This window comes from Diadema setosum, chromosome 22, assembly GCF_964275005.1.
Source record: "Diadema setosum chromosome 22, eeDiaSeto1, whole genome shotgun sequence".
Classification (NCBI taxonomy): Eukaryota; Metazoa; Echinodermata; class Echinoidea; order Diadematoida; family Diadematidae; genus Diadema; species Diadema setosum.
This window is the reverse complement of record NC_092706.1, coordinates 11,966,358-12,035,832: the sequence shown is the minus strand read 5'-3', so window position 1 is coordinate 12,035,832 and position 69,475 is coordinate 11,966,358. Positions and strand designations below refer to the sequence as shown.

The window sequence follows — 69,475 nt, the reverse complement described above, 5'->3', positions numbered from 1 at the left end:
AAGTAAAGAAGGAATACACACGTGCGCTGGATTATCAAAACGTGCAGTAATGAATTAATGCTAAGGAGACAATGATTGAAAACTCTTGGGCGTCTTTTCCCTTTTATCCAAGCTAATTTAACAGTGTTGAGGTAGGTCTACAATGGGTGATGTGCACGAAAGGCAAAAGAAACAAATCTGTCTACATTCCAGATATATATAATGTATATACATATATATATAATTTTTTTTTTTTTTTTGGGGGGGGGGGGGGTTACCAATCACCTGTAGGCATCCCTTTACCATGGTTACCATGCACAATATTATAACATACAATGAATCCCACTGTTTTGCTGACATCTCTAGCAACGTGTGCATATATAGTTTTATGCAGTTTTGATGAATTTTTCGTGAAATAAGTGCAAGAACTGTGATAAGTTTGTCATTTTCAGTGCCCTAATAGCGACAAGCATTATTGACCCTAGTCTTAATTTCTAGCCGCTTTTATTTCGTCTTTATTTCTCTGAGTTGCATCTTGTGTATTGTGCAGAAGCCCGCTGCATTGCGCTAAGCAAAGTGAGAGTGCATACCCAGTGATTGTGACAAAAACGGTTGTTGCGTCGCAATCACTGGGTATGTGCTCTCACTCTGCTTACTTCAACTCGGAGAAATAAACACGAAATAAAAACGTTTAGAAACGACACTACACCGACCCCAGCTTGGCGTGAAATGTTAGTTTGCAGGCAAAAACCCTCGTTTGTGACCTAAAAAGTCTGTATGCGCTAAGACTACTACACGCACCACTGGCATTTGCCCCTGTAGCAGAGCTAGTGGTACGTGTAGTAGTCTTAGCGTTTGCAGACTCTTTCTCGAAGAATAAGGTCTTGTCGCAACTTAAATGGCCTGTAAAATTTTATTGATACCACAATTTGGAGTCACATACTACCTAGGGGTGTTCCAGAGGGTCCAACCGACCACCCCATGCAGTCAAACCTTTTCTGCGGGGTGGGTTGAACGAAGTCTTTTTTTCTGGGTCCCTGCGCCTTGACTAAATAATAATAATAATAATAATAATAATAATAATAATTATAATAATAATAGTAATAACAATAATGATAATAATGTTAATAATAATAATAATAATAATAATAATAATAATAATAAATATCAACATTATCATTATTATTACCACTGAATGGTGTATTATTATTATTATTATTATTATTATTATTAGGCTACATTTACAGTCACACCTGTCTTAGCGACCACCTGTCTACAGCGGCCACCTGCCGTACACAATAACCACTAAAGACAATTTCCTCCGAGAGAAAAAGCATTTAAAACAACCTCTGTCAAGCGGTCACCTGGCTATAACGGTCACCTGTTCATAACGGCCACTTTTTCCGTCTCCCTTGGGTTGCCATTATCGACAGGTTTGACTGTATCATCATCATCGTCATTATCTAATCATTATCATCGTCATAGTTGTAGTAAGTGGTATGTAGTAGAATGAGAGCCTTCTGTAGCAGTGGCGGTCATGTAGCATCAACATGGTCATCATTATCACTATAGCTATACGATCACCGTCAACAATCCCTATATAGTATTTTATATGCACGCTTTCATGCACGCTTTCGGAGAAAAACAATGCTCTCAACCAAAGTGGATCACTATCTGAGCTAATGGCCTTGTCCCCAATCCTTCGTTTTACCACTATTTTCTGTTCAGTTTTGAATGTTTCTTCCCGCATCCGTCCCTGAAATTTAAAAAAAAAAGTAAATGCTGACACTGATTTTGCCACATTTTGTGATATATGGCACATGACAACGACAATTCGGCTATCAACAACACGCAGTGTATATGATATTGCAAATGCGGGTTACCACAAACTAATACGTCTCCAGATATGTCGGCTGAAAGTCGTTCAATATTCGGAACAAAGTTGACTTTGTGCATGGATACATAATAAGACGTCATGTATCTTGCAATGTGATGACAATGACTACTAATGGTATAATTATTATTTCTATGAGTCAATATTGTCAAGTCGAATCCAGCGAATCAGTTCAACCAAGGAGGTATGAGAGAACCTCCTTGGTTCAACCACGCATTGTCTGCATTTTGTGCTAGTCTACATAATTACTGGAATGACGGGGGTGCAGTACCAATATACCTTTATGCTTTAAAACAAATAAACACTGCTGATTAGCTATGGAATATTTATATCGATGTTGAAAGGAATGCGTTGTGGTCATGTACACATCCTTTCCATATTGTCACAAGAATTTTATAATTTGAAAATCATTTATTGTGAGGGAGATATTTCTGAAGGCGAATTTGGTCTTTTTTGCAGTGTTACACTTTTTTAATTTAATTTGTTGATTTTTCTCAAAGCGAGGCCATGTAAAACCTAATAGCAAGATAAAATACACCACCCTCGATTTCCTCAGATTTTATACCTTTTTTTTTTTGTCGTAGTGCACTATTTAATGACTCTACATATCTATTGTGCTGTATTTCGCGGGTATATATTTTCGCATTTTTGTTGTTGTTGGTTTTTTTTTTCTACCTTTTGAAACCGCTGACGTTCATTTAAAAGTAGTTATACAAAATTGTGGATTTGTGGGACAAGTTTGTGTGAAAGATATTCATTTGTTGGATGATTACTATACCGTTCGCAAAGTTGACTTTGTGCATTGATCAGACGTCATGTATATCTTGCGATGTGAAAATGACAACTAATGGTATAATATCAAGAATTATTTATGATATGAGTCAATATTGTCAAGTCGGATCCAGCGAATCAGTTCAACCACACAGTGTCTGCATTTTGTGCCCTGAGTCTACATAATTACTAGTATATGACGGGAGTGCAGTACCAATATACCTTTATGCTTTAAAACAAATATACACGGAAATAATTCTTAACAGAGAAAGGAAAGGGAGAGAAAGGGGAATATGGGGTTGGGCTAGAGAGAAAGATAGGCCCCCATAGACATACGAGTGCACAAATCCGAGCGGCTAATTATGTTATTTGTTTTGTGTTTTCTTTTTCTTTTTGGTTCACAGTTCTTTGATTCGAAAGTTCGTTAATCCAAAAACAAAACTGAAGTAAGGGTCGTTATTCCAAAGTTTCGTAATTCTGAAAGTGAAATAATGTTCGTTTCTCCGAAGGATCATTAATCCGAAAAAAAAAAATGAAATAAAGTTCGTGATTCCGAAGGTTTGTTAATCCGAGAAAAAGAAATAAGAATAAGTTTCGTAATTCCGACGGTTCGTTCGTATGAGCTTCTCTCCATTTTCGGATCAATGAACCTTCGGAATAACGCCATGCACATAATGTTCGGATTAACTAACCCTTTTTTTAATATATTGGTTAACGAACAAGTACCTGTAGATATAATACTGGGGAATCTGTGTGTTTCGGGGAATAACGAACCTTCGGAACAACGACATCACCCTTTATTATATTATAGAGAAAAGAAAATGGTCTGATGATGGCGGAACTTTTTTCCCAAAAAATTTTTCTGAATCTTGAGCAGAACAGATTAAGAGCGTAAGCAGGTTAGATAGCGCATTCGACCGCAACAATCTATCTCTTAAATTTGCAGAAGATTAAATCTTACTCTATCTTCGAAAATTTCAATCTATGATGCAATATGGTCTCTATTTCTGTTCTTCTGTGTAGGACACTTGACATTTTATCACGACTATAAAGAATTGATTACAAGACATTAGTGTATAAAGACTATAAAGAATTGATTACAAAACATTAGTGTATAAGTAAGTTCCTCTAACAGCGTCCCATTCAATTTTATTATTATTATTATTATTATTATCATTATTATTATTATTATTATTATCATTATTATTATTATTATTATTATTATTATTATTGTTATTATTATTATCATTTTTTTTTTGCAGGGGTCGCGGAAGTCTTATCAAGTTATGTACATGTGTGTGTTGGGGTGGATGGGGGGGGGGGCCGGGGGGGGGGGGGAGAGGCCTCCGACGGGGTCGATCCTTGACCCAGTCCATCGATCAATCGATAGGAGAACTTTTTAGTCTCTGGATGGAAGGGGGTAGCGACCTCCAGAGGCCCACCACCCCCACCCCCAGCCCCCCCTCCCCCCCCCCCCCACACACACAGACAGACACGTTCAGCAGTCCATGCAGGGGCCCCTGCAGGCTCATGGTGTCAATGTAGCAGGTCGAATACAGCATTTAATTATAGGGCTGTAATTTATGGTTCATTCAAAGAAAAGAATTAGCAAATTTATCTAACTCATGGTATGAAATTATGTTCGATATTTAAAAAGAAGAAAAAATATAAAAAGTAGAAAAATCTCCACCTTCCCATAAGGTTTGTTGAAAAATAGATAAACTACAACACCCAAACACATAAGAATATTATTTTGTTTTGGCAACCATACTGCTAATACATTAAGTCTTCAGATAAAGATGATGTGAGAAAGGCAAATTCTTCTTTCTGGACTGGTCAATTCTATAAAGATTAAAGTTGAAAGGAATGGTATAATGATGTAGTTTAGGTTCACATGGCACTTCAGGTTTGCAACTTTCTTTGTGAGATAATGAGAAACCTCTTATGATATGAAAGAGCATACCATTCTATAAAAGGAATTCAAAGTTAATTTGGTGAAAATTTGTTTTGAAATGGCTGAGATATCCAAAAACAAAGAAGTCCTAATAAAAGGTGTAACCAACCTCTTTTCTTATTGATATTTCAAAAACCGATTCTCATCTAATAAACTTTTAATTCCTCTCAGAATTATATGCTCTATAATGTTTCATAAGTGGTTTCTATATAATCATCTCGCAAAATGTTAAAATCTGAATCCCCTGTCTCAACCAAATTACTATATACCGTCTCTTTAAATAAGCAATTGCACTTGTAAACTAAATTGGAAGCTTGTGAGGCTTTAACATCATAACTAATTGCTATCTTTGAAAGTGTTATAAAATGTAGCTTCCATCCAATTTTCGTCTTTCGTGAGATCATGAAGACAGTATACAGTCGTATAAAGTCACGTGGACTGTCTTGATTTTAACACAGAGATGAACTTCGAGTCTTTTAAAATAGTATTACGATGGTTTGCAAAAAAATGTTTCATGGAAATGATACGATACAACAAACAATGTAAAATGATGAAAGTCAAACTATTTATATACAATGCATACTAATCATACAGTTTTTCCCAATTATTTTTTGCCGCTGATACGTAAAGTCTCGGAAAAACACAGCAGTGATCCTTCAAAAACACGCAGTTTCGATCCAGATTACAACACATTGAATTTATATATATATATATGTATATATATTGTTTATACACATATACATGTATATATATATATATTATTGGTATATATTTCTATATACAAGCTACGCACCGATTCTCCTTCCTTTCTCACTTCCTATGCCACTTTATATAATATATATTGGAGTAAATATATAAACTATAATGGAGTAAAAGAAAGGTATAAGAAAAGCAGGGGGGAGGCAGAGAGAGAGAGAGAGAGAAGATAGAGAGAGAGGGAGGGAGGGAGAGAGAGACAAAGGTTTTACGAGAATGATTTATATAAAACGTAAAGAATGAAAATAATAGAATGAGATGAAGTTGTATTATTTTGATAATAAGGTATGTTTTGAAATGAAATATATGTATTGCATATTTTAATTTGTTTGTGTATAAATGTATCTTTGGTAAATTTGTTTGTGAGTACGTAACTGTAATTGAGTGTGTGTGTTTTTTTTTTTTTTAACAATGTATGATGTATTTACATGTTTTTCTGTATTGTCCTTTGTCTTTGCCTTGTGCCTCCTGTTCAATCCAGGAGACAACCTAGACTTTACATGTTACATTGTTTATTGATATAATAAAGAATGCTGAACAACAAATATATATATATATATATATATATATATATTATATCATATATATATATATATATATATATATATATACATATATATATATATATATATATATATATATATATATATATATATATATATATATAATATACTAGTGTATATTACTCATATCCTGTGGTTGAGAAAAAGCAAAGCTCGCCCAGGAATATACTTCCAGCCATAAGCCGCGACAGCAGCAGCTGCGAGGGCGCCTCCACGTAACGACGGCGTAAACAATAGGACTGCACACGCATTGTGAGCGTCCTCCACACTCACTCATCGAGCTGAACCAGTGTTGGCTGAGCTATAGGGTGCACGTACATAATTATGTACAGCGTTCCGTCTCCAGCCAATATACCCCTCGGGCTCTTCATTGCAGCTCAGTCGATGACACAGCTCTACATGCCGCAGTTGCACTGGCTAGTCTGCTGTATTGAAGTACCTGCCGACAGGTGGAGATTTCGAAACCGTCAGATGTTCAGGTAGGAGACAGTCACCGCTGTATTTCTTCGCTTACGAAGGGCCATGTTCTTCTCCTTCGAGCTAGGTGTGGGCACCTTGTAATTCTGACGGTCGTAGCGTTTCGTTATCGATCGTTCACCATTACAGATGGGAGCCCACCTCTAAGCGTAATAAAGCTGCGGTACAGGTGTATATAGGGTGACATCGACATTGTAGGTGAGTTTTATTATGTGGTAGGCCTATATTGGTAGTTTGTTTTCTGCAGCTCCGTGGTAATGCGAGAATATACCGTTGGTATACTTCTTATGCCATGTTATAGTACTCGTACATCGTTACGAGAATGCTATGTCCTGCTACAGTGCTATGTCAAGAGATGCCCATGTTCTGAAGAGGAGCAAGCAACAAACATGCTTGACCGAAAGATCTGTCTGTATCTGGTCGTTGGGAATATGTTCCGCGGAGACTGCGTCTGGCTTCACGGATCCCCTGAGAGCGATAACGTAAAAAAAAAAAAAAAAAAAAAAAAGACTCCTCCGGACAGACGGATCTTTCTGTCAAACATGCATGAAGACTTAGACGTATACACAGACACCCGACTGGATATTTAAAGTGATGGTACAGTATTGGTGGAGATGAGAATTGGGCTTTTAACTTTTGGCGAGATACCAAGAAACACTTATGATATGGTACAGAGCTGAGCATACCATTTTAAGAGGAATTCAATGTTTATTTGATGAAAATCGGGTTTGGAATGACTGAAACATCAAGTCCAAAAACAAGGTAAAAAGCGGTTGTAATAAGTGTGGGTCCCACACTTTATTAGAATCGCTCTTTTTTGGATATCTCTGCCATTTCAAAACCAATTTTCATCAAATAAACGTTGGATTCCTCATAGAATTACATTTTCTTTCATATTTCATCAAAGGTTTCTCATTATCTCACCAAAAATGTTAGAAACCTAAAATTAGGTCTCAACCAAAACTATACAATCCCTTTAATGACTTTATACAGGCATAATAGAGGTAGAGGTAATCTGGAGAGGGAGAGAGAGTTTTTAGAAGAGATATTCACTCTGTCTTTAATGTTATTATGAAATGCTTCTCATTTTATGCTTCTCATGTTATGAGAATAGAATCTTCAAATTCTCAATTTTTTATCTAATACTGTTATATTTTTCAAAATAATAGAAATGATTACAGGGATGATCGTACGCTGGCCACTGCCTGAACCGCAAGGCTGAACTACATACTTGATTATGTTTAATGAGGAACAAGATCGAGTACATAAGAGTCGCCTTCTCCATGCTGCAGATTTCGTTCATGAGTCGCCTGAAAACGAATGACGAATTCTGTAAAGAATATTCCTGACAATACTAGAATAAAAGTGGATGTATCTGTAATCGGATGGGAATTGGTGTGAAATATAGGCAAGGAGCTACAGTGTGCCTTGTATTGTGTTGCTTTTCTATAGATCTCATTAGCGCAGTGGGATGTGTATAATGCTGCATCCGAATGGAACTGTTTAAAAGCTAAGACTTGGTCTATTTCTAGCGTGAAACGCCTCGGGGTTGAGCTTTCCTTTTGCCGAAACTCAAAGGTGTGAAAAAATACACCCGCAAAACAAAACAAAGCAAAGCGCAGACAATGTTAGTGTTTAAATTTCATTATGTGTAGGCCTATATAATCTATGCAGTCTCGTGCATATTTTTTTTTTTATGACTACTTGTGTGTAAGTACAATTTGTATGTGTTTGTGTGTCAACAGTATGGTTATTCCCTGTGCTCTCTAATTTTCATGTTGCATAAGTTAGGGTGCGATATTGATCTCTTAAATATCATAATCTTCTAATTTCCTGTTCACTGCATATGGTAGAACTTTGCTCGTACCCTGGATGTGTTGATTCTTATATAGTGACCCCGATTATTCACCGATGATTCATTTTCCCCACTGTCCGTACTTTTGGGTACGGAGATGCTGGCAGGCAGTTAGTTGGAGGCTTTCCAAGCCAACGAGGAATCACAATCATTTAATATCATATCCGCATTTTAACTGCGAATAATCGGAGCTCAGTATTTGCAAATGCGTCACGTTATATTGGAAAGGTTCCTCCTACGATGAGAGAATATACTAAACTTCTCTGTATGAAATATTTATAGGGTTTGTTCTCTGGTAACAAAGCATTGCAGGTGTTTTGCTTAGTACAACAAAAGTGGGAGTACTATCAAAATCCGATTTGCAATGCATCAATTTTTCACCTTGCAGACAAATTAATTGTAGTTTCTGTACTCATGAAGGACAAGCAGTGTGTTTATGGTGCGCATAAAAAAGTCTATATATCATAACGCCTTCAGTTATATTTATTTGATCTCTCCGATACAGGGAAGTAAATCTACTTTCGATTCATCAGCAACGGACGACAACAGACAGAGACAATGGCGGACGAAAGCCTGCCCGGATTCAGCGCGCTGGTCCAGGGGGAGACCGAGGACTTGCCAGAGCAGGAATCCAACATCGTGCGGATTTTTATGAGCTCTACTTTCACTGGTAATTTAGACGGCGCAAATTAGTCCTTGGTTGAAAAATGATCGCAACATCCGCAAGCGTGGTTGAACTTGGAAGTATAGTATTTCATCCCTTGTGATGCTATTATTACATGATGTCATTTAGTTTACTTGTTTAGATTGTTACGTTTCATTTGGTTTCGTTCATTACATTTTATAGCTGATTAGATATGGAATATTTACATCGATGTTGAAAGAGATGCATTGTAGTCATGTAGATGTCACTTCCATGTTATCACAAGAAGTTAAGAACTTGAAAATAAGTTATTGTGAAGGAAATATTTCTAATGTTGATTAAAAAATGATTTCATTTTTCTCACAGCGAGGCAATGAAGAACCCAATACCAAGATAAAATACACCATACTCGATTTTCCTCTGATTCTTATACGTTTTGTGTTGTAGTGCACTATTTGTGATTCTACACAATATGTGCTGTATTTTTCGTGGGTATTTGCGTTTGTTGTCGTTGTTTTTTCCTACTTTTTTAAACCGCTGACATTCACTGAAAGTAGTTATTCACAACTGTGGATATGTGGGACAGGTTAGTGTGAAAGATATTCATTTGTTGAATGATTACTAGAGGAAAGTTCGCGTCACAGCCTGATATCTATTAATTTTTAATGCTTACGTCATTGGACAAGATGTTCCTTTAATCACTAACAATTCCCTTCTCGACCAAGGTGTATGAATTTAAAGGATGTGTACTGTTCTGGTTGTGAGTATTCAGAAACCACTCTTTGAGATGTCAAAGATCATGCAATTCTAAAGGGTATCAACAGTTTAGTTGATGAAAATCGGTTTTGAAATGGCTAAGATATCCAAAAACAAGGTAAAACAAAGAGATCCTAATAAAAGGCGTGGCCTGTCGCCTTTTATTATAATCACTTTTTAGCTCACCTCAGCCAAAGGCTCAAGTGAGCTATTGCGATCGCCCTTCGTCCGTCGTCCGTCGTGCGTCGTGCGTCGTGCGTCGTGCGTAAACTTTTTACATTTTCATCTTCTTCTTGAAAACCCCAAGACCGATTTTCATCAAACTTGGCATGTAGCATCCCTAGGGGGTTAGGAACTCAATTTGTCAAAATGGGCACCATGCCCCACCCAGGGGGCCCCCAGGGGGCCCAACCCCCCCCCAAAAAATTAAGGAATCTGTAAAAATCTTTTTCTCTAGAACCAGAAGTGATAGAGCTAAGTTAATACTATGAGTTAGTACGTTGATGACTGTAGTTTCAAGTTTGTTCATGGCAGAATCAGGGGTGCCCCCTTGGGACCCAGGGGAGAGGGGTGGGGAGGGGTCCTAATGGGGCCTAAATTGTACATTTTCATCTTCTTCTTGAGAACTCCATGACCCATTTTCACCAAACTTGGCAGGTAGCATCCCTAGGGGGTTAGGATCTCAATTTTTTTTTTAAATGGGCCCCATGCCCCACCCAGGGGGGGGGGGGCCCCAGAGGTGCCCCAAACCCCCAAAATTCACGGAATTTTAAAGGAATCTTTAAAAATCTTCTCTAGAATCAGAAGTTATAGAGCTAAGATAATACTATGAGTGAGTACATTAATGACTGTAGTTTCAAGTTTGTTCATAGCAGATCCAGGGGTGCCTCTTGTGGGGGCGGGGGGGGGGGGTGGGAAGGTCCAAATGGGGGCCTGAATTGTGCATTTTCATCTTCTTCCTGAAAACCTTATTATATTGGATTTTCGTCAAACTTGGCAGGTAACATCCTTAGGGGGTCAGGATCTCAATTTATCAAAATGGGCACCATGCCCCACCCAGAGGGCCCCAGGGGGCCCCAATCCCCCCAAATTAAGGAATCTTAAAAATTTGGGCCCTTATTGTACATTTTCATCTTCTACTTGAGAATGCCTAGTCAAATGTTAGTAGAGCTGTGAATAATTTAGATTAGTGACTGCGTGAAAGGTGAACTTGCGATACTCAGGTGAGCGCTAGACCCGCGGGTCTCTTGTTTTGATATGTCAACCATTTCAAAACCAATTTTCATCAAATAAACGTTAAATCCTTCTTAAAATTACATGTTCTTTCGTATTTCATGAGAGGTTTCTCATTTTCTTACTTAGGAATGTTCAAAACATGAATCCCCACCTCAACCAGTGCTGTACAGTCCCTTTTAAAGAATACCTACCGATGCTGGGGTGGTGATGATAATGACAGGGTCATCTCGTAGAGCAATGGAAATACTGAAGCGGCAAGCTTGGGTGACAAAGACCAACTTCATCATTCATGGGTCTTATTGGAATGCTGCCACAAATTGAAGTAATGCGTAGCAAAATACTCACTGATACAACTTTGTAAAGGTGGATGACCATCGGGCCAGATATACAAGAAAGGCACGAATTGAGTAAATCCATGCCCTGTACATTATTACATTATGGAATACTATGTACGGCTTTGTATCATCGCATGATTTGTCGCAGATATGAAAGAGGAGAGGAACAAGCTGATCCGAGAAGTGTTCCCGGAACTGCGGCGATTCTGCCAGACGCGGGGACTCGAATTCGAGGTGGTGGACATGAGGTGGGGCGTGCGAGACAGCGCCACGGCTGACCACTTGACCTCCGCTCTCTGCCTCGCCGAAATAGACCGATGTAAGCGCATGTCGCAGGGTCCCTATCTCGTGGTGAGTATTTGTAGAAGAAGCTTTCAAACGTAAACTTTACTGGAATGCGCCCGGTTCCAAAGCAAAATGTTCGACTGAAATTACCCCCAATTATAATTGCCAGTAGATTATTCCATGAAGTAAATCAAATATAAATCACTTGATTTTTATTTCTTTGAAAGGGTTTCCTCGGCGACAAATACGGTTACCGTCCTCTTAATGCCAACGTCGAATCCACAACTTTCGAAAAGCTCTTGGGGATCATGTTAGAGCATGCCGACGTCGTCGATGCAGATGTGGTCGACCTCGTCAAGAAGTGGTACCTGCAGGATACGAACGCCGTGCCGCCCGTCTACACCCTGCAGCCGATCACGAAGCACCTGATTGAGTACTACGACTCCACAGACCCAGAGAAACAGGAGGCAGCTAGGAACACGTGGTGGGCGATGTTCGACAAGATGCGGAAGGCCTTCGACGAGGCGGCGCGTCTCGCCACCGAGGCCGGCATCTACAGCGCTGAAGAAATGCACCCATTCATCATGTCAGGTCAGTTAGAAACACGGGAACGGGGATTTTGTAGTATGCGTCGTATAGCGCGCGCGCTACCTTGTACTTCTTGGAGCTCTCAGCTTCATGTATATATCAGTTATATATACCGGAGTAACATAGTCGGGGATATATCAACGTGATTTTGAAGAATGAGAATTAAATGCCTGTCTCGACGATGCGCAGATGCGCGGCTTAAATGTGGATAGTGAGACGAGAGCTGTATAGACACAGTGTAATGAATCTTTAATGTTGCTAAACTGCTTAGCGAAGATGTCGTCTTCACCGTATCTTTTTTTTTTTCTGTTGAAGAGAATATTATGCAAAAACAATAGCAAGTTTAATTATCATTATGCTGCAGAAATTGATTAATCAGTGACTGACGCAACGAAATTAAAAATATGAATTGTCGTTGCATGAAGATACTTTCCATTATTTTGACAACCAGGAGAGGTTTGTAAGAATAAAAACAAACACACATACAAACAAAGAAACTAACAAACAAACGTGTTGTATCGTTTTGCTTTTTCAGTGACCGAGGAAGAAATTCGGCATGGGATTGAGGGCAATGGCAACATTTCGGAATCATGTCTTTTCTTCATCCGGGAATTCACGGGATTGGAACCCTCCTTTGAGCAGAGAGGCACCATATCAAAGTTCGTTGACCTGATGACGGACGAGTACGTATTCCTGTATCATCTTCAATCGCAAACAGCTTTTTTTTCCATTTTTTGTTCTTAATGCGAAATTATATCCACGGTAACGTGAATGTTATTCCATGATCGCCTTAGAGAATCGATTAAAAAAGACACATGCCATTTCTGTGGCGGTATTGTTAAGACGGAATACTACGTTTATTACCAAGATATAAGTAATGGAAATAAGTGATGTACAGTTTTCTGCCATAGGCAGCGGAAAGAAAGTGTAAACCGTACCCTTTATATTTCTTATCAATATGTCCGTGTCCGTAAGTCTAATTCCATGTTTGTCTTCCCGCGCAAGTTCTGTCTTAAGAATACTTTTTAGGGCAGTCCAGATACTAAAGTGCGTTTTCAGAAAGTTTCTCACGAAATGCCTATCGTCATTACAATCATTTTGTAAGGGCCAATTTTGTTGTGCTGTTGTCGATGGATATTCGCTACAATAAGTCATGTTGTACGTGACTTGCGCGATAATTCGTGATACTTTACTTACGGTGATCGACACATTTTATTTTGACATTATAGTTCCATGCAGGTTTTTTTTTTCGAAAAAAAGCAACGTCCAAACAGCAGAAGCTGAAATTCTCACTCAACACTAGTAAAGAATATGCCCTTGTGTGAGGTGTAAAGTCTTCGCGTTATTTAGATTTTGCGATTTACATCTTATGTAACGATCTTTTTGCATCAAATTTTGTATTCCCGTATATCTCTTCTCTCCCTCAGGGAAGCCGGGACTACAAGTTACAACGAGTTGAATCGAGAACTAATGGCGAAACTGAAAACCGAGTTCATACAGGGCGCGGTACCTTCCGAGGCCCTGCACAGGTACACCGTGCCGTGGAGCGTCAACGGCTTGGACCCGACCAACTGTCCAGAGCATGCCTCATACCTGGCAGAGATGAGCAGCGTCTTTGAGGGCAGGATAAAGGCCATGATAGAGAAGAGACTGGAAGGTCGAAAGTCAAGGGGGTGCGTTATCCCCATGATATCGACGCTCTACCAGGAACTACTGCATCATGCATCGTTTTCGAAAACGAAGTGCAAGTGAGTTAAAGTGACCATAAGCTTTCTTTTCATAACATGTTGAAGCGTATCAGGGCAATTACCCCCGAGGGCAATTGCCCCCCCCCCCCCCCCCCCCCCCGCAAAATACTGGTTAATGATAAGGTTCCAGTAAAGATTAGGGTTAGGATTAGGTTTACGGTTAGAGTTTGGGTTAGGGTTATGATTAGGTTCAGGGTTAGGATTAGGGTCAGGGGAAGGGTCCGGGGTATTTGCCCTACACCCGTTGAAGTGTAACCTGCTGTCCGCGACGCGAAATCGTGAAATAATGCGGTAAACTTATACGTTTCTTCTACTCGTGTGCACTTAATTGGCTTATGATGACAATCATGATTGTGTGTAATGTACTGGCGAGTATATTGTGTTTCAAGTGATATGCGGGAATTTGAATAAAAAAAACAACAACAACCCTCAAAGAACTTCTATTTAACTGTCAATGTTTTGCTTTGATCTATTTTGCGTCATTTTCACTTGACGTGAACTACGGTGCACTCGGACCGTTAATAACGACTCGAGCACGGGTATAACGGGAATTCTCGTTACAATGGAGTAAGAATTCAGGTCTCCAGAGTCTACATAATTACATGAATATAATATTTACATAGTGTACTGTTCGGCTATCAGCGAAATTTGGAAATAACGGAAGAAAACCGCCGATCCGAAAAACTTCGTTATAATAATAGGAGTGCACTGTCATTCGGTATGAGACTCTAGACCCGTTTTGGCTGGCAAACTCTCACGGTCAATTCTCGCTCCTACAGGGACTTTCACGGCAGAGAAGAGGTCCTGTCTTCCATCCGGTCCTACTGCCAGGGCAACTCTTGTAAGCCCATCGTGGTGCACGGTGTCTCAGGGTCCGGTAAGACGTCCGTGATGGCCATGGTCGCCAAGCTCGCCAAACAATGGCTGGGGAAGAACTGTGTGGTGGTGCTGCGATTCCTTGGCACATCGGCAAGGAGTTCCTCGATACTTACCACCATCCAGAGCATGTTTGCACAGGTTTGTTTTTCTCCAGTGACATAATGTAAATAAACTTAGTTTGTTTTTCATATATCGCAAATTTGGTCCACACACACTCATATATATATATATATATATATATATACATTTTATACATGTATATACGTAATTACGTATGTATATGAAGAGTTTGCTTCCAAAAAGCGCTACAACTATCATTAATAGCGTCTTTTGGAAGCAAGCTCTTCGAATCCTCGATTCTGATAAGTTGAAATCGGGGACATGAATTCAATAATTACTTGCAGCCAAATGGTATATGAACCAACTGCTTTTTGTTAGGTACTTGTGAGGTACGTACGCATCGCAATGCTTGGAACGTCTGTATGGCAGCGTCTGATGTGTGAATTGGCCGGCGTGATCTCGATCAACCAAGTGAATTTGATTTACAATGTATTTTCATTCCGTGTATTAAACAGATGTGGACTAGTTTCATTTGAGGCACTGTTGGAATTGTCGTCCCTCGAGATCTCATCTCTATGCTATGACCACGTTACGACCCTCTGGGCAAGCTCCTCCAATCTTTGCACGGAGTTGAGATTCATCGTGCCAATGATATAAAAAATGCCCTTAAAATCAATGCTATTATGTATACTTGTCATAATAAAATATCATTTAGTTGAGCATGGCGCGCGAGGCCGATAGCTTCGTGAATATAAATCCTGCGTGAAAGCTGAATAACAGTGTCTATAAATTTACATCTGTCTGAGATTCTCGCAATACATGCATTTTTATCGACATTTTCTCCCTTAAATGTGTATCTTGTCTTATCGGTTCCATCCATTTAGATCTGCTTTGCGTATGGAGAGAAACCTCCTCATGGTAATCACATGCGAGACTTCTCCGAACTGGTTCAGGTCTTCAACGCACTGATAAGACGTCTTCCATCAAAGGACAAGCCCTTGCTGCTGCTTTTCGACAGCATAGATCAGCTCAACGACAACAACAACGCACATAAGATGAACTGGTTGCTCAAGATCCTCCCAGAGAACACTTACATCGTGGTCTCCATGCTGCCGAAAGAGCACAATTGCCTTGGTAATATTCGTATGACTCTCACGGACCCAATGGCGTACGTTGCAGTCGAAGCTATCCCCCAGGACACTGCCATCACGATCATTGGTGGCTGGCTCGAGAGCAGAAAGAGGAAACTCTCCCAGGAGCAGATCGATGCGGTTTCGGCAGTTTTCAACAAGTGTCCGCGACCTCTGTTCCTGAAGTTGCTCTTCGAGGAGTTTGCGACATGGCCATCGTACAAGAAAATAGGGGACATCGAGCTTCCGGGAGACGTTGTCGAGGCAATCACATATCTTTATAAAGATCTTGAAGATCGCCACGGAGAAATCTTTGTCTCCCATGCCCTTGGATACCTGACTGCAGGAAAGAGTGGACTCACAGAAGCAGAAATGGAGGACGTTCTCTCTTGTGATGACAAGGTCCTGAACGATGTGTACCAATACTGGGATCCACCAGTTACGGGTGTCGTCCGCATTCCTTCCTCCGTTTGGAAACGGTTGCGATACGACATTTCCGAGTTTGTTGTGGAGCGACAAGCTGGTGGGAAGACTGTTCTTGCATGGTATCATCGCCAGTTCATTGAAACTGCCAACAGACGGTATCTAGGTGATGCAGAAACCAAAGAGTCGCGGCATGGCCTGCTTGCAGACATGTTTCTTGGGGAGTACAGTAATGGAGCCATCAAACCAATAAGGCTAGAAAGGCGCCACAAGGATTTCCCAGACGCCGACCGCCAAGTAGCGCCGCAACCCCTCATGTACGGTGACGATGTCTTCAATATCAGGAAGCTCCAAGAGCTGCCGTACCATCTGACTTATTCTAAGCAGAATGGCAACGTTCCTGAAGGATTGGTAGAGCACATCATGTACAACTTTGAATGGATTTTGACGAAGTTGAGAGCCCTGTCTTTCATTAACGTCATCAATGATTTCAAGGAATATGATGAAGAAAGTGCTCTCTTGATCGATGCTATGTACCTTTGTGGAAGTAACCTAAAAGAAGACCCATTCTCCCTAGCAGGGCAGTTAATAGGGCGAATTGCAGACTTTGTAGAAATGTACCCAAATCTTGATCGACTCATTCACGGAGCCAAATTGTGGGTCCAACAGACCGACAAACCTTTGATCATTCCTCGCGGAGCATGCCTAATCCCACCAGGAGGGCAGCTGAAGACATCGCTTGCTGGTCACCCATCCAGGGTGGAAGCCGTCGCATGCACAACGTCTGCCGATACTCTGGTGACCGTGTGCAAAGATGGTTCAGGAAAACCCATGGCGAATGTCTGGGACGTGGCAACAGCAGAGCTTGTCCACACGCTGCAAGTCGGAGGGTCAGCTAAAGCTTCGGGGAAAATTTCTCTATCTTTGAGTCATAGCAATAAGCATGTCATATTTGGTTGTCAGACGTTGGGCTTCTTTGAACTCACGAGCGGAGAGTGCTTGTTGCGACTGGAGACGGGCGATGACTTTGCTCTCAGCTCCTTTCAGATCAGCAGTGATGACAGTGTGGCGACAGCTGGATCCGAGAAAGGAACGAATGTGTACATGTGGGATCTAAATGACGGAACGCTAACAGCTACACTGGAACATCCGGAGAATGTCAGATTTGTCTGCTTCGAAACAGCAACGGAACTTTTTTCGGTCTGCCAGGATGGTTTCATCAGGCACTGGTCCGTTGAATCCAAGGAGTGCCTGCACAGCATCGAAGCCCACGGAGCAGGTGAGGTGAAGGCGTTTGCTCATATCAAATCCGCGAGCTCCATAGTTACAGGAGGAAAAGATGGCATTATCAAAATCTGCAAGTACACAGAGAAGCCGGCTGCACCTCAAGGACTCCTGGAAGGACATCGGAAAGGAATTTCTTGTCTGCTTGCGCTGACTAACAAGCTGATTGCGTCAGGTTCGGAGGATTTTTCGGTGCGTGTTTGGGACATTGAACAACACGCAGCTGTGATAGTATGCCATGGTACGTATTCACACAAGTGTTTTATACTTTATAACCGTTTATAGTTGTTGTAAGACGTTAATATTCTTATAAAAAAATGTAAGTTTTTCATTCACCACATGTATTGCTAGTTTATTTCCACGCTTATTAATCTGATAAACTTTACACGAACACCCTATGCAGTCACGCACTCGGAATTGTAATACACTTATTGTACTGCATTATATGTCTTTGATTTTGTATTTCCACTTGATCACTAATCAATCCAATTTGATAAAGTACACTTAGTTTATTCTTAGACACTTAGATTACACTTAGTTTATTCATTTGTTAATTTTCTTTTGGTTACCAAAGATTTATTCAGTTAACATTTCTGACCGATGTTCTGTGTTGTATTGATGACGTCCACTTATCACTTGGCAATCCATAGCTACCGAAATTTTGGTATTTCGCTGTGTGACAAATCAAAGCATATACATACCTTACTGCATATTGCACGTACCATATTTGCCAGAATTGGCAGTGCTATGTTTTCTTCTACTAAAAGCTTTGAACCCCGCTTTGGACCACTCCCCAAATTATCAGAATTTTTATGGAGTTAGACTGCGTACATATCCATGACGTATAAGAGCCGGGCGTAAGAGTTGACTTAAAGACCGTTTACTGTCTCACTGTAGACCTGAACCGGTAATTGCCTTTGATTCTTGGCTAATCACCATAATGATATCAGTGAACTTCGTTGTTATTCTGATGCCAAGGTCATGAAGGAAACATAACCTGTCTGTGGTATGGACCACGTGACCCCGATGATCCAACGGGGAGAGACATACTGGTGTCGGGATCCAAGGATGACTGTCTCAAGGTGTGGGATCTGAACCAAAGCGATGCTGCGTGTCCTCTCATCACTACCTTGGAGGGTCACTCCTCCTGGATCTCTGACGTCACAGGGTCATCCAAGCAGACCATCTACACCGCATCCAACGACAAGAGTGCCAAAGTGTGGGACTACAGAAGGAAAATCGTGAGTGGCACATTGTTGCATGAATGGAAATCTACTGCTGAATGACGCACTGACAAAAGTACTGACTGTTAGGCTTGGGCTTTCCGTGTGTGAAATATATTTCAAATTATCAGTTGGCCCGCCAAGTTTGAACAATGCAGTCATCACAACGGAAGACTGAGAAATGGCATAATAGAATGATGGGGATAATGTTTTCCTGTCTTGTCTTCATTGTTTTATTGCCTTTCCATTCCTCTTTCAAGCTTAACTAAATAACCACCTCTTTAACATTATATTGAATACGTGAAGGTTTATCAAAATCATTCATGTGTGTTGCTGAAAAACTAGCGGACAACAAAATGATAAAGTTTTGGGTGTGACCTAGACAGAACATCTTGTCCAAGGATGATCATACAGAAGTGCAAGACTCTACCTCAGCATATCTTATTTGTCGATTTAATTTTAGTCTAGATCCCAATCACACTGTGGTGTCTATTGTGAACGTCATCCTCTCTGTCGCTCTTCTCTCCCATCATGCATCTCTCTCTCTCTCTCTCTCTCTATCCCTCACTCTCTGTTGACAAACTTTAGGTGATGAAGCGAGAGAGACACAACGGACACGCGTATGGTCTGACCTTAGCACCGGACAAATCGACGGCCGTGACAAGCGGCAAGGAGGACAGCGTCAAGTTTTGGAACTTTGCCAGCTGCGAAGTTTTCAGACAGGAGGTGGGGTTTGTCTACACATTCCTCATCAGTCGGGACGGGAAGAAGCTGATTGGTGGGCTGAAGGAAGAGGGCGTGGTCAGGGTGTGGGACTTGGACCAAACTGGCCAATCAGATCCACCCTTTGACCTCCAGGAGCACAAGAAGGGAATCCTGTGCATGGCACTGGGGCGCGATGATGAGGTGGTGACTGGGTCCAAGGACATGATGGTGAAAGTCTTGAAACTCGACAACAAGTCTTGCAGGCTTACTTTGGAAGGTATGTAATTTAAAGGAGAATAAATCCTGAATACTGGTATATTATGTGAATTCAGGGAATGCAGAAATATTATTAGAACGCATCAGCGAAGTTGGAGGAAAATCAGACAATCCATACATATGTGAAATCACAAATAATAGTCTTCTCATCCATCGATGACTGCACCAAAACTTTGAAAATTCTAAACTTTTCAGCGGATTTTCTGAATTTCATCAAACTTTGCTGATGTTTCCTATGCTGAGATGTGTTCATTTTGTCTTTTACAGGGCATGAAGGTTCGGTGGAGCTTGTGGATACCGCAATGCAGGGGGAAGACATCTTCATTGTGTCAGGGGACAGCACAGGCATGCTTAGGATCTGGAACTATGATACGGGAGAATGTCTGCTCTCTGCAAAGGAGCAGGAGATTGCAGTGAGATGTCTGGCTGTATGTAACAATGGTCAGTGTAGAATGCATATAATTATACATGTATTATATCTATATCTATATCTATTTCTATATCTATATATGTATATGTATATATATACATATATTAAAAAATGTCCAGACCGGGGGGGGGGGGGGGGGGGGGGGGGATTTTATGAAGCCTTTCGTCAGATTTTTTTTTTCTGACAAACTGTTATAAGCTACTGAAATCCTTGCATCTGACTGGTTGAGAGCAAGTTTGTCAGAAAGAATATCCGACAAAATGCTTCATGAAATGCCCCCATGAATCTGAATCTTCAAAATCTCTTAAGACTCTGAATGCTTTAAAGGGATGGTACAGTATTGGTGGAGATGAGAATTGGGCGTTTAACTTTTTGTGAGATACCAAGAAAACACTTATGATGTAGTACAGAACATACCATTTTAAGAGGAATTCAAAGTTTATTTGATGAAAATCTGGTTTGGAATGACTGAAACATCCAAAAACGAAGTAAAACAAAGCGATCGTAGTAAAGTGTGGGTCCCACACTTTATTAGAATCACTCTTTTTGGGATATCTCAGCCATTTCAAAACCAATTTTCATCAAATAAACGTTGAATTAATCAAAGAATTACATGCTCTTTCATATTTCATACGAGGTTTCTCATTATCTCACCAAAAAATGTTAGAAACCTGAAATTAGGTCTCAGCCAAAACTATACGATCCCTTTAATGTTAAGAATATGAGATGAGGAGATTCAGCAAGTCGACTTACACAGGACTGGAAGTATAGGAAAATGAGAAGATTGTTTTCTCATCCTACAGAAATTCATTTTTATTCTAGTTCCTTCATCTTGCCTTCTTGTCTTCCTACGCTAAACAAATTGAATTACCAAATTCATGCAACCAATCTTCTCCTCTTCTCCTCCCAAACAAAGTTTCCAAATTTAATCTTGTCATCTTATGTTTTTTTTTTTTTTAAATCAGTTCCAATGTCTTGTTGAATCCTTTTGTGTGCTTTGAGGGCTAATTGGCACAGAAAACCCTTTACACTGTAGTTGCAGATGCTGTCCATAGTCCCTGGTACAGAAAGGGTTAACCTGATGCATAAACAGAATCATGGACTAAGCAATGATGAAACATTTTTACAGGATTGAGTTTATGAAAGAATTGCATGGCATAACACATGCCATTGTAACAAATGCTGCAGCCATCATAGGCAAATTTGTGGTCAGAGATACACCTGTACTGTATTTCATGTTATATGCCGATTATGTGATATACATGTACACGTATACAATGTATATATTTATATATATATATATATATATATATATATATATATATATATACATGTATATACATGTATATTTGTATAATTTATTTGAATAATATGTAGGTTCATATGTGCTTGTAGTTGCAGGTGTGTATGTACTATACTTATGTTACACTGTTGTTTGTATTTGTTTTATGACACTCCCACCTTTTTGTACAAATTGTTAATCCTGCGTTGCAATAAATTTGTATAATTGGGATATGGTATTACATGTAATTGAAATAACATGATGAAATATATGTAAGTGTATATATACAATTGTATATATATATATATATATATATATATATATATAGGTATATCTTCATGAATCAAAGAGTAGCATGATACTCTTCTGCTTCCTCTGATAGGTCGCTATGCTGCCACTGGCATTGGGAACACATGTCTCCTCTGGTCACTGCAAGGCGACTCCATGGGCAAGGTGGTCAAGAGACTGACCATTCACACGGCAGAGGTCATCTGCGTCGGCTTCACCAATGACGGAAAGAGGATCGTGTCGGGGTCTCACACTGGTCAGAACCAGCTACACGTGTGGAACTTTCTGGAAGATGACGATTCCAAAGACCAGTGAGTGGGATCATACTGAGATGACAGAAAAACAGACACAGATGTGCCAAAGGGATCTTGTGCTCTGTACCCCAAAACAGTACCCAAAGACAATATAGAACTTGGCATAGGCCTTTAGTATTTATAGATGTTGGGAAGAGATGGTTGAAATACGTACTAGCAGTCTAACTAGCCAAATTTACTGGAAATGTGACCCAGTTGTTTAAAACAGGATGAAATTGCTCAAAGAAAAGCAATTTGTGGACAAATTGTAACAAAGGAGATAGTTGACGACAGAAAAGATGAAGTCACACAGGAGATACAATGTATCAGTTCAGTTTCTGACAGTGCAACAAGTCCTCGTAAAGGCATTTGCGAGTTATCCATTTGTAGAGTTACGAGTGCAACACTTTTGAACAGATATGACCAGTCTGTGTGTGGGTACATTAAAAAGTGTGGTCTGCCTATTATTCCAGTGGCGTACTCTGTATAAACCGTATCTACTTCTTTGTTTTGATGCCTTAGCTTTCTGGAGGGACACAACCATGCAATCATGGACCTACATATCTCGGATGATGACCAATACCTACTGACCGCCTCCCGAGACTGCACCCTGAAGGCGTGGCACCTGCCCACTGAAGAGCTGGTGGCCTCCTTCGACAGCAAGTCCCAAATCAAGAAATTCGACATGGCTCTGGCTGCCAACGATCACTACCGCATCGCGGCCGAAAACAAATCGGGGACAATTTTGCTCCTCGATCTACTTTTACAGGATGCGGACAGGTCTGATGAGAGGTAATAAGTTATTTCTATCCACTCTAATCAAAAGTACTTGAAATAAACCCTAGTAATAATAGCATCGAGACATACAAACCTACCATAATTCTTCCCATCTCTGGAACACATGATGTCATGTTGTGTGAGTGTGTGCTTCCTACCTCTTTTCTTATTTCACCATCTCTTCCTCTCTTTTTTCTTTCTATCTTTCATTTGTCAGTCCCCTTTATTTTCAACAACTTCCACGTACTGGCACTGGCAATGCCCTTTTTTGTGAAAGGAACATGTCTGTAATCTGTATAACAGCCAAGAGACTTCTACAGTGTACAAGATGGGTTGTGGCTCCTAAACCGATTATGTCAGGCGTAGATGAAAAAATAAAAGAAAAACAAATTTAACAACCAAAAACAGAACAAAAGTACTGGTAAAGTGAATTGTTCGTGCTCTGCATTACTCACAAAGTGTACTGGGGGTATTGGGGGTGGTAGTCGGGTGACAACTCATGTACAATCAATCTACACATTGTCTGTTGTTGTTGTTGTGGTCTTTTTTTGTCCCCGCCGAACGAGTTCGAGCAGGGGACTATGAAACGGGCTCCGTACGTGTGTGTGTCCGTGTGTCCGTCCGTCCGTGTGTCCGTCCGTCCGTGTGTCCGTGTGTGCGTCCGTGTGTGATCAAAATGTTCAAAATGCTACTCCTTCGCCATTTCTAACCCGATTTTGATTCTGTTTGCTTTATATGATAGCACTACATGGGAGCTTTGAAACTTCTATACAGAATTTCAGTTGTGACCTTTGACCTTGACCTTTGACCTATATTGTACATTTTGCTTCAAAATGCTACTCCTTCGCCATTTCTAACCCGATTTTGATTCCGTTTGCCTTATATGATGGCACTAGGTGAGGGCTTCAAAACTTCTACACAGAATTTTGACCTTTGACTTCTTTGACCTTTGACCTTGATTTTTGACCTATATTGTACATTGCCTACAAAATGCTACTCCTTCGCCATTTGTAACCCGATTTTGATTCCGTTTGCTTTATGTGATGGCATTAGGTGAGGGCTTCAAAACTTCTACCCAGAATTTTGACCTTTGACTTCTTTGACCTTTGACCTTGATTTTTGACCTGTATTGTACATTTTCCTACCAAATGCTACTCCCTCGCCATTTCTAACCCGATTTCGATTCCGTTTGCTTTATGTGATGGCACTAGGTGAGGGCTTCAAAACTTCTACACAGAATTTTGACCTTTGACTTCTTTGACCTTTGACCTTGATTTTTTTACCTATATTGTACATTGGCTACAAAATGCTACTCCTTCGCCATTTCTAACCCGATTTCGATTCCGTTTGCTTTATGTGATGGCACTAGGTGAGGGCTTCAAAACTTCTACATAGAATTTTGACCTTTGACCTCTTTGACCTTTGATCTTCATCTTTTTACCTATATTGTACATTTTGCTACTGAATGCTACTTCCGGCGGGGACATATATTACGCACCGCGTAATTTCTACTTTTCCTTGTTTTTTAGTGTATTAGTAAGAATTTTTCATGCTATGCTCTGTTGTTCTGATTTTGTCAAATTCTAGTGCCGGGGATAGCAGCATGAGTTCTGCAGCCATTGCAGGGGAGGCTCAAGCCAACCAGTCCGGCGACAATGGTACGGCTCTGCGCGGTGGAAAGGGCAACCCGCAGAGGAGTAAAACTCAAATGGACAAAGCTGGATCTAGCAGTGAGTCGAGCGGAGATCAGGGAGAGACTAAAAAATCCAGGAGAAAGAAGTCTGCTCTGTGCTTAGTATACTGAGCCAAAAACTTACAGCTGTAGAGGGATATTGGGTGACTGTAAAGCACAAACCAACATTTCATAGTCCCATGAACTTATTTATGCTGTTTCACTGGAGTCATTGTCATGACAACTATAATTTCAGTGGATGTGCTAGTCAGCTCATAGATTTGGCTGAATAACTTTCACATGGTAAAGACCAGCTGAAAAATATATTGACTGTGCTAACTGATGTCCATCATGATTTGACATCAATTTATGGATTACACATACATTGTGTACTTCCACAGACACTTATTATTCAGCACAAATTCAGTGTATTTTGTTGGTACATTGTACAAGAGACAAACCTGGTACATACAAGTCAACTTTTGTGGTTCCAAAGAATTTGACTTTGTCAAGGCTGACAGCAGTTCCATCTAAAATTCTTATTCAATGTCTCTGATCTTACTGTTATACAATTGTAGTTATAGAATGACATGAAATGAGCATGGGAACTTGTCTCATACTTCTATGGTCTGAATTACAATAGTAGCTCTCATCACAGTTAATGGATATGTCATTTGTGTTGATGCACTGTTGTGTAACACAGGTTGTACAGATGCACCCAGAAACCACAAACTTCCAGGTCACAAGTTGATACTGAAAAGTGCTGATTGCTTGTGTAAAAATTTATACAGTGATTGTCTAGTGTGTGATATTCGTTTACCTGAAGTAAAGAGTAAAGTAAGAGTTTGCAGTCTTTCAATGCTGTATGTTTTCTCGTAAAAGTATTGCCAAGGCTTCAGAGCAATCAATGTGTATACACAATTATGTAACAGAAAATGTATAATGTGAATATTGGTTTGTCTTTCAATATACTGTTGTCAAAGAGGCAGGCTGTATAACATGTGAGATATATTGTTGATTGTATGTATAAAGAACAAAATCAAATCTAGGCATTGTGCAATATTTGTGATAATGAGACATTCTCTGTTAAAAGAAAAAAAATTGAAAGAGAAAGAGTTAAAGAATTTTCATATTTGTAACTCAAAACATTGTAACTTACCAGTATGCTCATTACACATATCATATGTATGAACAGTGTGTCTCTGTGTGTGTGTTTGGGGGGGGGGGGGGGGGGGGAGGGGGAGTATATTGGAGAATGCAAATTCCAAGTGCACTGTACAAGTGAAGACTTTACATGTAGCTAGTGTACATAGCCTGTCACAAAAGTGGAATCAGTCACCAGGGAGGTGTATAACTATGGTTATGTTAGATTACAGATAAGACAATTGATGGCAAAGCTCAATAACCAGATGCTAAATTTTTGGAAAGTGAATTATGCCAGAGTTAAAACTTTTAAAAGTAACCTGGTTTCTTCCTTTAATTTCATCAGTTTTGCTATCATGATAAAGTTGGAAAAGATGAGGGACAAAAATATAAGGTTTCCAGAACCACGAAGTGTAGACAAGAAGCTGATATCTTGTAGGCAAACTGGATTCTTGGTACCAGAAGAATTGAATGTACAGAATTTATCTTAAGGGATTTTGACATCCAAGTTGTATATACTGTATACGTAAAATCAATGGTATGACTTGGTTGTTTCAACCATGAAATGAATATCCTACACATTAAAGGGTGTGTACAGTTCTGGTCGAGGTGAGGATTTAGCTTTGAACGTTTTGCAAGATATTCAGAAACCACTCTATGAGATTTCAAAGAGCATGCAGTTCTAAGTGGTATCAAAAGTTTATTCGATGAAAATCGGTTTTGAAATGGCTGAGATATCCAAAAACAAGGTGAAACAAAGAGATTCTAATAAAGTTGTGGCATGTCGCCTTCTATTATTAGCACTTTTTTGGATATCTCAGCCATTTGAAAACCAATTTTCATCAAATAAACATTGAATCCTTCTTAAAATTATATGCTCTTTCATATTTCATAAGAGGCTTTTCATTATCTCACCTAGGAATGTTCAAAACATGAATCCCCACCTCAACCAGTACTGTACAGTCCCTTTAACTTTGAATATTATAACTTTGCTGTTACAAGATGAGATTTTTTTTTTTGAACACAAACTTTTCACTCACTGACAACTGCTTCAGATTTTGGACTCTTCTCATACTCCTGTATTTACTTCTCACTAAAGGAGAAAAGGAGAATACTGTATTTGATAGAATACACATGACACACACTGAAATGTACACAAGCAAAATACAAAACTGTACAGTGTACCTTGTATACTGCATACAAAGTCTGAGCGAAAGCATTGATCATGAGTGGTTCAAAGTCACTTATGCAGATTAACTCGAAAAGATGCCTTCTAGTTATGTTACCTTGCAATTACTTGATATCACCATGACCATTTTTTATTTATTTATTATTTTTTTTAAGCATCTGTTGATATACTTCTGGATTAACAAGTGTAGATATGACAGCTGTAGACATATATGTCTTACTTTGGCGAGTTTGTGAAATTTTGTGTTCATTTGTAAAATCAGCACTATTACTTGAAAAAGGGTTCAAGTCTCAAGGTAGAGAGTTAGTACCAAGATATTTATGGTGCAGCTTTTCCAGACCATGCATGCTCAAAATCATTCAGGATTTTTGAAATATGCATACTGTAGACACTCCAATGGAAGAGAAGAATTTAAGTAAAGCTATTTCATGGGCAAATACAACTTGATCTTTTGTATGTATTGCATTCTGTGTACATCAAACCCTTCATATCAAGTACCGCACTGAGGACATGTATTTTTTCAATCTTTCTCTATAATACCCAAGGTCTTTCTTAAAGTCAAAAAATGAATTCCACCCAATGCATGCAATTTTTGAAAGCTGCCAGGATTTTACAAATGTTATTTTACAAAATATGTGCATATGGTATCAATTTCATATTTGTGTGATATTAACATTTTGATGTGAATTGTTGATAAAATTGTCAAGAGAGAAAATCCCTATTAAAATATAGATTCAGTAAACATGTTCTGTGTTTTTGTTGTTGTCATTGTTCTGTTGGATTCCAATACAGCAGGTTTAGGAAAAGAAAAGGTCCAAGTAACCATTATCCAACTACACACTCTAAACATACTCAAGAGGCCGACACCCAACTTTGTAAGAAAACAATGTATAGTACTTTGCAATGGCTCGTGGCTGGAAAACTCACTCGCATGCAGATGGACATTCAAACTATTTAAAGGGACATTCCACACGATTTTCATAATTTCACATCATGTAGTACATAAATTGACAACTTCTTGTATAGATTTGTGGAATTCATTGTGGTTCTTGATTAGAGAAACAATACTTTGAAAAACCTTAAACAAATTACACTGAACAAGGATGATGACATAGGAGGTTCACATATTTCAGAAATGTAGCAGTGTTATTCCATTACAATACTGCTTGCTTACGAGTTCACCTGTGTATAATCTATGCATGCCTTTTTCTTTTGTTCTGCTTCCTTGAGCCCCAACTCATGCATACTTATGGTGACTCTGCCATGTCATCATCCTTGTTCATTGCAATTTGTTCTAAATTTTGAAAATATTCTTATACTTCATCCCAGTTATCATAAATTCTGAAACTTTTTCCTCAGTATAACTAATTAATAGTTGTTCAAATGCAAAAATCTGAAAATCATCCGGAGGTCTCCTTTAACAAAGCCAAGTGAAAAACCACTTAGAAATAAATTGGAAGTCCTTGTTTGTGCATACCAATTGTTCCATTTTAATTGATATCATTTTGGTAAAGTTTTCCATATCATGACCGCAGCATGAGATTCAACCAACATTAAATATCAATTTGAAAACTAAAACACTGTACAAGAAACAATCAAACTTCATGAACTGGTGAAATGCAGATGGATATTTCAAGTGCAGAGATTAAGCATGACACCAACAACACTACATGAAAAAAAAAAATTCATAATTATCTCCTAGTACGGTGTACAATGTATTTCACTTTTGAGTTTCTGAATAGTTTGGTATGTCTATAAAAAAAAAAATTGTATTGAAAAACTATTTACAATGTATAATATATATTACATATATAAAATACATATATATATACATTTTTTTTTTTTTCAATCTAGCAATCATCAAAAACCTACGGTTGTAGCACCTGATCCATTAAAAAAAAAATCCCTCATTGGAAATCAAGAATTTTTGTGCCATTGTGTCTTGACAAGGTTAAGAAAGAGCAATTTGATCTAAAATCTTAAAACAGCATTATTGTTTTAAACAATGGACTACATTAGAACTTATACTTGAGACATATTACTCTCATACCAACTGTCATCTCAAAAAATGAATATGTATTCTGTTGTAAAACATTAAAAAGATGCTTAGCATCATGCTCTCACTAATACATAAGGTAAAACTCTATATTTCACTTTTTTCTACTTTTCCTTTTATGAGTGTGTCATGTTTCATCTGCCTCCTGCTCCTGTTTTAACTTATTCCTGAGATGTTCATTGATGGTTGCGAAAGGATTTGCTTTGAATGCGGAGTGTTTAAGGACTTCTTGGAACCGGGCTGTCTCTTCCATCCTGAGCAGGAGGAGAAAATGCTGACATTTTACTTCTCAGACTGTACTATCAATTCATAGACGTGACATGGTCAAAACAGGAAACATTTCTGCAAAATAGATTCTCATTCATAGGTTAGCCATTTCCTCTATGCAACTCAAATACTGAAGTAACAATTTGGCCTGTAACCTTGCAGATTAAAACATACTACAGTTAAGCATCCTAGTGACATAAATGCACCTGTATGTAGGTAATGCAGTCTTCAGAAAATTTTATAATTTTCAATTTTTGCTGAATGTTTTTTCTTTTTTTAAATATAAACTAGACTATTGAAATTAGACATTTTGAACTGAACTAGATATTTGGAAGAGCCTACTCCAGTTGACACAACAGACTCTATCAGAATAAAATGATGTTGCTGGCGGTGATGACTTATGACAGTACACATTGTAGTACAAATGTAGTACCTGCATGGCCCTCCTTATATTTCTGTTTTGTTAACACTTAACTTTCAAGAACACCACAGTGCAAGTACAACATGACAGGGAGAGAAGACATACAAGGGGAAAAAAAGGAACACTAATGAAATAAACTATAGCTGCGAATCAAAGTGTATGCAAAAAAAAAAAAAAAAAAAAAATCATTGTTATTCATATGACTTACATGAGCTTTTGTTTGTCTTTCACTTTCAGCGTAGCCCTTGGTTTCTTCTGAGGTTGGTTATCTCTGAAAAAGTAAACATGAAAGGCATGATTTGAAAATCCTATCATAATAAATGTTTTATAGGCAAGTAGGATGGTTTTGAGGAGATGCTGCCTTCATAAATTTCTGTTGCACATCCAATTTAATAGCTGTTCACTTTCGCCTTCACCAAATCTAATTTGTTGCCAAAATTCTGGAATCTTCTGGAGTGAGGCAGTCATGCTAACTCTCTATTTCTCTTTTGCACACACACAAACATACACACATGATGGTCATCCACAAGTTTCTCTTGATATCACACCAGGGAACTTGCTTGATCGAATTTCACATTTCACTCCAGTCTACCATCCTGAAGCAACACCAATTCCATCCTCTTGTCAGCTGAAGAAACCCGGAAGTGGCACTAGAAAGTTGCGCTGAAGGCCTTTTTTTCTTCTCTTGCTTGTTAGCTGATGAACCCTGGAAGTGGCACCAGAAATATAAACTGCCCCCCACGACACATCTAAAAACACAGTGCCAGTCGTGTTTCTGCTCACTTTCTTTTCTTCCCACCCTGAAACAGACTACACATACTATACAGACAGACAGGCAGACAGACACATTCATACACTGTTCAGCCACATCAGTTTTCTTGGGATATCACAGAAGGGACCTCCTTACTTGATCATATGTATGCATTCTCAACTTTATAAATTTGCTTCTAAGTCAGCATGGTGAATTAAAGTATGAAAAAAAAAATTGTGTAATTCCATCCTTGATGTAAGGACCATGCATGTTTGTACTGAGCATCATGTCTAATGCTTACTTTGACTGCACTCTCTGCTGGGTGTAGTCTGGCCCTATCCTCAGGATCTCTGACAGTTCTGGAAGAGCGTCTTGCAAAGGGTGTAAGTCCCCGACCACAGGTGCGCCAGCCCGGCGCTTCGCGTCCTTCTCTCTTCGCTGGGCGGTCTTTATTGTGTCAATCTCTGCAGGGAGTAAAGCAAATGATCTCAGCATGTCTAAAATGCAAATCAAACATACACAACCATCTTCAAATGGAAATAGTTGTATAATCTCTCCTACCCACTTGACATATGAATACATGTACATGCATATAAATGACTCCACAAAAGGAATTCACTTACATTTCATGCACAATTACTGTTAAAGGGACTGTACAGTACTGGTTGAGGTGGGGATTCATGTTTTGAACATTCCTAAGTGAGATAATGAGAAACCTCTTATGAAATATGAAAGAGAATGTAATTTTAAAAAGGATTCAACATCTGTTTGATGAAAATTGGTTTTTAAATGGCTGAGATATCCAAAAAAGTGATACATAGTATAAGGTGACAGGCCACGCCTTTTAGGACCTCTTTGTTTCACCTTGGTTTTGAATGTCTCAGCCATTTCAAAACCGATTTTCGTCAAATAAACTTTTGTTACCCCTTAGAATTGCATGCTCTCTGACATCTCATAGAGTGGTTTCTGAATACATGTATCTCGCAAAATGTTAAAAGCTAAATCCTTACCTCAACCAGAACTGTACATACCCTTTAAGCCTATTGTTATAAAATCCAGCAACTATATATGGCTGAAGTTACAGATAGTTGTAGATAGATTTCAAAATAGCCTTTGAAATGGCTAGTTAATATTAATACAGGTACAGAAAGCTCAACCATACCCATTCACTACAAAGAGATACATGCCCATATAATATCTAGATAGATAGATAAAGAGAGAGAGATATACATAGAAAATCAGATCAATATTTTTACAACATGAAAACCTGTGCCATGAATAAGATACCCATACATCTGGAGATGCATGATATAACTGTACTAGGAGAAAATTGGGATTCCTAGCACTCACTTTCCAGCCATCTGTCATGTCTCACTTTCCTCTTTTCTACCTTGGTCATCTGTTTGCCTGACTTAATACTCTTTTTGGAGACAAATGTCATACGATCCTCATCGTCATCATGCTGACCAAAGTTCCCTCGGAGGGTGTATGGCTCATCATGAGAGTCATTGAAAAGTCCCTTGGTAGCAAACAACACAGCCGGTTGAAGTGACCCCTGCATCAAAATGAATGGAAAGAGCTGAATGGCATTCATTGAAGTTTTAATACTGTAAATGGCTACACTTTCAATACCGGTATATCATCTGCTTGTTGATAAAGCATGCAGAAAACCACATTGCTTATATTACTAGCTTCAGTTTGTCCACATTTCACAACACTAACAGTAAAAGTCACATCTTTACCCAAAACTTACCCTCTATATTAACTAATTTATGCTCTGATAGCACTTCTGATTTGTCTTTCCTAGGGTGTGTTTATCAACAAAAAGTCGTTTTGAAACGCATTATATAAATTTGTAACTCAGACCTGCCCACGCGGCCCACCCACTCCAACCACTGCCAACTACACATCTCCGCTCCTCGGGTCCAACTGCGCAGTGACAAGGCCTGCCTCCCAATCGACTAATGACAGAGTTGATCATGTTAATATAAAGTGCAACAACTCGAGAAATGCAATCCGACGTGACAGGCATGTTTTGATAGTGGTCAAGCAAGTGGGTATTGAAAAATGTTTCAAACATGGAAAAGTTAATAAATGCAGCCTTAGAACAATACTAGTAATAGTATACTGCACTCTTGACCGAAAGATCGGTCTGTATCTGTCCGTCGGGGAATGTTCCGCGGAGACTGCGTCTGGCTTCACGGATCCCCTCCGTATGCAGACCGAAGTCAATGATTGCGGCTCCTGTGTGGAGCAGTCGCGCACAGATCAAACGTTACGATAAACCAAATTTCAGACAGCTTTTTTACATTCAAACAAGTTTGACATGACATGACACATTATGCAGCAATATTTGGGATAAATTTCTCAATTGTGCAATCGAAATACTCACATAAACTCGGTTATAACGCAGAAATTTTATCGATATCGCAACATCGCCGTTCGCAAGCTGTAAGTCGCCATTTTAAATCTGTAAGCCAATCACATACGAGGTACGTGTTTTAGTAAAACAAACACGTAGAAACTACCTCGCATGTGATTGGCTAATAGATTCATAGTGTATGTTTCTGGAGTTTGAACGTGACGACGCGACAGGCTGTGTTTTTCGTTGAAAATTCTACTAAAATGTTGGATTATTCATTAATCTGGTGAGTGTAATGTATTCTTAAAAGGCTAATTTCACTATACAAGCTTAAATTTGCCGACCTAGGGCCGTGAATTAGATGCAATCGAGAAGGGTGAGGTACCTCACCCAATTTTCCATAGAGACAGTGGTTAAGAACATCCACACAGCAATGGGTACTGCAAGCTTCCGTCTGTCTACGGAGGACAGCGTTAATGGCAAAATATAAAGAGTCCTCCGGACAGATGGATCTTTCTGTCTAACTGCACTCCTGCTAAAACTAGATCTACGCCTAGTCGAACTAAAGACACATGTTAAATAATACCAGCTCTGCTCTTCAATTAATGAAATCTGGTCACTCACTTTTGAGTCCAACACACAGCCTCCCACAGGAGCAACCAGGACTGATGAAGCACTGCTTTACCTGGGGTTTTCTCTTTTTCTGCCTACTGACTGCCTTACAGAATGAAAATGAAATTAAATGATTGTGAAAATCGTGCATGTACTGACACACATTCAAAGAAAACAAATATTTGTAGACTCTATAGCCAGAGAGTTGTCAACGGCTGGAATAAGCTACCACAAACCGCCATTGACGCCCCCACACTCCTAAGCTTCAAAAGACAATTAACACAACTGGGTTTTTAAATGGGTCCTATGGGACCCCCTTATTAACCCCGCCACACCACATTATCTGCAGAAATGTACTACCATGACTGACCATAACAGCGAGGTGTGGCCTTCAAGGTAAATTCAAGGTAAATATGCAGCATTCAGCCTCAGGACTAGCATCATGCCCATGCCCATGCCATGGCCCATGTGCCATGCCATCACCCATCGATGGCCATATCCATGGGCATGGCCATCAATGACATCCGCGCGCTGGCGCTTCCTACTAATCCTACGCATAACGTCCTCGCTTTGATCCAATGTATTGCTGACTTACCGTATCCATACTGTCTGCATGATGATGTCCAGTGGCGAGTTCCTCAGTTCTCACGGCCGGCGGGTGAAGTTTCTTTCTCTGTCGCTTAATTTTACCCATATTCCAGCGATGCCCCACTCACTCTCGCGCACTTGTTCCGAGTCTATGTGTACCACTACACTGCAATACGACACACGTGTCTAAGTCAGTATGCCGTTTGTAAACACACACATGCCTAGCCCACAGAACTGTGGCCTAGCCTTCCACTTGTTTTGCTGCAAATTGTCAAAAGATGGCGCTCTTCTACTGCGAGAAATCTCACGAGCTTGCTTCTTTTTATTTTGTCTGCTACCGAAGACAGAACACCCACATGTATACCTGGGCAATCTCTTTTGTGTCTTTCCTCGTGTGTTACTTTACTTGGCTTTACTTTGCTTTGCTTTGCTTTGCTAGGCTTTACTCTACTTTACTTTACTTTACTTCACTTTACCTTACTTTACTTTACTTTACTTTACTTGGTTTTCATTTACTTTACTTTACTTTCCTTTACTTTACTTAATCTACTTTACTCACTTTACTTTAATTCCACCAGGGAGGTGAGAAAAACATCACCTAGCTCCCTGATTCCACGATGATATAGGAAAATGCCTGTCCATATTGATCAAAACTTGTTATTGTATACGTAGGCCTATATAAATCATACTGAATGAGCCTACATTATCTGCTGGCAGAGCATCTGCAGGTAAAACAGCATTATTGCAGGATTGTAATGGATTATCTACTGCTTAATTATTTAGTAGTGTAACGTAGAATATTCTCCGAAATATTTGAATCGCATGAATACCCATTTCTCTAATGAGTTGTACACTTTTTTCAACATGGTATGATACTGTATGAAAAAAAAATAGATCACCAACGTATGAAATTCCACAATATTAATCTTGCTAACATAGATTCATAAACATGCATATGCAATTTGGACACTTCCACTCATCAACATATCAAGGTGATGATTTGATATTGCTATGGAATGATATTAACTCATTTCTAAATGTAGTTTAAACATATATGTATATTTTCACTAACTTTGCTGTTGATGATGATACTTTATTTTTTTTCTTCTTTTTACAAGCCATTGTTTAATAATACATTGTATGTAGACCCTATACGTGTATACACAGACAAAGTTAGTATTGTTATTAACACAAAAGGCACACACCATGAGAGGTATATACTAGTAGGCCTACAGTACATTTTTTATGTCACACGCACGGTTCACACCGGTACCGGTACTTCGATTCCCTTTACGGAATAAGCCAGTTCGGAGTTAGCTCATGGGCACATTGGTACGAATGACCTTTCTTTTTCTCAGTTGGTTAGGGGCACTTCACTCGTTTTCAGAGCGACATAATGCATAAGCTTTACGTAACAATTTATGGGATTCATCAATCATAAAATGGATGAAACAAACCCGCCCATTCCAGTAGCTACGTATGTAAAAGATCTTGGAGTAAATTATGACAAGAAGTTAGATTTTACTCATCATGTGGATACAATTTGTACTGCAGCGAATCGTAGGATTGGAATTATCAATCGTACATTTTCTACTTTTAATGAGAAAGGATTTATTCAACTGTACAAGTCTATTGTTAGACCGACATTAGAATATTGTTCATCAGTGTGGCATCCTCATTGGAAGAAGAATGATGTAAAAGTAGAGAATGTACAGCGTCGAGCTACTAGAATGATACGTCCACTCAGACCTTTGAGCTATGAAGCAAGACTTAAACACTTGAAATTGCCTTCATTGGCATATAGACGACATAGAGCCGATATGATACAGATTTTTAAGATTGTGAAGGAGATTGATGATATGAAGTCCTCAGATTTTTTTTGAGTTCTCAGTTGGAGGAAGGACGCGTGGTCATAAATTTAAGATACTGAAGAAACATGTAAAGTCCAAAGTGAGACAGTGCTCTTTCTCTCAAAGAGTTATTAGTGAGTGGAATAAGTTACCATCATTTGTAGTTGACAGCCCATCCGTGAATAGTTTCAAGTCTAACTTAGAGAGGTTCTGCCGGGTCAAGACAAGAACAAATACAACCCCGACGGGATATTTCTTTGTCCATGTTATACTGCACAGCGCCTAACAAAAAGTTATTAATGTCATGTAATGACGACACCAAGGAGCAAATAAGTTAAGTCTAACTTTACGCCCACATCCAAGGTATGTTATCCAAGGTATGTAATCCCGTTCAAAACAAAGAATAAACTTGCGTAGACCAGATGAGCAGAATGATCTGTCAATTCACACTTGAGAAAGCATCCATTTCATTATTTTGCATTGGATGTATTGACAATCTCTTTCTATTGATATTGCCAAATACCACTTTTGCTGTCAGGTGGATGTGCTGGCAAGCGGCATTTATAAGGATTATATGAATAATCATCTAATACATGACAGATGCTTATCCCAGTAAATTTAAAAACCAACATGCCTGTTGGTCCGAATGACCTTGTTTCTGCTCATGCGCAAAGTGGAACTCCGAACTGGCTTATTGGGATTGCATCAAATTGTAAGAACTAGAATCAAGAACTAGAATCGATGGACCCAGTCTGTTTACACTGTTGTTTCTGACTCAGTATCCGTCACGTATTATTTTATGCACCTGCTCTACCCCCTACGGATACGGCAATCTCACGTAGAATGACCAATCACAGTGCACGATAAGAAAATAGCTTCCGCCCTGAAGTATTCAACCAATGAGGTCTCTCCTTACATCTTGCAATTGGCGATATCATAGGGTTCAAAATGGCGGAATACATTGCGCTTTTACTTCGGGCAGTGTTTTGAAGAGATAGACAGTAGGGCGCTAGGGCCTAACTCAACTGACTGTGGAATGCTCAAAATTTTAATGTATGATTAGTATTTCATCTTTGCATTGCTACCAAGAGTCAACGCGATGGTTATTCAAGAACCTGTTCAGGTATGTTCAACGGTAGATCTAACGTAAGTTCATAAATCCATGCCCATGGACCAATCGTGTAAATATTTTCAGTCGAACGCGAACAGAGGCACCGGATGATACCCGTGTGCCACATCTATGACTATGCTATACAGTTGAATGGCCGTAGTAACGTAGTAGCCCGGTAGCGAAATATCAGTGGGTAGGGCTCAGGACAGTAAAAGAAAAGCTATGTCCCCATGGCCATGACTCAATCGTGGCAGTGTTGAGAAGTTGGTCGAGAAGATATTATTAGTAACTCAGTAGGCCCTAATGCTGAACGGATAGAGGGGTAGAGTCTTGCGCTTCTCAGGGATTCTACATCAACTGACTAGCCTGACCAGACACTGTGCTGCGCACAGGGTCTGACATGTGTTAGTGTTTCAACGTTGTAAACGACCGTCACTATTGACGGCAAAATCACATAAAATACCTTTTATTTTGTATGATTTTAAGAGTAATATAATTGCAACACATACGGGCTACAGCATATTTTCCTGATTGTTGAGTTGAATTCGGCGTTTTGTTGGTATCCAGACCTTATTGTTGAATTTTTCGGAGTATAGATCGTGCGGTGGCATCTTTTCCTTCGAGAGCTTCAAAAAATCAACAAACTACCACACATGCGCATTCAGAAGTGGTTGCTTTTTACCTACGCCCGTGCGCCCGTGCTTTTCATGTGTTACGTAAAACTTGTAGTAGATCCGCGCGTGCTGCACCGGCAATGATTTGACCTTTTTTAGTCGGGGTCACCCGACTATCTCCGACTACCTACGTTGTAGTATACGAGAGTGAATGCCATTCATATAACACGCAGATGAGGAGTGAAGCAGTAAGGACGTTTACAGACCTGATTTCAGCCATAGATTTCGGTAAGTTTTAGACGTAATTAGACAAAAAATCGCATACCGGTTATTGAATGATGGTCATAGATTACGATAGTTCCTTATATTTTAGTTTTCCACGATTAATAAAGATATTCATGAAGGAAACAGTGAACGATAACAACGTCCGCGAAGGAAAAGAGGTGCAGCGCTGTCGCGATTCGCGACAGCGCTGCGTGTAGTTAATCAACTGACATGACTTTGGATTCATTTGGAATGATTGATAGGATAAGTTGGGTAAAGTTGTTGATGTGGAGTGAATGAATTTAACCAGCCAAGCCCACCCAAGACTAATAAACGTATGACAGTATAGTAAGGTAAGAGTGCAAGACTCGAGGCCTGACTAGATCTACACTGTAGATGGTGCGGTGTTCTGTAACGTAAATAAATGTTCTTGAAGGGGGACGGTTGCAGTTGTAGAAATGTAATTTTCCAGACATCCAGGAAACATGGCCAACCACAAGCAGCCGTGATCAAGATCAATAACATTAATATCAGTGTAGGTCCTATCGACAATAAATATAGAGTTCTACCAGCGAGAGAAGCGAGAATAGAAGCAGACAAACGTGAATGTCTGAGTGCATTTCCATGACTGACAGACACCATGTCCATGCAATTTTAGTTTACCCCACCAGCACTGTTGTGTTACTGCAAATGTATGATGGGGAGTTGTGTACCCGGACACTTAAGAAGTTGAGATTTAGACCAGTTCTAGATGAATTTTTCACATTGCCATTCTCAATAAAAATATTCTAATACACAATGATGAGGTTCTGAAAATGATACTTAACAGTTCTTCCAAAGCAAAGCGAACAAAATTAATTTTTGTCGTAATTACCCTTGCAAATATATTTTGAACGTTGTAGCCGGCCTGTGTGTATTTACACCTGTATGGGAATGGTTCGCGCTCGTGATAGATCAATTGCGCGCTTCTTTTGGTTGACATATCATGAAACAAATCGCCAAATTTTACTTTAGAGAAGTTACCTCAAAAATTGTTATGAAAAAGATCTAGGGCCTACTGTATTCATTTAAAAGCCATTGTATTTTATGCTTATTTTATGGGATTTTATTGTGTTTGTGGAAGTAAATTTTAAGTCCGGTCCCAGAACTTGTCCGGTCCGACCAGGTACGGTATGGTGTTACTCAGTAAATTAATTACACTGGGAATTTAGAGGTTTTGAGCAAGGGACGGGACGGCGACACACAGTTTTGGCCGCTAATCAGTGCAGTTTTGAAAGGATGTATCCAACAGGTATCATATCACGTACTGCAGTTTCTCTACAGTTACAGCATAGAATCCATCAACAAGTTGAAAAGAACAGCTGAACCAAGGCCACCAATTGCATCAAACATGCACAAAATGTATTGTTAGTCATCAAACATCAAATTCTTCAATGTTCATGCAGACTCGAACAACAGCACAATTCATGGCATGGGAAATGTCTACAACTACTGTGCACTTGAGTTGCAGATGAAATACATGTACTACACAACTTTTAAGAAGAGTATGCATAAAATTTTTGGCTTTGTGACTTTGTATTATTGTACTTTGTGCTTTAGTTTATTGAAATCAACATTCCTGTTGTATGTACTGTATTATGATATTCACCTCAAGAAAAAATCTGATTTGCACTTACAATGTACAACAATGTACATGTATGTTGATTGTGGGAAAGTATATCCTTATTGTACAATTATTGATGCAATTTACTCTCTGCCCCCCCCCCCCCCCCCCCATTTAAAATATTTGTTAATTTACTTGAATGTACATGTAAAGCTGCATTACATGTACTGTAGCTCCCAGTTTTAACCTCACAACAACTGCTTTTGATATTTTGTTTAGGTTACAGACTTTTAAGCTTCAGCTGTATGATGTAACTACAGACTTTCAATACAATTTTGGCCATAGACATACTGCTATAACATACATTGTACATTGCAAAGTGCATATACAGTATTCATCGCATAATCGGGACAGGTTGGGAGTAGCAAACACGGCCCCTTTAAGCGGGGTGCCCGATTTCGCGATGAGCACTCACCATACACTAACGGCATACGACATGTACATGTACATGTAGTGCACACACACACACACACACACACACACACACATGCATGCATACTGACGTACTGTACATGTACATGAATACACAACCACATGTAGTGCACACACACACACACACACACACACATGCATACTGACGTACTGTACGTACATGTACATGAATACACAACCACGCTACCCCTCGGCGCGACCCTCTAGCTCTCCTTGCATTCTCGCAATGATGTAGAGTAATCGCAACCGGGTTCTTCTTCTGTCACCTCTCTTCGTAACACAAAATATGTGGATTAAAAGCTAGCACTTTCTTAAACATTCGTAGAATTCTTGGACACGTAGGGCGTTCCGTATAAATACATATCCACAACCATGGGAAATGATTACCCAGAACTGATGTGGGAACGTCAATGAAAAGTCCTTCAATCATTCAATCATCATGGCTTGATTGTTTACTTGCCGCGATCACTGCACTGTACATGATTGTGTCGTCAATATGTAGCGATCTAGCTCGCCATTATACACATGTACAGAAAAGCGAAGGCGGGCAGCGAGCTGAAATGTACGTGTAACGTGTTACTGGATGGACGGAGGTCAAAACACACCAGTCCGAAGCTTGCTTTGTAAGTTCGATGTAAACGACAACTGATAGGGAATCTTTGAAATATTGTTGTGGTATTTTGGTAGATTTTTTGTGTAAAATATCAACAAAATCAAAGATCGCTTGAAGAAAAATTGTCCCGTTTATCAGAGGTCCCTGCCCGATTATCCAGTGAAAATAGCGTGCATTGGAAATGTTTCTGGGAAGCGTATGTCATTTAAGCGAGGTTCCCGATTATCAGATGCCCGATTATGCGATGAATACTGTACATGTAATGTAAAAAATTCCCTGTCCTCAGAAATTGTTGCAGCGCCATCTGTGGGAGCATTCCGTAACTGACTAATGGTTGATCACAGTGGCTAGTCTTTGTTCTTCATATTTGTTATGTGCTTGTAAATATCTGTAAATAAACTTTATTATGTTGCGGGATAAATACAACACTTTCTCCTTGGTGGGGCTTTATAACTTTAGTCTTATAATAGTTATTGGTTGTCTTTTTTGTTTTCCTCTCTCGTGCTCTCTCTTTCTCTGGCCCTCGCTACGCGCTAGCGCTAGATCGCTTGTTACTCCGACTGAGAGTATGAAGGAGAAAACAAAAACCAATGGCAATCTACAGCTGTACATTCATGCATGTACAATGTACAACTGCTGTACATTTACATTTTGTACGTTGTATTAACTAAAGATACAATGTAAATTGCCTTTCCTGAAAATTCATCACAGTGATCAGAGTCTGACTAATTTCAACAGATAATGCATACATACAACTGTATGTACACATGCATGCTGGATGCATAGAACATGCTATGCATTCATAAACAAGAGAAGAGAGGTCTGGCTGGCAGAGTATAAACACTGTGTGGCAGGGGTATGTTGTGTTCTTCCATCAAATTGATATTGCTTACAATGTATAAACGAAGACTGCTACAATGTAGTCCTAGTCAGCCCTTGCAGCTGAGGGAAATCTTAAAAGATCTAATGTTGAACTCTCCTTTTTTTTTCCATGTTACGTCCTCCAGTACACTGGTTACTGAACGTAATGATAGAAATCATTACTTAAAGAGGAAATCCACCCCAAAAATAAATAAACTTCAAATGAAAGAGAAAATTATTCCCAACAGAATGATACAAAAATGACAAAAATTGGATTGAAGAAATAAGAAAGATGTGACATTTTGAAATTTCACATTTTTTTTCGGAGATTATTTCTTGACCAGTCCTGATGAATATTCAAATGAGCGAATTGATGATGTCATACCCTCACATTTTTTCATGTGTGTGTATATGAAATTCGGAAAAATTGTTATTGTTCACTAATACAGGTAAAACCATGTTCCCATACCAAGATGTATTCAGACTTAACATTTGTTCTTTTTTATTTTGAGTGGTTTTAAGGCAAGTTTTATACCGGTAACAGCTGAGATATGAGATTTTTGTCAGTTCTGTATCATGAATAAGAAATTGTGAGAGCATTACGTTATCAACTTGCTGATTTGAAAATTCATAACGACTGGTCTTGTCTCTTCTGAAAAGTTGTGAAATTTCAGAATGTCATAACTTGCTTCTGTAATTTCTTAGCCGATTTTGATCATTTTTGCACTGTTCTGCAGGGAAATTCGTTCTCTTTCTTTGATGAAAGTGATAAGATTTGGGGGTGGATTTCTTCTTTGGATGCATCACTCGGTATCAAGCGTCAAATCAGTTGATCATAGACAGAATATGGCCTACAGTTTGTAGGCGAATAAGGGTATCAAACATTTCATTTAAAACTATGTCTAATGATACCATTTGGATGTAAAGCAGATGTATTGATCAACCTTCAATCAGACATGTTAACCCGTTGAGGACGACTTGATTTCGCTACGACATGCATTTCCCATAGACGCCCGCCCGAGTATACTTGGGAATAGTTTTCAGTGGATTAATGTACATTGTGTATATATGTATCTTGTTTGTTTATTTTTATACAGTAAATTTCATTGTACCATTCTTGCACCATATGCCAGTGTTTAAAATTAAGCAACAACACAAAAAGTAGATGAAAAAAAAACAAATAAGGAGTTACTGTACATACATATGTACATGTACATCCTGTACAAGTCCAGGGAGGCTCGATTTTGATAAACGGAGCAGCAGAGGTTTCTCTGGAATGAGACAAATCATTTTGAGACAGCACTTGGTATTAATCACAATCAGGTTAAAGGTACTGGGAACAGTAATTTAAAAAAATGTTCGAGTTATCACATTTGATGCAAATGTATAGGTCAGTTGTTTTACAAAACATCCTGCCACATGAAAATTTTGCAATAAAGCCTAAAATGTGAGGAGATATGTATCACTATTTTTCTCATTAAACCATAACTGTAGACGATTTAGTCAAGAGACAATCTTATTATAGAGCTCTATTGTTCACAGTTTGCCATTGTATGAAAGATTTTTGTATTTTGCATTGTTTAAGAGGCAATACTTAAACACTAAACCAGTAACACATTACACTTGCAAAGATGGTCACAAACAGAAGAAACACACTAATGAAGAAAGGTTTATGTTGTGCAAAGTGATCCTACAATTGCAATTTTAAGTTTGTCACATTGCATGAAGTTTGATTGTGATAGTGTAATGAACAGAATGTCAAAAACCTGAGAAGAAAATGAAGGTACATGTGAAATTTTGACAGTTTACTCTGCTTTTTGTTTTTCTTTCAGGCTGCCATCTGGCAGAGTTTAAACCACTATGCTTACCAGGATGCTATATTTCTGGCTGAGAGACTTTATGCAGAAGGTAAGAGTAAAGTACTTCCACCACATTTACATCAACTCTCAATCTGTTATGCCTAATATTATAATTTTTTTTTTAACTTTCTCTTATAAGCCAACTCCCTAGTCAAATATCAATGATACACATTTGAACCTCACTACTACAGACATCATATGAATTTTCTCTTTGCTCTTGTTGCATTCCCTGTTGTGGAATTAGCAAAAGTCTTACATTTTGTCCTTCCCAAGATTCTAGCAGAAACACAGCATTTAGATTTGTGCCAAATGGTAATTTTCTTTGAATGTTCACTTTAAGGGTAGCATTTCTTCTGTTATAATTACCTGTCATAGAACACTTCCTGGTCACTGTTTCCATGCTAATGAACAAATCATATCTGATGTAGTTTCCTGGAGACTTCCCTGCCCATAGAGAGGAAGAAGAAGTCCTCTGAACTTCTAGTACAGTGTACAGTATATTGATTGCATTGCATATAAAGATATTGGGCATGAATTAGCCAACATGCTGATGCTAATGATGGGCAGAGATATTTGGCAAGACATTGTGTACCATCTCGGATAGCACCCTGTAAGTAAGAGTGGTAGTAAAGGTAACATTATTCCCCCTACCTTTTGAAGTCTGAAGCAAGTAGAGCTATATCACTCCGTTGTTTGGCTGTAAAAATGATAATGCTGTGGTACAGTGTATGTGTATCAGTTCTCTTCCATTTTGCATATCACTACTGTACATACATTGTACTTATCACAAATTGTGAAGTAGCGTTTTTCTCATTGATATGAACAAAACTGCAAAAATTGACACATTTTGAATAGATTCTTTGATTTTCCTCAAACTTCACTGATATACTGTACATGCTGTAGAATTGTATTTGTCTATTAATTTCTGCATTCACTGAATTCATGTGTATCAGAGGTGACTTTCTCTTTAAATGCTTCATTATGATTTCACGCACACGTTTTCCAATTCCCTTTGCATCGGGAGCGGTGAGTCAAAAGTGACTAATGACACGGGTTGGTTATCTGGTGCTGCGGGCCTGCCAGGCCAGGTCTGTTTTAGCAGCATGCCAATCATTAAAAACAGGAGGTGAACTTTTTTTTATGTTCCTCCATTGAATGCTGTGGTTTTCCTCTGTTGGAAATGGGAGTTTTTGGTGAGGAAACTATTAAGGTTTGAGATTTTGTCGTATATCGTGCCATCAGAGCAAGTGTAACATGGAAACTTGAACTACAAGTTGAAGAATGAGTAGGACAGTTTCAGCTTCTTTAATCAGACATGCCATGGGAAACATTTATTTTCGGACATTTTTGTTCCTATTCTCATTCTTTTCTGGCAAAAAAGGGGTGCAAATCTTGACATGTTGAAAATTCATTGTTTGCTTGCGCCCTACAAATGTTCATTCATCTTACTTGTTAATTGTAATTTGTATGGCTGTATGGAGACACACTCCCCACAGTTACACAGTGTGAAATGTAACAATTGGCAGATGTTTACAGAGGGTCTGTTTCCATGGCATTGAAATGATACTCTCAAGAACTCTTATCAAAGAGAAAACCTGAAAATATGAAATACCATGTTTTGAAACTTGTTCTTGTGTGTTGTCTATTACACATAACCTTGTCAGAAATATGCAAAACCTTAAGACATGTCTTGGGATCATGTTTGTATTCATGCTGTGGACAGGAAGTCACAATATTATGGAAATGCAAGCATTTGTTCAAATGCCCCACCCCTCCCCCTTATTCATGTTCCGTCTCTGTGCCTGCTGCCAGTGTTGACATTTCTGTTGTGGTTTTACCTTGTGTGTGTCCCACCAGTTGGCTCAGACGAGGGCCTCTTTCTCCTGGCGACGTGCTACTACCGATCGGGCCAGCCGATGAGTGCCTACACGCTGCTGCGCACCAAGGGCTGCCCCACCCCGCAATGCCGGTTCCTCATGGCCCGCTGCTGCCTGGATATGGAGAAGTGAGTATGATGGCACTTCCTACATGTGGAGCTCGAGATAGAGCTTTGGAAACTGAATGTGCTGCATGTTTTCGTGTAGAATCTCATTTTCATTTAGTTTCTTGTTTTCATTTTGCACTTTAATGGAATAATGTTCGATATTTGAATTAATCCTTTATCTGTTTCAACTATTAGATTCAAATAATATTGTACTCAATTAGTTCGTTCAATTTACTTTGCACATTTATGTGTGAAAAGAAATTCAGAAATAAAATTAATCAATCAATCCAATGAATGAATGAATGAATGAATCAATCAATCAATCAATCACATTTGCGTTTACTTAGTGTAAGTTGGAAGTTAAATCTTGCCTGCATACAGAGGAATATAACAACTAACATGTGATATAAGTAGGCCCTTTTTATCAAAAGATAAAATTGATTTTCAATTTCCATACCACACAGGCTGCCATAGACTTACAGTTGAAATCAACTCTAAAATCAATTTTAACTCTTCATAAAACAGGGCTCTGATACTCTTTTCTGATTGGTAATTTTATTGCCAATTTGTATATTTTAGCAGTACTGTTATGATTGCGTGCTTAATCTCATAAGATTGCTGGTATGTTTTTTTCTTCTTTTTTTTTTTGTGGTAATGATCAGGATGGCTTTGGCCATAGCGTTATGCTATGCCATTCTCCATATCATATACAGTGCATACACTGGGGTCATGCAGAGTATGACTTACATTGTACCCATTTATGTACTGTGCCAGCTTTGATAGAAAACTGTGCATTGTATTTTGATGCACAGATGACACACCAAAATGCACAATCCTAACACACATACATGGTACAACTTTCCCACTCTATGTGCACAATGGACATGCCTATTTAGCCTTTGCAAAGTTTGTACAAGCAGCTCTCCTTGTGCCTCTAAGCATTGTTATGTATGGAAAAAGAATTCTCACATGTTGAAGAGCATAAGGGCTTTTTACACTTGTGTTTCTTAACCCCGGACTTTCTCTGACCCAGGACTTTCGTTAGTCCCGTACCAATTTTTTCAGCTTTTTACACTCGCCAATTAGTCCCGTACTATCTCTTGTCCGGGGCTAAGGAGAAAACTGACCTTTTCACACTCGTATTTCTTAGCCCCGGACTTTCCAAACCACATGAATATTCATAATTACGCTGTGTACTGTACACGTACACGCACGCACCGGCAGCACTTGATTACCTCGTTTCTGATTGGTCAGTGAGGGTCGGACTTCGCCTCCGTCGCTTAGCCCAGGATTATTTTTATACCCCCGCCAAACGAAGTTTGAAGGGGGTATATAGGAATCAGCGGACGGTCGGTCGGGCGGTCGGTCGGTCGGTCGGTCCATTGCAAATCTTGCGTCGCGAACTACTTCCTCAGTTTTCAACCGATTCCCATAAAACTTGGCACAGATGTGTGCCTTGGGTTGTAGATGTGCAAGACGTATTTTTTGACAGTACCCAAAAGTACGTTGCCATGGTAACGGCATTTTATGGGCAAAAATGGGTACAAATCTTGCGTCGCGAACTCCTCCCACAGTTTTTGATCAATTTTTATGAAATTAGGTACAGATGTTCATCTGAATATGTTAATGTGCAAGACACATATTTCCGCAGTGGCAAAAAGTGCGTTGCCATGGTAACGGCATGTTATTGGTAAAATATAGGGCAAAATGCTTCGTGGCAAAACTGCTTCATCAGTGTTCTTCCAATTCTCATGGAATTCATATTGAATGTTTGTCTTAGGATGTAGGTCAGCATGACACATTTCTTGACAGTGACAAAAAGTATGTTGCCATGGTAACAGCTCACATATTATGAGCCAAAATGATGGAAAATTTTGTGTTGCAAACTACTTCCTCAGTTTTTGCCCAATTTCCATGAAACTTGGTACAGATGTGTGCCTTTGGTTGTAGATGTGCAAGACGCATTTTTCGACAGTACCCGAAAGTACGTTGCCATGGTAACGGCATATTAATGGCAGAAGATCAAGGAAAGATCTTGCGGATTTAACTACTTCCTCAGTTTTTTGACCAAAGCTTATGAAATGTTGTTTTGACCAAAGCTTATGAAATGTTGTTTAGCAGGGGTATAACCAGTCGCTGTAGCGACATTTCTAGTTTCGTTCTGTTTACACTCACTTGCTTGGCACCGCAATTGCGGTGCTAACCCCTGCTATTTTGCAGGGCCAGATAGTACCGTACTATCGGTGGGGCTAGCCCACTTTGGCAAAAACGAGTGTAAACAGAAAGTGGGCTAAGGATAGTCCCGTACCAACGGTGGGGCTAAGGCCCCCCCTTAGCCCCACCGTTGGTCCGGGGCTAAGCAAAAATTTACAAGTGTAAAAAGCCCTTCAGTGTAGTTACCACAATGATCATCTTCAAAAAAATAAAAGTTTGGCGGATAGACCGTGCTTTTTAAAGCTCATGCTGCAGAGGTGGGTGGAATGGATATACCTTGGTACATCCAATTAACAACCTTTCAAGGCTTTTTGAAATAGTGTAACCAAGTAGTAATACATTGTATGACTGCATGCAGGATGTGTTTCTTTATTTGCTTGTTTTCTAGTACTATTTGTGATGTAGCTCTGCTATAAGCTCCCATCACTAGATTTTCAAGGATTTTGCATTGTGTTGATGCAATGGGACCCAAAAAAAAAGAAGGTTAATTTTAGGAAAGCAATTTTATCCATGATATCGAAGAGACAAGCCAGCTAATTTAAGACATTGTACTGTGGGGGTTTACTTATGAACTTCTCCACCAAGTTAGTGGGACTAAGCCGATTTAGATTGGCAAATGCCCAAGACTGTGGAGAGTGCTTGATGATGACTATGTACAAGACTTTATAAACACACTCATGAAAGAAAATTCTAAACATTGCATACATGATGTTTTGTTGTCACTCCTATACCCCGTTTATACTGCCAGCGGGTTTCAGAGCCTCCTCGAGGAGGTTCGAAAGCCCACTCTGAAAAAGCAGCCTCTTGTCTGTTTATACTGCTCGCCAAAAGCAGACCCTAGCAGGCCCTAGCAGGCCCAACCTTCTCCTCTCCTCTGATTTATGGCGCAGGCTTTTGAGTGACAGTGTGCAAGTTGAAAGGCTTTCTGCAGCAGGGATTGGTCGAGATGGCTGTGTTGTTTATGTAAGCAGGTGATGACCTTCAGCAATTATCTCCGGGTCGGCCAAAAAGCGGCTTCTCGAACCCCCTTTGCGTTTATACTGCAGTCGAACCTCCTCGAGCCTGCTATAGCAGGTTCTGAAACCTCCCCCCATAGGAGGTTTCAGAACCCGACCCGACCCGACCCGATCGGATCGCCTTTTCTGAATTCTGTCTGTTTATACTGTGCTGAAAGCCTGCTCGAAGCGGCTACAGGGAGTTTCAGAACCCCCCTTTTCCTTAGTATAAATGGGGTATTAGACTCTAACACTCTTGTCTTAGATAAGTCAGTACTTATATTTGAGACAGTACTAGTGCAGGTGTTACTTGGAGACAGGAAGGCTGTGATCCCATGAACACTGTTGACATACAGAGAACAGTGATATCTCTAAGGATGGATGCTAAGGGTGCAAAGATACTGATTTGTTGGATAGCAGCCCTGGGGAAGTCATGTTGGGCCTACCAAGAAGATTGGGTGGTGTCATAGAGTGGCCTCTTGCTGACTTTGCGACCAAACAATCCTTACTTCACTAGTGTGAAGTGGGCTAGGGTGATTTAACATGACCATTTGAGAAGAAGAAAAACGGTAGAGTTCAAAGGTCAAGACTGAGCATTGACTCATTTATCCATCATTTTTCCCATTGTTGCCAGGCTGGCAGATTGCGAGACAGCTCTGACGGGATCGTCCATTCTCAAACCTCATTCGTGTGAAGACATCGTCAGCGACTTCAAGGAGTCGGCACCCTTCGCCTTATCAGTACTCGGCAAAGTATGCAGGTAAAGCTCTAGCTCGTGCTGCACATTCATCCTGTACACTTCATCTGTATGCATGCTTTTTCGGAAACGTTAATCATTACTATTAGAGGTGGGCTATAGAGGGTCAATTTTTGGTCACATTTTCAGAACATGCTCATCACACCTTAGTTTGATGACTTTGTGCCTACCGACACCATTTTTGGAAAAAAAGAACGAAAAAAATGCGAAATCCAGGGTGCCCCAGCCGAAATCGTTAAAAATCCAAGATGGCCGCCGTTTCGGCTTAAAAAAGACATTTTTTGCTATAACTCGGCTATTTTTTGGTCAATTGTGATGGTTTTGGTGTCTAACCTTATGTTTTAGGGGTCAAGGAAGTGGATTATAATAATAATTTTAGTGTAAAACCAGATCTTCCACGTGATACTAACCTTTTTCCCATATTTAAGGTTAGATTTCCTTGTCCTTTACTCCTACCCCAACCGACATTTTTTGCACTTTTTTCTGTATTTTTTTCAAGTCGTGTTGACTACCATACTCTTAATATTGAGTTCTAGCTATCAATCTGGTGTTTTCTACCAATAATACAGCATGAAATATACAAATAACTTACGTTATACGTGTGTGTCATGCAGGTACCGGTATGTGGCTGGTGCATTCAGGATGCATGGTCACTGTGAAGCCAGTGGCTATACTTTATCACTGCTTTATTAACATTTGGTCATTAGACGTGTAGTCATACACTGTATTGTACAGTTCTACTGTAACTTTCAGTCACAGAGAGTGAGATGATGACTCTACCATTAAGATGCTATAGATGTGAGGAACATACATTGTACATAGGTTTGTTTGTCATAGAACTGGTTGGATTTAATCACTCAAATACTATCAAATTTCCCATGAAACGTGAGGACTCTTGCTTTATAAAAGTACAGCAATATACCATACATGGTAGGGAAAAGCAGCCATGAGAAATAAGGGACCAAGTGGTGATGGGGAAACACAAAAACTAGGCTAAAAGATGAAAAAATGACTGAGTTATGGTAAAAAATGTGTTTTCTAGGCAAGACGGCAGATACAATGTACATCATCCAGTCAAGTACCTTTGTGCAGGACAATTGGCATATATATAGAAGGCTTATTCAAGTCATTTAACAAAATTGTACACCTACAGTAGAATTGTACACTTTGACTATTGTTAAAGTCTAATGACCAAATGTCAATGGGCACTATAAAGCAGATACAGTATATAGCACTGGCTGCACAGTTACCATGCATCCTGAATGTACTAGCTACATACCAGTATCTGCATGACACATACACATATAACGTAAGTTATTTGTATATTTCTTGTTGTATCGTTGGTAGAAAATACCAGATCGATAGCTAGAACTTGTTATTAAGAGTATGGTAGATAACATGACTTTAAAAAAATAAGAAAAAAGTGCAAAAATGGCGGGTGGGGTAGGGTTAAAGGATAAGGAAAATTTAACCCTAAATATGGGAAAAAGGTTAGTATCATGTGGAAGATGTGGTTTTACACTAAAATCACTATTATATTCCATTTCCCTGACCCCTAAAACATGGGGTTAGACACCAAAACCATCACAATTGACCAAAAAATAGCTGAGTTATAGCCAAAACTGTCTTTTTAAAGCCGAAACGGCGGCCATCTTGGATTTTTAACGATTTCGGCCAGGGCACCCTGGATTTCGCATTTTTTTCGTTCTTTTTTTCAAAAATGGTGTCAGTAGGCACAAAGTCATCAAACTAAGGTGTGATGAGCATGTTCTGAAAATATCACCCTCTATAGCCCACCTCTATTACTATCAATTTTTTGTCTCTTTTTTTTTTGTTGCTGTTATGATGATGTGCAAATAAATTACATAATAAGTGCTTCTTTGTGCTCTGTGATGACCTGAGCTGGTTTTGACATGAAGTACAAGTTTCAGTCAAACTGGTATGAAATGCTTTCATACTACACTAGTTTGTGTATGTGACTTTACTTTACCCACTTGGCAGTTATGTCTAATAAGACCAGCATGTGTAGAGATTTGTATAAGTCCATTGTAATGAATTCTGATCATCTAGATACCACTAAATGTCAGGTACATTTGAAATATAAATGTTTCAAAATATTACTCTTGCAATACTTATAAATATTTATAGTCAAGTTGATGCAGCATATACACTGTATTGTTCTCTATTTTTCGCCCCCTAGAATAGATAGGTGGTGGCTTGACCTTTTTTTTTTTTTTGATAAGAGCCTCAATTGGGCTACCCAGAGATAAACTGGAATCAGAGAAGACTTGGGTATATTAGATATGCCTTTGAGGAGATTGATGGCTAAATCTGTGCATGATCTACAATATACTTGCTGCAGATGGATGACCTTGAATGTAATAGAATTGAATGCCAAAAAAAAAAAAAAAAAATGTTAAGCTTTTAGTTTTGAAATGGATTGTATCAGCAATGGAGAATGTAGAACATGCTTGCGTCCGGTAGCCATGATTCAGTGGGACCTGTTGTTTTATGACGTCTTGGTAATGTGACCTCGTAGGTCAGTCTGCTTATGTGACTTTGGCCGTGTCTATGCTTCCCTTTTTCAGGCCAAAATCAGCGTTTTGAAACATGATTAGTGCAAAACGCCGTTGCGTTCATGCTCACGTCGATAGAAACGCTGATTCAAAACGCCGATCCAAAACGCACAAAAAGGTGCGTTTACGATTGGCGTTTCTGACTAATCACGTTTGACGGGGAAGCATAAAAGCAACAGCATTTCTAAACGCGTTTAGAGTGACGTCATCTAAACGCCTTTCCGGTGCACGTGAAAAAGCGCGCGCCGCCCGGCCAGCCAGCTACCCTGGCCTGTGCAGTTTTCCCATGTACTGTGCATACGCATGTCTTTCCCAGCTGCTCTCCCAGGCCAGGCCACCGATCGCAGCACGCGCCCCAATTTGACCTGCCTCTGCTGAGGTCAGCGAAGCAAACGCAAACGCTCTTTCCAAGGCCCGAAGAAAGTGAGCATAAACAGTGCTCCCGTGAACGGCGTTTTGAATCAGCGTTGCCTTCGCAAATTGAGCATAAACACACCCTTTGTCCAACTCTCTCTCTTGTTTTCTCTTTTCTCTCTGACAGTAACACTGAAAGGTTATCTAGAGCAGCGGAGGCCCACAAGCTAGCATTGAAGCACAACCCCTTCCTATGGTCATCATTTGAGGCTCTGTGTGACCTGGGTATGTACTGTCCTTTAACACACTTATAACTCATTCCTGTGGATATGCTCATCTGGTCTTTCAGAAACTTGTGATTTGGTGAAGAGCATCATTTGCTTGCAATATGTGCCATCAGTAAAATGGTGCTTGACAGAACGTAGCTTAAAATGGCATGCCTTCTCGTGAAGTAAATGTGTCTTCCCATTTTTTTTTTTTTTTTTGTTCAGTTCAATGTAATAAGAATTGAACCTTTACAATTACATCAAAGAATCCTCATGAAATTGAGAGACTCTGATATCATTTGTTCTTGAGTTTGGACAGAAAACGGGCTCATTTCAGTTTCAAACTGCCAACTTACGAGGCAAGCAAGTGATCATACTTGAAACAAATCATTTCAGTCTTAGATGCCTCTGTGTAGAAGTGCATTATCGCAGCTATGTGCAAAAACTAAACAGATTTATAGTAAATGGCACTACAAATGTTATCATATTTTTTCAACCGTCACATGCAGTCATTGAAAAATGTGGTAAGAAAGTCTTAAACAGTACTCTAATGTGGATTTTTTGTTTCTTTGTTTGTTGTGGTGACCTTACCTTTATGTGCCTCAACAGGCGAAAAAGTGGAACCAGAGAAGATCTTCCACCTGGCCTCGACGCCAACTAACACGTCAGTGAGCCAGCAGGAGTCCTATCCCATCCTAGATACAGAGAACATGGGCACCGGGCACCTCAACACAGCACCTGATGTCACCCCTATACAGGCAGAGACACCTCAGGTGCTCATTTGTCAGCAGTAACCAGATTACAATTGTGTAAAGCTTGTGAGGGGAATTCACTGCAAAAAGAAAGATTCTTTTTGGAGGGAGGGGGATGTTTGTGTGTGTGTGATTGCATGAATGCTTTTGTATCAATACTGAAATACTCTTGAAATCAGGCAAAATCAATGACACTCTAAAGGATTGAATGTCCATATAAAGACACTCTCTGTGATGCTGGTAAAATATTCCTTGTGGAGTGCAAGCATCAAATTCTTGGTCAATGTCTTCAGTTCGTGTAGAGGTCGTATTTAATGCTCAGAGAGCGATATATAGTTGTAGATTCAGAGAAATATCAGTTTTCCTTCAGCTTGGTGGAGGTGCGAAGGGTATCAGTATGAATAACTGAAGAACAGGTTAAAAAAAATGTGAGGTAGAGGTGATTTCGTGATGTATATTTGTATATCTAATGTGAACCTATCCATCCCCAGGACCAACTGATCACGCAGCTGTCTGGTATAAGACCCCTCCCGCTGACCACGCCCGACTTTGGGGGCGACCTGGGCAGCACCCCGGACTCGGTGATGAGCCCCTTCACGGTGCCGGCTGCACCCCTGTCTTCCAGGCAATCCCAAGCCCAGTCACGGGTCAGCAGACTTCACCTCAACTCAACCTCTTCACCTTACAGCCCACTCTCGCCGAGGTAGGTCATCAGCTTCCATCCCGTAATTTCCTCTCTGTAAAGGTTAAATCTCCATGACCTGCACTTTGACAATTTTCTGTCCTTCCCCTTCTCAACCCTATCCCTCCCCACCCCACCCCCCCCCAAAAAAAACAACAACACACAAATAAAGACCTAAAAAAGCAAAGATTCAGTGCTCATAGATGAATACCTCTATTGATACGATATCCTTGAAATGTGACTCCTGAAGTCTTGAACAAGTTTAACATTTGTTCCACAAAGTGATGCATTGAAGTGTTACTGACATACTCTATTTCATTTTAATATCACTCTTCAATGTCAGATTTCTTCAGGTTCTGACTTATGAATGTGGCTTTCAGAAATTATTTCCATGGAGCATTTGCATGGAACTGAGTCTAACCCTAATATATAATATCTTTGCGGCATGGAAGCAAAAAGAGTTTGGCATTTACTCAGTATTTTCACCATTTCTTGCCTTTTGCATTTTATGCAGCTTTGGGATACTACCACTAGACACACCGAGTCCTACGCAGGGGAGTACACCATCATTTGCTGGAGAGAACACCTTATCAGATCCTAAAGCTCCTATGAGAAGAGTGAGTATACGCTCGGCAGATCATGATCTTCTGTTGATTTACAGATGTAATGCAAGGTAGTATCACTTTCCACTTCTCCCAGCCTGCTACAATATTGATATTTCATACGATATCCATTATCCAGTGAGAATCAGTATCAAAATTTCTACATAAATATTACCCTTGTCACCATTCTGTCATATCATAAACTTTTGAGATAGTGGTACCCCAGTAGCCTCAGCAAGGATTTATGTGATATACTCGTGTACATTTATGGAAGAGCAGACAAGAAAGACGTGGCTCATGTGATGTATTGGATAGGAGTGAAGATTAATCAAAACTACCACATAGGGCTTTTCAGTATTCATTAAGGGTGAAGTTTTACGTAATCTAGACAGTGTGGGTGGTACTTTCTTGAACAGGGTGAAGCAGGAGTTATATACATGAGCAATGCACCACAGTTTGCATTCTAACCCCCATCAGGAGGTCTCAAGGGCGATATAGAAGTCACTTCTGCAACTTGCATACTCCTCATACACTGGGCACTGTGGCATTGTGGATAAAGCTCTTGACTTTCAAGAGGAGGTCCCAAGTTTGAATCTCATCATGTGCCTATGTTCCTTGGATGAGATGCATTTACCCACCAGTCCCTCTGCATATAAATGGGTACCTGGCAGCACTGGGATGATAACTGTGGCAGGGCCAGGCTTGGCAGACATCAGTTGAGCAAATTTAACCCTAACTTACCTGGGCTATTTAGCGAGCTTGAATTCCTGAGGGGGGGCCATTATGGCCCCCCCTTCAGATCTCGGCCGTTGATTGCGCGATCGCCGCAAAATTTTGCATGAACATAAAGCCGGATGTAATCTACAAGACTGTTAAGTTAAATTTTCAAAACATTTGCATTTTCTATTTTAAATCAATTAATTATGCAAATATATGCAAAAAAACTCATTTTCGTCTGTAATTGGCTTATAAAAGCTTATGGAATGCCGATTTTTGGTGTAAATATTCCTATTAGTGACATTCCGAACAATTGTGCATAAAAAAAATTTCAGTATCAAAATTAATTTATGTTTTTTATTGTTTTAACAATTCTTTATGTATTTCTGTTTTTTCGAACTTTTGTTTTTGTTGTTTTTTCAGCAGAATTTGTCACACACATTTTTTGAAGCATAATTATACTAAAATAAATTGATTTCAGCCATTAGAATTAAAAATATGAATCTTTATATGAATTAATTGAAAAAACACAATTTGTATTGACTTTGTACACAAAATCACGTTTTTGAGCAATTTTGGGTTTGACGAAAGTTTTTTGAAGGGGCGTGGCTTCGAAATGGTATGCCCGCGCGCGACAAATTTGGTCTCAAAAGTTGCGCGAGACTTGGAATTTTTTTTTTTTTTTTTGCGCGCCGGAATGGTCGCGGAATTCATTGAGGGGGGGGGGGGAGGGGGCATTATGGCCTCATTTTCCTGACTCTCAGGCAATGTAGGAGAGCTGCCAGGTCTCCCTGTTTCTGCAGGAGTCTTCCTGGAAAGAAAAAAAGGAAAGACATTTCTCTCAACTTATAGACAAAGGAATTCAGAGCCTCTGTGATCTGTGAATTACTTTTGCCCAGTGAGATGCATGTATCATACCCTGTGGAATCTCCCAGATTGAGATGTGTGAATATTGGCAGCCCTTTATCTAGTAATGTATAACTGTTCCACATTATGGTCATAAAGCTACCATAGTAATAGTGAGAAAGTGCACCACCACATACACATTGTTTTGAGACAGTTAGCTGGATGCAGCCAAATCTACTGGAGATGAGGCATCCAAACACAATGGTTTGATTCAGGATGTCTGGCTAAAATCCAAAATATCCCCCCCCCCCAAAAAAAAAAAATAAATAAATAAATAAAAAAAAAAAAAATAAAATAAATGAATAAATAAAAAAAAAAATAAATAATCTGAACAGTCCTAGACTTTGGAATTTGGATGGGAGTTAGTTAATATTCCTTAATTTTTTTGTCAGCTCTTAATGTTTGCACATTTATAAGGTATTTTGGTTACAGATCATTTGACAAGATCTCCCCTTTTACTTGGTTCAGCTGTTTACAGCTCTGTCATGGTTTGAGACCATGTCTTGTCTGACATATTGTGCAGAACTCCATCATTCCGTTCTCTTGTTTTTCCTGTCTTGTCCATATTTTAATGTTGTTGTTGTCGATATCTTTGTTTCTGAAAAGGGCGTGGCAAGAAGAGGTCCCCAGAGCACCAAGCCGCCTGTATTCAGCCAATCAGGAAACAGTAGTAATACCAAAGACCCCGCCCTCATGTCGATACAGCAGAGCCCTGTCCCGTCTGGGTGAGTCCAGTTCCTTAGACTTGTGGAGGAAACAAAGTGTTGATACATCTCTCAATATCTAGTTTCTTGTGGTTGGAGGTAAAATAATCAAATTTTTTAGACTAATCGCTCCCAAAACATCCTCAAAGACCCAATTTATTACAGGTATTCTCAAATGTATCCAAGCCGGGCCAGCTTTCCCATGCCAATGTATCTCCATGCTACTTGGTCTTTAAAAAATAAGCAAAACATGCTCAGCCATGTCACTGCCATTTGCTACTGTGCAACTTAAGATGTCAATAGTAGTTAACAGTATTGAAGTCCAGAGAGGTTAGTGTAAAAGTGGAAATTTTTACACATTTTGCGCAACAGGAAACATATGCAAAGCTCATAATTTTTTTGTTTGTTGTGTGTAATATTATTTTATATATTTGATCGCATGGTAGGGGACATGTTCCCTCTTACAATAGTATATGCTGCCAAAGCCGTCACTACTAACTGCTGTGGCAGCAGTGAGCTGTTTTAAGTGCTTTTTCAATTGTCTTGACTGTCCACAAAATTTAAAATGTGAAATTCGCCTTACCCGGCTAAGCACAAAATATTGCGTGTATGAAAATTTGGGCTTTTACAGCAACAGAGTGTGTAATCTGGCATTAGTCTATGGACTCCTTTCTGATGCATGAGCCTTGTGTTGCATAAACAGATATTTACTCAGTCCTTACATGATTGTTGTTTTGATATTAACATTGTAACAGATGTCAAGTACATAGACCTTTGCACTCCTCTGTTCACTCTGTGAATGTGTTGGCAGCTGAACTTGTGCAGGAAAATTGATGTTGTTGCATCGTTTATGGTTCTCTCACCAGCGCCCCAGTTCAACTCCTCTTTCCTTCGGCCCATGGGGTGCGGAGGAGCTCCAGGCTATACAGCAATGCTAACTCTGTGAAAGTGAGTACATCATGCCAACTGTAAACTAAACACCCTTCCATCCTACTGACCGAAGTTGACCTTTTATTATAACGAACATGGTTATAAGAAAATTCTGGTTACAATGAAGTAAAAATTCAGGCTGCAACATTATCTGCTTTATGTCTTTTATTGTTTATGTGTTCGGTTTTAACGAGATTTCAATATAACAAAAGAAAAATGCCAGTCTTGAGGACTTCGTTATAACAGGAGTCCGTTGCGATTGTAGCAGTTGTACTTGATGAAATCTAGGGTCACAATTGATTTTGTATCAGTATCAAAGCTGCAGTTGATATCAACTCAACGTGAATGTCAGGTAATCATTGATGATTTCCACCACTTGCACCAATGAAGTTATAAATTTTAAACCATGTTGAAATCTTATCCATCAGGAAAATACCAGTGCCACCACCAAGACGACCTCAAATCGAACCAAGACAGGCGTCTCCAAAGTGCAGAAGGGCAAGGCGCGGGCACGAACAACCAGGAGCTCGACAATCACCAAGCCCCCAGACTCAGACGACATCACCAAGATGGACAACCAGAAATCGAACGAGCTGAACAAGGCCAACAGCGCCGCTGCCAATTTGCAGCTGCAGATAGCGGATCTACAGAAATCCTCAGCAGGTATGTACATTTGATATGAAAGAAAAATCATATCGAGTGGCAATTGTCCCAGTCATCTTGCGATTTCTTTATGACCAAGTTTATTTGATGGGCTGCAAAAAGAAAATGGTGCATATTTCAAGTTACATCTTGTGCATATCCTTGTCTTTGTGTCAACATAATTTGTGCATTTCGTTTTCTGCAAGAAAATGCTCTTAAAGTCGGGTGCAGATTTCTCTGAATGGATTGATAGATGGTTCTTAAAACTTTCTCTCATACATGTTGAAAGTAAACTGGCTGCATTCTGTTCTTTATGCTGCATGAGCACCATTTTGCTGTGCTTTTATCAACTTACCCTTGATATAATTGATCTTCCAATACTATATTCTATCCAACTAATAATGCTATTGTCATCAATCTTCTTTCGTGTGATAGCAGTGATTGTTATGAAAATCCACATTGATTGCTATTCCACATTTTGGATTATAATCTCTGTGGTCAGAAATTGTTGTGTAATTCAGTTTTAGATGTCAGTGCGAGATGAGAATGTCACATTATTACCAAAGTTATAATTGTCTTATCCCTACAGAGGGCCTCCTTCGTCTCCTACGCGACATTGGGAAGGCGTACCTTGCCCTGAGTCGCTACGACCTCAAGAAGGCCATTGACCTCTTCAAAGCCCTGCCTCCCCAGCATTATAACACTGCCTGGGTGCTGTGCCAGGTCGGCAAAGCCTTCTTTGAGTTGGCCCAGTACCACAAGGTGTGTAGACAGATTTGATGTTTCCATAGTAAGAGCAGTGTATGACTTCTAGCGTTAAATTACCTCTTCCTGTGTAGGATTAGTAGCTGTTCATTCTGTTACAGTCACGTGACATTAGAACAATGCTGAATAAGAAAACTCTGTTTTGTTATTGTTGCAGAAGCAAATTAAAGAGAGGAAAGGGATTCTTATTCAAGAATCCAAGAGTATCCTCCTTCTGTCCTTTCTCATATCACTGTAAAAGAGTTTTTCACAGGAGAGAAATGCATTCCTTTCTTTTCATCTCTGTTCTGTTTGTTCCATACTGTCTAATCTTTTCTATTTCTGTTTCTCTCTCATTACTCTACGCCAATTTGCCAGTCATAGAAGTTAAGTATCACTTTAGATGTGTATTGAGTCATCTTCATGCCGGTTTTAGATGTTTTAGGTGATGAAAAGATGGATGAAAATATTTCATCTATACTATCCATACTGTGTTCCATGCTGTACTCCTTTCAGTCCTTGATGTACATGTACACACCAGCATCTTATTCAAAACTGTACCTTAAAGCCTTGTAGGTGTAAGACTTTATAAAGTCATCACGACCGTCATGTTTAGAAGGATATATTAAACACTTTAACCCGTTGAGGATGGACTGATTTTGCTATGACACACATTTCCCACACACACCTGCCCGAGTATTCTCGGGACTCGTCTTCAACGGGTTAAACATTAAATTGTATGTCGGTTTTTGAGGGTTGCAGAACATAATGGGAGGATTCTTTTTTGTAGAGGTGGGGGTATATCTCAAGCATATTTTACCTTATTTGTTGTAATTCTTTTCGATGTTAAGAACAAAATGACTATTTGCGAATGCATGTACCACGTTCATCAGAGGATGTAAAGGAGTCATCTTTGTGTTTCTTCCTTTGCGCATGAAAAATGTGCACAATGTAAAGGCGGAGACGATATTTGCCGAAGTGCGTCGATTAGAGCCCCACCATCTGGGCAGCATGGAGATCTACTCCACCGCTCTGTGGCACCTACAGAAGGAGACAGCACTGTCGGCCCTGGCCCAGGAACTGACCGACTTCAACCCAGAGTCTTCCCAGGTACCTAACAGGGCCAACCTACCACCAGGGTGCTTTAAATCGACTTATTCACTTGCTGTGAGAAAACTATAAGCTGTCGGGCATAAATCATGACTGTGTACTTGCTTGTTTAAGTTGAGCCACCTTTCCCCACATACCCTTTTGGTCAAACGGAAGAGACAGCTTTTGCAGTGCTCTTATGGTGATGATAATTACTAATGTAAGTAAGGGAAATTTCATGTTGCCATGTACATTTTTTGCACACCATGTACAAGTGGATGGAAATACACAGGCATAAATATTTTGTTCACTTCATTAACACTCTGTGCATCATTGTGTGCTGGATTTGCACTTCAACTGCAGGACATTATGCGTATGCAAATCTTTATGTTTTTACTGCAGCTAGTCAAGACGTGTGGGTAATCTTTTTTTTCTTCAAAATTTGGGTATTAATTTGTTTGTATTTTGCTGAAACCATACTGTGGTTTTCTACAAGATTTATGAGTAATAGCAGTGAAAAAAAAAAATCTTATTTAGTAGACTGCCAGGAGAAAGAGGAAACAAAAAGAAGTTACACAGAAAGAGCATTTATTGCTCTAACTTAGGCAGAAACCATTGCAAGGTGTGCAGGAATTAAAAAAAAAAAAACCCAACAAAACAAAGATCTGTAGCAGTGGTTGTATGAGTAGATTGGCCTCTCAGCACAGTATTGCTTAGAAATGTCATCACTGTCCATTCCCCAGGCCTGGTGTGCTGCAGGAAACTGCTTCAGCTTGCAGAAGGAACACGAGACTGCCATCAAGTTTTTCCAGAGAGCAATACAGGTAACCTGCGACCTTTAGGGCTGTAGATGTGATCCGGGTTCAGTCTCCTTTCATTACTATTTCATATGTTAAGTCATTCTTGAATTCCTCTAGATCACAGTGCAATATTTATCGATGTTCAACTTGAATGAGCAGAATCAAAGCAAACAAGCAGAATAGCATGTAGGATTCATTAAATGTGAAACATGAAATAGAACATGAGAAACAAAAGTTGCACATGTTATCGTAAAAAAAAAAGTGACATTAGTTGCTGTCACATATGTGTATAAGATTGACTTGCACAGAAACCATCAGTACAATCTAAACTTTGTACTTCATTGCTACGCTGAAAAAAGAAATTCTGTGTTCAATATTGATGAAAGTTCGTGTTGAAAATGAATGAGAATGAAAGACAGTTTAGGTTGTCGACATGTAAGATTGTCCTGCAAACAAAAAACAATAACAACAACAAAAAACAGATGACGGTGAACTGGCGAAATCTGTGACGATTTTGTGTTGTAAATGTCTTGTCGTCAGGTCAACCCCAAATTTGCCTATGCATACACGTTACTAGGCCACGAGTATGTGGCGACAGAGGAGTTGGACAGGGCGATGGCGTGCTTCAGGAATGCAATCAGGATCAGCCCAAGGCATTACAATGCATGGTGAGTTTCTTTCGTTTTTTTCAGAGCCATTTCATGTCCTCGCAAAGTCTAAAAGTATCATCACGGTTATTTGTGAAAGAATTTTCCACAGGAAGCCTCGATGCTGAATTGAGCAGTTGTTTAAAGACTTATGAGCAGTTGAAAGCTAATTAAATTGGAACAATACTGAAAATGCCGACTTTTTTTGCATTTGCCATATATTTAGTGAGTCTGATTTTTTCGCAAATTCAGACTTCCCGGATATTTTTGTGAGTGCTTAAATTCACAGTTATATTGTACAGCAGTGGACGGAGAAATTGGTCTCAATCACTCATTTTCAGGAAGAAGTGCACATATATATTCACACAATAGGCATGCCTACTAAATTGTATTTTCATGCACTTCGTACATATATCATGTACTGCGTGTCAGTACAAGTATGGTGCATGTCACATTCATGTCGAGATCAGAGTTGGTATTTTCATGTGTTGTTACATTTGCAAATACAGTAGTGCTCGACTTGTAATCTTGTAAAATTAAAACCCTGCTAAGTATATGGCATGTCTAGTATATCGTGTTCGAGTACTAAATACTGTGCAGCTTTCTCGCTGTTTCCTGTATTTGAAAATGACAAAGTGCAGTTCAGATACCCATTCGTAGTAAATTGAAAGCTGCCAAGTCTCCCTGATTCTGCAGGAAACTTACCAGAAAAGCTGGAGATTTTTGTCATGCCCTGACAATAGAACACAGAAGCCTCTCTGATTTGGGTACTATTTCCTGATCATGCGCCCAGAAATCTCCCTAATTTTCCCTGTGGGGAATGTTGGCAGCTCTGACCTCATTGATACTTTGAGCTTCAAAGATAATCCATTTCTCAAATGAACAGAAATTCCTTCCCTTATGCCTCACTTGCATGACACAAACCTAATGCAACTCGGTGACATCCAAAATTGTAATGAAATAATCCTGTCTTACATGAGATATAGACGTCATACGTATGGAGCAATCCTAATATCCAAGCATCTCTGTGTTAACACTGTCTTATGTGTCTTGTGAATGAGGAAAATAAATGAAAAATTGTATTGATGCAATGCAGCTAGCAGCAAAACACATAGCAGCCTGTGTCAATTCTATGTGCAGCAGAGGTCTAAAGTATAAGTGTGTGCAAAGGTGGCAGTAGTGTGGGACAGACAAATTAATTTTTTTGAGTCGATTTCAAGGCTACAAGTCAGCAATTTAGAGCAACTTGAGTCAACCCCCCCCCCCCCCTCCCCAAACAAAGACAAAGCATCATGTGATTGGGTTCGTTTACATACTGTGATATTTTAGTTTTTATTGTGACGAGACTTGAAACCAAAACTTTGCGGCAATCCCATGATTACACACACAGTCTTCAAACTATGCAGGAGAGATTTCACCTGCTGAATCTCATTAAGAGTCAGTTCAGCTTCTTTTCTAAAATAAAGTAAGAGACAGAATTTTTTCTGTAAATTTTGATACAAATTTGAAGTGAATTCTGAAAACATTGCATAAAACTGACTAGGGAAACCAACAGCATACCATGATCACACATCGATCTTAACTTTAAAGGGCCCCTGAAATCCAAATGCTTGTTGATTTGTGTTGATTTATGATACCCTCAACATCACTTTTGCGGTGAAATGAATATCTAGAAACATTCCATATATTTTTAACAATTTTTTCTTCTATTTTTCTTCAGATTACTTGGGAATGCCCACAAGAAATCCTTCCAAACCAATATTCCTCAGATGACCTCATCTGTCAATCATTGCTAAAGTAGTGAAATGTTTAACAAAAGACATTGGAATGCACCTTCCCCTCGACTCGGCATAATTTGCATGTTCCCTCGCCATGTCTTTTGTTAGTCACATTAATACCACAGAAATATGCAAGTTATGCTGAACCAAGGGTCGAGGAATGATTGACAGATGAGGTCATCTGAGGAATATTGGTTTGGAAGGATTTCTTGTGGGCGTTCCTAAGTAATCTGAAGAAAAATAGAAGAAACAATTGTTAAAAATATATGGAATGTTTCTAGATATTCTTTTCACCACAAAAGTGATGTTGAGGGTATCATAAATCAACACAAATCAACATGCATTTGGATTTCAGGGGCCCTTTAAAGTTCGACTTCAATTCTTCACGAAACACCCCCTGATCATTGTGCGTGGTTATGACTTTGCAATGAGTCAGCGTGTACAATTGTAGATTCTAACACGTTTGCAATTTTGTTGTTACTAAATTTGCAAGGATTTGAGAACTGACAATGGTTCTTTGCACTAGGCGACTCACATGATGTGGCCATGTAGAATGCGCCATATTGTGTATTAACACAGTCGTGATCATACAGATTCCCAGCTCCAGAGGATGTGGGAGACCAAGGAATGCCTGGGCCGAATGTATCAAGCCTGACATGAAAATATGCAACCTGACCCGCATTGACCCACTAAGCAGAGTTTGCATGAAGAGCAAGTGTTAGGCATTCTAGCTGCCTACTTTATACCCCAGAACCTGGGGCCTCAGTAACAGAAAGCTGAAATCAGGTTAAGTTAAGTCAAGGATAGGATAGGATCTAGTACTTAATTGTTAGACTACATTGGTCATGATAACTAACACTGATGTTGTGTGTTGATGCCTCTCTATGACTGCATCCCAGGTACGGGACTGGTATGATCTACTACAAGCAGGAGAAGTTTGCCCTGGCTGAGATGCACTACAGCAAAGCCCTGGCGATCAACCCACAGAGCTCGGTACTACTTGTTCACATCAGCGTGGTGAGTGACAAGCCCACTTCACACTTAAAACAAAAAACAAAAACAAAAACCCAACAACAACAACAAAAACACTACCCTCCAAACACAGACCAGGTGCATGGCTATTAAGAAAGTGTGCAATAATATCATGGACATTTGGTATCTTCTATTTACCCACGAGTCAAATATGAAATGGGACGGGAGGGGGGCAGTATGTTTGTGCTATAATTAAACAAGATTTGCAATGATTTTGGCCATGAAACACTCAGGAGGAAAAGATTAATGGCTGAAAAATCCAAATGAACTTTAAAATTTAGACTCCATATGCTAAGTAGTACCTGAATGGTTTGTTAACATGTATTTGTCTTGCATCATGCACTGACTGGTTTTTGTAGTCACCACAAGAAAGAAAAGAGTACCATTCCTGACTTTGATATGGCTCAACCTTAATGTCTTGCCTCTCCTTACCTACTGTGGCTATTGTCCCTCCCCATCCTAATCCCTTCCCCAACCCTCATCCTCTTCCTACCCCCCATCCTGACCCTCGTCCTCCCCTACTCCAAACTGCTGACCGTGATCCTCCCCTTACCCTTGACTCATCTTCCCCCTTCCTCGACAACCATCTTTCATCCTCCCCTTACCACTTCCCCCTATCCTCATCTTCCTTACACCTCCTCTGACGCCCACCCATGAACCATGTCCTCTACCTACTCTGACCCCTGACCCTATCCAGGTCCAGCATGCCATGCACAAATCTGAGCAGGCGCTAGCGACGCTGGCTAAGGCCATCAGACTGGATGCCAGCAATCCCCTCTGCAGATTCCATCGGGCCTCAATACTGTTTGCTACCGAGAAATACCAGGTATGCTGTCAATATTTGTCAGAGTGGTTGGTAGGATCTTAATCTTTAATTTCCTTCTTTTTTTTTTGGGGGGGGGGGGGTCATTTTTTTTTCAAGTAGATTGATTGATGTACCCTTTCTTATTTCAAATTAATTTTGTCAGTTAAACTTTGATGAGAGAGATAAAGGTGACAGCATAAGGAAAAAAACAACAATAAAGAAACAAGTTTGAACAATAAAAAAAAAGATTGTAAATGTCTGGTTTGTTGAGTTGTCAGAATTTCAATGATTCAGTTAACTGTCAAGTCAGTCTTAGTGCTTTGAAGAAAGAAAATGTGGGGAAAAAACATCACATTCATGGTCGAAGGTTAAACATGTTGGTGTGGCCTTGCTGTCATGTCTTTATGACCAATTATGGTGCAAACAATGATTAGTCAATGCAAGCATCATAAGTGTGATGAAGTTGAAACCACCTAGAGTCTTGTAAGCACTGGCCACAACTTTATTGTGAGGGAATCTCTGGACATCATCTCATCACCTTGCTAACGTTGGTGGCACGACATTTGCTCCTGCAACAATTGCTCTGATCTTATCTTCTCCATGAACTTAGGGTTAGGTTAAAGGGAACGTAAACCCCAAGAACAATGTGGATTGAGTGAAAGCAGTAATATTAGTAGAACACATCGGTGAAAGTTTGAGGAAAATCTGGCAATCAATGCAAAAGTTATGAATTTTTAAAGTTTTGGTGTTGGAACTGCTGGGAAAGGAGACTACTAGAGGTTATGACGTATGAGTGGACTACAATATAAAGAAAATATAAAGGGAAATCAGTAAAAATTCATTTTTCATGAAAATTATACATTCCCTCAACTTGATACTGACATATGTGAGGGGTAGCACTTATTCCCCCTGCTTTCTGAAAGTGGTTACTCAAGAGCTCTTTCATTTTGGTAGAAAGAGGAATTTTTGTGCAATTCCTTTTATATTTTCTTTATATTGTTGTCCTCTAATACGTCATAACCTCTAGTAGTCTCCTCATCCAGTTGTTCCAACACCAAAACGTTAAAAATTCGTAACTTTTGCCTCGATAGTCCGATTTTTCTCAAATTTTCACTGATGTGTTCTACTAATGCTAATGCTTTTACTCAATCCACGTTGCTCTTTGGGTTTGCCTTCCCTTTAAGGTTGTGATAGTGTTTTAGGTTTAGTTTGAGTTTGATGGTAGGATTAAGGTTAGGATTAGGGTTTTATTTGTGGGCAGAATTTATGTTCTGCTTAGCATGCAAATATTTCATGGGAGCAATTGTCGCCGGAGAAAATTTCATGGAAACGCTAACATCAACTGCTGTTTTTCTCTGCCATTCCTCCAGGATGCCTTGAAAGAGCTTGAGGAGTTGAAGCAGATGACACCGTCAGAATCCCTCGTCTACTTCCTTATAGGAAAGGTGAGCAGTTTGCTTTGTGAATATCGAATATTGATGTATATCTCTTTTTGGTGTGCATGTGTGTGTGTGTGTGAGTGAGTTTGTTTCTGTAATAAAAATTGGTGTGGTAGTAACTAACATTATTACATCATGTTATGTGCCGGTCCATCTGGCTGTGCATTGCCATGCCTTGCTCAATTGATGCTGCACTGCAGTTGAGTTGCGCTAGTTTTTATTGACATCCTTCTAATAGATTTTAAAATGTTATTAGTTTCAGGGCATGATTAGAGAAGAACTGAAACTACAGGACATGCACATGGGAATGGAAAGCTTACAAATCACTTGAGACACCCACTCCCCAGCTTCAGAAGATAGGATTCTAGTACCTTTGCTATGTTAGACTTGATTGCAACATATCTTTCCCCCCCCCCCCATCCAAGGTGTACAAGAAGTTGGGCCAGACCCACCAGGCACTGGCCAACTTCTCATGGGCCCTGGACCTGGACCCCAAGGGGGCCAACAGTCAGATCAAGGAGGCCCTGGACAAACACTACCTGCCTGAGGATGATGAGCCAGCAGTGACTGCATTGGCTCAGGTGGACTCAACCAGTCAAGGTGAGAACTGGCAGTGAGGATGATGGTGGGGATGATGGTGATGATGACGATGTTGATGTTGATGATGATGATGATGACAGTGATGGTGATGATGATGACAGTGATGAAGATGACGATAGTGATGGTGATGATGATGATGATGACAGTGATGGTGATGATGATGATGACAGTGATGAAGATGACGATAGTGATGGTGATGATGATGACAGTGATGACGATGACGATGATGATATAGACAGTTATTGTGATGGTGATTATGGTGTTGATGATGGTAATGTTAATGATGATAGATGTTATGGGTGTGGTGATGATGGTGATGACAAATGATGATGTTGCTTATAACTGAAATGATGATGGTGATCAGATGTTATGGGTGTAGTGATGATGGTCATGATAAATGTTATGGATATGATGGGTGATGATGATGGAAGACAGATATTAGAATGGTAGTGGTGATGAAGTTAATCATAATGCTAGTGATAATGTTGATGGTGATGATGATAGTTGTGATAATGATGATTAGCAATAGAGGAATATTGTGGTAGTGATGTTGGTGACTAGTGATCTTGATGGTAATGATGTTAAAGTGGTGTTGGTAGTAGGGCTGGCAATGATGATGATTATGGTTGTGGTAATTATAATTAGCCTAATGTTGATCGAGATTAAAGAAGTCCGGATAAGACAGGGCTGATTAATCGAAGTCGGAATATATATGAAAGAAATTGTTTTGTTTGTTGTTGGCGGATGCCTGGATGCTTAGAAGAGAATCTCTTGTATCTTCCTAACCCCATCGTCCATCCGTTGTTGGCTCTTCCCATTTACCCAGGCCCTGCGGATGATTCCGACATGCCAGGTGATGTGTCCAGGGACAGTCTTCTGGAGGGAGAGGACATGCAGCTGCAAGCTAACGAGAGTGATGAGAGCTTATGATCCCCGCCCAGCGCATTTTCTTATAGCATGGGACTATTGTGAGCTAAAGTAATTACCGACAAAGTGGCCTGCGCAGATCTTCAGTGAGATTGGACTGTGATGGCTGTTGTTGCTTCTGCGTATGGGAAAACTAACTCTGAGTGGTTTTCCAACGTAGTATTCTCTATGTGGGACTGTTACAAAATCTCATTGACGTCATTAGAGTTTTAACCAGTAATTCCCACCAAGAAGTGATCATGGAAACCAACTATCCTTGTAGTGATATCTATAGAAGAAGAAAATATGACATTTCTTTTTAATGTGATGAGAAAGAAATAACATGCTCTACCTTGTAAGCCAATGTTTCAACCAGGTCTTGATGTAGACTATACTGCAGAATGAATAACTTTACTTACTAAAGTCAGGTCCATCGTTATTTTGTCAGCTGAAAGACTTTGCCAAATGAAGATTGTTTTGTGCTTTGGACATGAGGGGCAAGGATGTCTCAGCTTTAGGTCCTCATTCATTCATGCTATGTGTTGGTCCACTTTCAATTCATGTGTCTGTGGTGTGTGTGTGTGTCTTCGTGCATTTATTGACCCTTTGCGTGCCATGGTGGCACGCCCGACTCGGTCGACGGCTTGCCCACTTCGTATATTTTGTTCAAATGCACAGCCATGCACAATTCCATCAATAAATTGCACTATGCCACAGTACATTGACAGCGTCGCAGTTGTAGCTTTGTTGTTAGATTTTCATCAGAACAAAGCTTACAATTTTCTCTGCTTTTTTTCTGTACTGCATTTTAGCATAAATGCTTCTATAAAAAGTTGCATGGCTTGAAAAAAACAAACAAACAACCCAAAACAACATCAACACCCAGAATGTTTTGCAAAAGTGCTCATGCATCAAGGTCTTAGAATAATGTGACACACTGGGGGTTTACACTGTGGCACTAAAAAAAAGAGTTTTATTATGCCATGCAAAAGGAACTGCAGTAGATAAAAACGGCATTGCCACCGCCGCAACACACCTACCCAGCAGGGGCCTTACTTTGTTGTAGGAATCCAATACACTATGAGTCAGTTACCTATTATGCATAATGTGGCTTTCACAATGGGTTGGGGGGTGGGGGTGGGGGTGGGGTGGGGGTCATTGGGGAGTGGGGAGAAGGATGGTTGCATTATGTGAATGTAATGCTGCTCGGTCTCCCCGACTCTGCTCAAGACTCCCTAAAAAACAGAACTTCCTCTTTATGCCCTGGCAGTAAACTACAAAAACCCCCTGCATTCAGGCTTTATTATTGCGTGCCTGTTGAGTTGCACGTTTATGC

The 69,475-nt window shown here is 39.6% G+C and overlaps 3 protein-coding genes across 4 annotated transcripts; 2 read left to right on the top strand and 1 right to left on the bottom strand.

The window, feature by feature from the left end:
* Window positions 1–8,795: 8,795 nt before the first annotated feature.
* LOC140245138 (NACHT domain- and WD repeat-containing protein 1-like) lies at window positions 8,796–24,694 on the top strand. Its single transcript, XM_072324737.1, has 13 exons — window positions 8,796–8,919; window positions 11,368–11,570; window positions 11,732–12,095; window positions 12,628–12,775; window positions 13,520–13,840; window positions 14,620–14,857; window positions 15,664–17,857; window positions 18,595–18,857; window positions 19,428–19,821; window positions 20,088–20,261; window positions 21,915–22,131; window positions 22,636–22,905; window positions 24,478–24,694. The coding sequence occupies exons 1-13, from the start codon at window positions 8,808–8,810 to the stop codon at window positions 24,692–24,694; spliced, it is 5,115 nt and encodes a 1,704-aa protein (XP_072180838.1). The 5' UTR covers window positions 8,796–8,807.
* Window positions 24,695–28,370: 3,676 nt separating this feature from the next.
* LOC140245123 (ribosome biogenesis protein SLX9 homolog) lies at window positions 28,371–34,106 on the bottom strand. 2 transcript variants are annotated; one of them, XM_072324722.1, is made up of 5 exons: window positions 33,959–34,106; window positions 31,740–31,944; window positions 30,691–30,853; window positions 29,847–29,909; window positions 28,371–29,204 (listed from the first exon to the last, which is right to left on the bottom strand). In XM_072324722.1, the coding sequence occupies exons 1-5, from the start codon at window positions 34,055–34,057 to the stop codon at window positions 29,078–29,080; spliced, it is 657 nt and encodes a 218-aa protein (XP_072180823.1). In that variant the 5' UTR covers window positions 34,058–34,106; the 3' UTR covers window positions 28,371–29,077. The 2 variants fall into 2 exon arrangements, with proteins under 2 accessions (XP_072180823.1, XP_072180824.1); XM_072324723.1 differs by lacking the exon at window positions 33,959–34,106 and adding an exon at window positions 33,734–33,918.
* Window positions 34,107–36,811: 2,705 nt separating this feature from the next.
* On the top strand, window positions 36,812–69,245 carry LOC140245508 (cell division cycle protein 27 homolog). Its single transcript, XM_072325076.1, has 20 exons — window positions 36,812–36,924; window positions 43,192–43,267; window positions 45,076–45,223; window positions 49,046–49,171; window positions 52,286–52,383; window positions 52,974–53,137; window positions 53,608–53,819; window positions 54,313–54,415; window positions 56,630–56,748; window positions 57,594–57,675; window positions 58,086–58,320; window positions 58,889–59,061; window positions 60,001–60,153; window positions 60,876–60,956; window positions 61,473–61,600; window positions 64,257–64,374; window positions 65,087–65,215; window positions 66,565–66,639; window positions 67,059–67,233; window positions 68,060–69,245. Exons 1-20 carry the CDS (start codon window positions 36,901–36,903, stop codon window positions 68,161–68,163), a joined length of 2,523 nt encoding a protein of 840 aa, XP_072181177.1. The 5' UTR covers window positions 36,812–36,900; the 3' UTR covers window positions 68,164–69,245.
* Window positions 69,246–69,475: the final 230 nt, after the last annotated feature.

What these genes read in the sequence shown, in the direction of transcription:
- LOC140245138 (XM_072324737.1), top strand. Translation starts at nt 8,808, where the DNA reads ATGGCGGACGAAAGCCTGCCCGGATTCAGCGCGCTGGTCCAGGGGGAG. An exon ending in GATGACGATTCCAAAGACCA is followed by an intron (nt 22,132 to 22,635) that starts GTGAGTGGGATC and finishes TTGATGCCTTAG; the next exon opens with CTTTCTGGAGGGACACAACC. An exon ending in GCGGACAGGTCTGATGAGAG is followed by an intron (nt 22,906 to 24,477) that starts GTAATAAGTTAT and finishes GTCAAATTCTAG; the next exon opens with TGCCGGGGATAGCAGCATGA.
- LOC140245123 (XM_072324722.1), bottom strand. Translation starts at nt 34,057, where the DNA reads ATGGGTAAAATTAAGCGACAGAGAAAGAAACTTCACCCGCCGGCCGTG. An exon ending in ATGCAGACAGTATGGATACG is followed by an intron (nt 31,945 to 33,958) that starts GTAAGTCAGCAA and finishes ATTTTGATGCAG; the next exon opens with GGGTCACTTCAACCGGCTGT. An exon ending in ACATGACAGATGGCTGGAAA is followed by an intron (nt 30,854 to 31,739) that starts GTGAGTGCTAGG and finishes TACTCCCTGCAG; the next exon opens with AGATTGACACAATAAAGACC.
- LOC140245508 (XM_072325076.1), top strand. Translation starts at nt 36,901, where the DNA reads ATGGTTATTCAAGAACCTGTTCAG. An exon ending in GTACTCGGCAAAGTATGCAG is followed by an intron (nt 49,172 to 52,285) that starts GTAAAGCTCTAG and finishes TCTCTCTGACAG; the next exon opens with TAACACTGAAAGGTTATCTA. An exon ending in CCAAGGCATTACAATGCATG is followed by an intron (nt 61,601 to 64,256) that starts GTGAGTTTCTTT and finishes ACTGCATCCCAG; the next exon opens with GTACGGGACTGGTATGATCT.